The 65,397-nt window shown below is 36.7% G+C and overlaps 2 protein-coding genes across 5 annotated transcripts in view; one reads left to right on the top strand and one right to left on the bottom strand.

The window, feature by feature from the left end:
- Positions 1 to 8,777, bottom strand: part of LOC110457411 — a 22,420-nt gene extending 13,643 nt beyond the window's left edge. Inside the window, exons 1-4 of one of the 3 annotated variants that reach the window (XM_021508673.1) lie at positions 8,704 to 8,777; positions 7,723 to 7,819; positions 2,597 to 2,719; positions 153 to 396 (exon numbers count right to left, since the gene is read on the bottom strand). In XM_021508673.1, coding sequence (XP_021364348.1) covers positions 153 to 396; positions 2,597 to 2,719; positions 7,723 to 7,730 — 375 coding nt within the window. In that variant the 5' untranslated portion in view covers positions 7,731 to 7,819; positions 8,704 to 8,777. Of the gene's footprint in view, positions 1 to 152; positions 397 to 2,596; positions 2,720 to 6,976; positions 7,521 to 7,722; positions 7,820 to 8,703 lie in introns of those variants that run through there. The other 2 variants (XM_021508675.1, XM_021508674.1) reach the window with 2 other exon arrangements.
- Positions 8,778 to 15,058: 6,281 nt separating this feature from the next.
- LOC110457422 lies at positions 15,059 to 58,034 on the top strand. Of its 2 annotated transcripts, XM_021508700.1 has the most exons (8): positions 15,059 to 15,148; positions 41,534 to 41,665; positions 46,169 to 46,412; positions 52,280 to 52,396; positions 52,608 to 53,244; positions 55,514 to 55,679; positions 56,141 to 56,604; positions 56,955 to 58,034. In XM_021508700.1, the coding sequence occupies exons 2-8, from the start codon at positions 41,544 to 41,546 to the stop codon at positions 57,536 to 57,538; spliced, it is 2,334 nt and encodes a 777-aa protein (XP_021364375.1). In that variant the 5' UTR covers positions 15,059 to 15,148; positions 41,534 to 41,543; the 3' UTR covers positions 57,539 to 58,034. The 2 variants fall into 2 exon arrangements, with proteins under 2 accessions (XP_021364375.1, XP_021364374.1); XM_021508699.1 differs by lacking the exon at positions 15,059 to 15,148 and having other exon boundaries at positions 41,097 to 41,665.
- Positions 58,035 to 65,397: the final 7,363 nt, after the last annotated feature.

A 65,397-nucleotide genomic window follows, 5' to 3' on the forward strand; every position in this document is an offset into this window, starting at 1 on the left:
TAAAGGTTCTCCCTTGACTGTTTTTTCTCTGTTTACATTTGATTTCGAATTTCTTGAAACCATTAAACTACTGTCTGATCTTATTCTTAACATTATTGTGTGACAGTGCTTGTCGCAACTATATGTTGTTGATTATCAAACATTAAACTTGCCTTTGTTGCTAACGTCGCACTCTGGAGAATGTCCGCAGGCCAGAACATTTGAGACGCTACTGTGACGGCCGTCAAACTCGTACTGATGTTACCTCCGGCATCAAACGCCGTGTCCAGGTTGTGTGCATCATGGAAGACGTACTTCCTTATTGCGTTATGGATCAGGGCAAGAATGACGGAGAACCCGCCAAACCCTAAGAGTATTAGCAAGGCTGACTCGTGTTTCTGGAGAATTGTATTCGGCCTAAAACGTTAATGAAAAATAACTTATATCAAAACATATATCAGTACATAATGTACCAATGATGAATCTTGTGAGGAGACCAACATATGTAGGAAAACTAAATCTAGTGAACACAAAGTCTCAAACAATACCAAAAGGATAAGTGTATATAATGCCTCTTCTGGGCCCCGTTATACTCCTAAATTTGTTCAAAGATGTCCGATTGTAATACATGCTCAAAAGCTAAGGTAAAAGTTTAAAAATAGGTGTTTGGAGTACAAAAAGAGTAAGGTAAAGCACAAATATAATTTGCTGTTTTCAAAATGAGCTGAAAAATCCCAAAATAATTTCATTTCTATTTTTGAAAACATGACAACTAAATAGGCGTATATAAAAGAATGAAAAAATGACAAAAATTCAATCGTCATTTAAAGACTGTTTATATCAAATTGAGGATAAAGTCAGGGGGTTCTTTTAGGTAATTTTTCTAATGAACCATAACTCAGCATAAAGCAAAAGGAAAGTGTGCAGTGAACAAATGAGTAAAGTTGTAAATTTAAACTAAAAATATAAATTAGAAAGGAAATTATTGAAAAAACAAAACACTTTTCATTTGAAAATATCCTTATTTATCCCTACTGTACGCACAAGTTTCTAGGTAATATATTTTGACACGTTACCATTCGAAAAATCAATACAACATACCTATCTCTATATGACGTCGACACAGATACATGCAGCACAAAACTTGTGTATAGAATATTGTCTCAACAAGAAAATGAAGGTATACGTCTGCGATATATGAGAGTGTTGTTTATCGTGTCAGGTAAAGAAATATGTTTAAACAGTTTTTTATAACATACCTGCCGTTATTCTTTATATTCATGTTATATTTTCTGTAAGTAATTGATCATCAATATTCCGTATTAACATTCAATTTGTCTACCGAAAACTTTCACTGAACAAATGGTTTGTCCACAACGATTCAGAGAACGGTATAGCAAAGCAGACAATTCTTGTTTCAATCGGGATATTTAAATATTAGATAATAACCGACGATTTTAAGCCAAAGATCACTTCCTTTCAGGTTAATACACCAATTTGTAAATGAACATAGATAGATATTAATAACACCAATAACAAGTACTAATTGTAATGGGGGACCATTACAGATGTCCTTCAAATTGCCCCCATAGTCGCAAAGATGCATCAGAAAAGGTTCGCAATGCCATAATACACTTACAATATAATACTTAATTTTAGTGAAATCGAACAATTTCTGAATTCCAACCAATCAGAAGCCTCCATGTTGTTGCTTTGGCAACAAAACCTACGCGGTTGAATTCGCAGTCCGCTAATACCTCTATGTACCAATATTCATAACAATCAAATAATATATAAATTCCGACCAATCAGGAGCCTTGCGTGGTTGCTGTGTGGTGCAACGAAACCTATGCGGTTGAATTCGAAGTCCCCTAATACACCTATATACCAATTTTCATAAAAATTAAACAATATGTAAATTCCGACCAATCAGAAGCCTCCGCGTGGATGCTGTTTGGTTGCTATGGTAACGAAAGATATGCGGTTGAAATCGCAGTCCCCTTATACCCCTATATACCATTTTTATCAAAATCGAACAATATCTAAAATCGACCAATCAGACCAATAATTGATAAAACGACCTACCTAGCTAGAATAAGCCACTACAACCTGCTTTACAGTACATAGATAGACATTTTATACAATCAGTACAATTAGCATATACATTATTCAATATAATATTGAGGTATTCGCTGGAGCTGCCTTATCATGCGCTCACTACCAGTCCTTCCACCTGGGTTGTTGGAATTGTGTGGGCAGGAGAAAAACACTTTCTCGGAATATTCTATGCGTATGACAATTTCGAGGATCGAAACCCGGCCGCCTGCGTGGAAGGCCGGAGTTTTAAGCACTCGATCAATCCTCCTAAACACTAAGTATGTTATTAGTTTCACTGTATCAGAAAAGAAAGATTCGACAGGTTTGTAAGGAAAATTGATGTATCATTATCAGGTATGCAATACAAACAACATACATGTTATACAATACCATACCAAAATCATAAATGCATGCGCATGTTGTCAAGGAAAATGGGGAAAATATCAAATTAATAATGAAAAATGATAGAATAATGGAAAACCGAAGACTGACTAGATCAAGAGAATATAAATAATAATACCCTATGGTCTCTTTGGGATACTCCAGAATAATCGGACAGTCCGAAGTGTTGAACGTGGCTCCCACGACTTTCAGCATAAATGTCACTCCACATAGATACGGCAGGATCATCTCAGTCATACTGCTTCAATCAGCAATATTGTACAACGTCATTAGTCCTTCTGTAGAACTTTTAACTAATAGCGTATAAACATCAGTTAGTCTACTGTAGCTATCATTACCTATCATAGTAACACATCGGTTAGTCTACTGTAGCTATCATTACCTATCATAGTGAAACATCAGTTAGTCTACTGTATCTATCATTACCTTTCATAGTAAAACATCAGCTAGTCTACTGTATCTATCATTACCAATCATAGTAAAACATCAGTTAGTCTTCTGTATCTATCATTACCTATTATGGTACAACATCAGTAAGTCTACTGTATCTATCATTACCTATCATAGTAAAACAACAGTTGGTATACTGTATATATCATTACCAATCATAGTAAAACATCAGTTAGTCTTCTGTATCTATCATTACCTATTATAGTAAAACATCAGTTAGCCTACTGTATCTATCATTACCTATTATAATAAAACATCAGTTAGTCTACTGTATCTATTATTACCTATTATGGTACAACATCAGTAAGTCTACTGTATCTATCATTACCTATCATAGTAAAACAGCAGTTAGTCTTCTGTATCTATCATTACCAATCATAGTAAAACATCAGTTAGTCTACTGTATCTATCATTACCTATTTTGGTAATGATAGATACAGTAGACTAACTGATGTTTTACCTATTATAGTAAAACATCAGTTAGTCTACTGTATCTATCATTACCTATTATAATAAAACATCAGTTAGTCTACTGTATCTATCATTACCTATTATGGTACAACATCAGTTAGTCTTCTGTATCTATCATTACCAATCATAGTAAAACATCAGTTAGTCTTCAGTATTTATCATTACCAATCATAGTAAAACATCAGTTAGTTTTCTGTATCTATCATTACCAATCATATTAAAAAAACATCACTTAGTATACTGTATCTATCATTACCTATTATGATACAACATTAGTTAGTCTTCTGTATCTATCATTACCTATTATGATACAACATTAGTACGTCTACTGTATCTATCATTTTTCAGTGTTTGTCGTTCGAACAATTTTCGCATCGCGAGCACGTGGTCTCGAGATTTTATCTACATGCGAGCGATGAGAAAATTGTTCGAACGACAAACACTGAAAATACTGTATGATAAACTATTGATCATCTATATACTATCACCTGATATATTTATCAATTTAAAAAAAAAAAAATTAACACCATGTTTTCCAAATGACTTCTAAGGTCAACGATCTCCTGTGACAAACGTAAACACATAGAAATACTAAGTCCGTCCGTAGCGCGTCGACTGTCCATGTATATATTTCATACTCCGAGTAATGTAACTACCGCGCGTTGTATTCTGTGCTGTGGTGTTATGTCTACAAGTGTATTGTGGTGTTCTGCTCGTTATGTATGTTGAAACGTTGGTATACCATACAGTGCACCGTCCCGGTATCCTATAAAATATTCATCCCCATAAGATACCTATCACGATGAGTATTTTATGCATAAAATACTCATCCGGGTGAATATTTTATGCATAAAACACTCATCCCCCCCATAAAATATTCATCCCCCCCTAAATTTTATCAAAACGTTTTACATAAATACAAAATTTACAACATTATTACATCATGTTACCTGTAATACATGATTACTATATGTCTGTCCAGGTAATACACACTATAGGGTGTCACCTTTGTGGGGACTGGGGCCCGGGGGGCTAATCAATACAGGTGAGAGGGAGGTGACAGGTGAGCAGGTGTGGCCTTTACCCAGAAAAAAACAGCCTTATAATAACTTTTGAAGTCATATGTAGGATGATTAAAACAAATAAATACTTATACTGTACTGAAGTTTAAAACCATTTAAATTTATCGTTTTGGTTATCAACAAAGTCAAAAGGTGAGAATAATGCAATTGGCACTGTTACTTCTATACTGTATTCTGAAAAGAGATGTTTTGTTTTATTTTTCTTGATATTACAGTTTATTTAAATTTAATAATAATCACTCCTTCCCCAAACAACAAAAATGATAATAAACAAAGTCTGTATTACGGTACAAATTAAGTGTAAAAGTGATAAAAATAAACTTGGCTTATTTAGGTACTTGTATACTGTATTTAAAATGTTTTGGAAAGAAAGTATTATTTGTATTTTTTTGATATTGTGGTACAGTTGATTTCAAACATTTGTCCTATAGTACATGTATATGACTATAGTAGAGGGTAGATGGTTTTATAATGACAGTGGATAGGTATTTAATGGCTAAAGTATAGGGTAGATGGTTATTTTATGGGGGTGGATAGGTATTTTATGACAATAGTATAGGGTTGATGGTTATTTTATGGTGGTGGATAGGTATTTTATGACAATAGTATACGGTTGATGGTTATTTTATGGGGGCGGATAGGTATTTAATGGCTATAGTATAGGATAGATGTTTATTTTATGGGGGTGGATAGGTATTTGATGACTATAGCATAGGGTAGATGGTTATTTTAAAGGGGTGGATAGGTATTTTATGGCTAAAGTATAGGGTTGATGGTTATTTTGTGGGGGTGGATAGGTATTTTATGACATTAGTTTAGGGTTGATGGTTATTTTAGGGGGGTGGATAGGTATTTAATGGCTATAGTATAGGATAGATGTTTATTTTATGGGGGTGGATAGGGATTTTATGACAATAGTTTAGGGTTGATGGCTATTTTATGGGGGTGGGTAGGTATTTAATGGCTATAGTATAGGATAGATGTTTATTTTATGGGGGTGGATAGGTATTTAATGGCTAAAGGATAGGGTAGATGGTTATTTTAAAGGGGTGGATAGGTATTTTATGACATTAGTTTAGGGTTGATGGTTATTTTATGGGGGTGGGTAGGTATTTAATGGCTATAGTATAGGATAGATGGTTATTTTATGGGGGTGGATAGGTATTTTATGACAATAGTATAGGGTTGATGGTTATTTTATGGGGGTGGATAGGTATTTTATGACAATAGTATAGGGTTGATGGTTATTTTGTGGGGGTGGATAGGTATTTTATGACAATAGTATAGGGTTGAGGGTTATTTTATGGGGGTGGATAGATATTTTATGACTATAGTATATAGGGTAGATGGTTATTTTGCTGGGATGGATAGGTATTTTATGACTTCAGTATAGGGTAGATGGTTATTTTATGGGGGTGGATAGGTATTTTATGGCTAAAGTATAGGGTTGATGGTTATTTTATGGGGTTGGATAGGTATTGTATGAATATAGTATAGGGTAAATGGTTATTTTATGGGAGCGGATAGGTATTTTGTGACTATAGTATAGGGTAGATGGTTATTTAATAGGACTGGGTCGGATATACAATATAGAATCACCAGTCAAAACATACTTAATTCAGGTAAGCTTGTTACGATTATATAAACCATAAAAAGTCAAGGGCAGGGGGGTGTCAAGTGTTCTGGTAACCCCCCCCNNNNCCCCCCCCAATTCAATTCTAGCTGTAACCATGACATACAAACTACTGCTTTACATTATATGTTTTAGATTGCAATATTAAAATTAATTCATAAAATGGAATAAATTGAAAAAGAAATTAGTTTCATGATATGTAAATGACAGGTTTTGTAGCTGTCAATGAGTTATCAGTATAGCACTTGACCACACCTGTGTGCTGTCACCAGGCAACAGAATAGCCCCCAGAGCCCCAGTCCCCACAAATGTAACACCCTATAGTGTGTATTACCTGGACAGACATATAGTAATCATGTATTACAGGTATTGAGATGTAATAATGTTGTACATTTTGTATATATGTAAAAACTTTTGATAAAATTTAGGGGGGGGGGGGAATATTTTATGGGGGGATGAGTATTTTATGCAAAAAATATTCACCCGGATGAGTATTTTATGGGTGATGAAAATTGTATATGACACCGGTAGCAAAGACCATCCCTTCGACTCTGCACCAGATCTCATATGTCACCTCTGACACCTTTCAAATAATTTTATAAGGCCCTGTCCATCCCAACCCTAATTTATTGTTGAACTCCGGGGGGACACCTCCAAACAAAGTCCCCCTCCTTGTTCATGTGTTCACTGACCACAGACTACAGTCTCACAAACCCTAATCCGACCACACTTAGTCTGCATGTCTGAAGTAATATCCACCTCATGACAACCTCATAACTTTAGAGTATCTTTACTATAATTTATTTCCAACGTTTAACTCCCCGTTTCTGTTTCCAACGGGACCTATCAAAGGTTGAGTTACCTCCTCATTGGTTATCATCTAAATATGGCATGGTTCCAATAGATAAGAAGCCCCTATCCCCCGTTGGCCCTCCTGTCCATGTTCCCCTGATTCCGTAGGATGTTGCTGGACCTGGAGGAGTACTCCTAAATGGCATTGATTCTAGAATTTCTGCTGTGATTCTTAGGCACTTTAACAGATCTCGATGTATCTTCTGGCCTGGTATGGTTAATGTTGCCTCCAGTCTTAGGTTTAGCCCCTCTATTACCACCATCTATTGTGTAAGTATTGATGAATTATGTTTCGTTAATCATAACTCTCTGTGCACTGATAGCAGGTTTGGGAAAACTACCAGTATTCCCTCTGAAGTATATCCCGCCATCAGCTGGTAAATCTCAATGACAACCCAAAATTGGCTCTTACGGAACAAATGATGTACCGGGTAAAGTTTGTTCCAGGCAAATAATGACCATAAGTATTCATGGGTTCCACAGATTTCAGCCCCTCTACTGGTCCAACTTGTACCGATGTATTACTACCGACATAGTTCCCTACACCTTCAACTGGTACCAATGTTTCACTACATACAGAGTCTACTGTACCTTCCTGTTCAACATAATTCTGTGTCAACATAATCAGGTGGTGAAGTGTGAAAACTAAGCAACCTGCAATTGTTTTACAATGCCCTTGCTCCCACATTTGGACAACATGTGAACGGTGATACATATAAATTTCAGTTAAAAAGAGAAATCACAGAGAATACTCACTTTTGCATGTGTCCTGTGAACTGTTTGCAAAAAAGTTTCCAAATAAGATATATTTATAATGTCACGGTAAAAAAGTATCTGCCAATGTATGGAGGCTCTGAAGAGAAAACACAATATTAGAGTTATTCCCCTTGCATATTTTTTCTCAAAATAATCCCCGTTACATTTAAAAACAAAAGTTGTACAACAATTATGTGTACTGCACAATTGCAGCACAATTATCATGCAATACAATTCAGTTATATCTTAACATTTTGTATAATTGAATAAAATGTCACAAACAGTATTTACTTTATCATCAATACAATAAAATGTTTAAATTGCAACTATTTAATTTCTTATGCATGCACAGTCACACAATCATTATATGAATCAAGTGTATGTTTTTAACACAAACATTGCATACTATTTGGATCAGAATTAAGTAATTTTATTATACTTAAATTACTTTTCTGTTATAAATTATATAGTTTTCATAATAATGAAAATTATCTTTAAGTTAAAACATTAAATTATTATATTGATTTTTATAAATTGTTACAATAAAGACAATGTAGGAACAATTCAATCCATACAAAATTTTAAAAATATCTGGACAAACACGAAACAAAAATATCAAACATGGAAGTGCATGCATAGGAGAATAAAATTATAGAAATATAATGCAAAGATATGTGCACAAGGCAAAAGACAATATCAAAGAACATCGTCAATAAAAAATAAGGAGATGAACATGACAGGACAACATAAATCTCAACAAAAACAAGGTTGAAATCCGGTGAGTGACCCATGTTCCGGAATACAAAATATTTTATTTCACTCAGTGAAAGTACATCATATTATCAAAATTAAGGGCTCATAACTCTGCAATTTTTTTTTTATATTAGAGGTCTGACCAAGATCAGTTTATATTATATGCATGATTGCATGTAAAATATAAATTGAATCCACTTATTCAATGTCATTTTGATAATAACATACCTTATAAATCAATAAATTTCAGAGAAGAACCATCCAGCTCTTCCTGTAAGTTGTCACGAGTCAGAATATATTTATCGGCATCTCCTTCATACGACACTCCATACTCAGCCCCTGCTTCACCATCACTACCCTATAATTAATAGACAGAGAAAAGAATGCAATGCAGAAGTAATGAATTTTACATTATACACTTAATTTTAAATTTTATGTGAACTTTTATCTTGGGCAAAAACCAACTTTATTTAAAAAAAAAAAAAAAAAAAAAAAAAAAAAAAAAAATTATTTACACAAACCATACCAAAATTATTACCTTCACACAATCAAGGATATGTCCAGTTAACCATTCCTGTGTGCCTGACTGTTCCTCAATGTACCATTCTTGCCTAATTTTGCGACCAGCAACACTATTGTACAAGAATGAACATAGTTTGTTTGTTTGTTAGTTTTATTGGGGTTTTATGTCCCTTTAACTCATGTCTAACTCATATCGAGTATATTTACGCGCACCATGATAAGTTTTTCTGTGACACATGTGGCAGTTATACCAGTTGGTCTGCCACATCTATGCAATTTATTGCTTATATTTATATTTCCGTAATGAGAATTCGCAAAATACAATTTATGTCTTTTCCAACTTTCAAATTTCCCGCTTATTACCGTCAGGTCAGGTCAATATCTAGAACGGCACAAAGATAACAGCTGGCGTTACGCGCTATTTCCAATACAAAATTGAAAATGCTCCGTTTGTTTTTAATTTTTATATATATCATATTCTCAATTCATAAAACACTAACAAATAACATTTTGTAAGTAACAAATCAAGTGTCGTAAAACATTTTCCGATTTTATTGCGAACTATATCCGGCGCACGCACTCAACGGAAGCCCGCATTAATCAGGTCAGAGTTATATTTGCAATCCGGCATGTTGTTGATGTTGATCGTGCCACCGGAGAAGGTTGAATTGGTGAAAAATCCAGGCGTAAAATTATTTGTTAATCACACAGACAATGGGAGACAGGCAGCTGGTGTTCGAGATCAAAGCAGAAGATACCGATAGGTTCGGTAGTGACACTGTTAAGTCGTTCGGAGGTGAAAAAGACCAACTTCAGTTATAGTCTCATAAGATGAAGCTGCTATTGGCAGTACTTCAGTAGTAATATAGAAGGACTTTGCCACACCAAATGTAAATATAACACTATATGGCGTTCGACGGGCGTATATTGCTTCGCCCTGCGGTACTCTTGTTTACATCTGGTACAAATCTAAAACAATAGACCTACTTTCATATTTTATGGTATGTAATATTGACACCCCTTACCCAATGTTTGTCTGATTCTCGAATTCCAGCAGACAGTCCATGGCAAGGGAGAGCTAGTTCTGGTAGGAGGGCTTTCTTGTAGAATGCCGTCAGTTTGGGCAGCATTTTATCTTTCCACAAAGCTGAATCTCTAAAAATACTCTTAACAAATAGTTGGTTTGGATTACTTCTCCTAACTCTAAAATCAAGCCATGGCATCTGGAGTATGTTGAGTTGACCTTCGTACTGGTAATAAAATGAATGGGACTTTTTCAATCTAAGCAAGTCATTACTGTCAAGATGTAGACAAAATGATGACTGGTTTTCAACTGCCTCCTGAAAGGTCATTTGATTCCTCTGAAGTACGTTTATTTTTGTCTCTATTAGACCTACTGCATTTCCCTCTTGATCGTGAACCATACCTCAGAACTGGCAGCAAGGTACTTGCATGCCTCATCTATAACTATGCCCATGGAACGTACCGTGATCTTTTCTTTTTGGTTTGCCACGTATTGGATATACTCTTTTATGATACTGGTTTCCTGACCACGTCCATGAGCTGTGTATGAATTCCCTCTAAACGTCGAGTAAAGCATACGTTGTACAAGTGGTGTCACTGACCTATTTACTTCACTGGCACTCTGTGTCTTTGTCAGTCTCTCAATCTATGCACATTGAGGAGATGATAAGTTAGTATAGGTTGTCAGGAACTCCCTACACTTAAATATTGTACTTTCAATATCTGATGGAGAGACATCTGGTACGTGTTGTATTACCTCATCTCCATATTCTTTCCTTGCCTTCTTGCTTGCTGCCACAGGTAACGATTTCATCTTCCTTTTTCGAGCTCCGCCTTTGACATTTGGTTTCTGTTTATTACGAAGACTTCTTACATGGTGAAACGACCTTACCTGTACAAAGTAGTAAATGCCTCACCTGGTCTGACTGATGAAAATCTTGAGAAAACTACTGGTGACCATATGGGCCGAAACTTCTTCCGCAGATCTCCTCCATAGCAACGTGCATGCCATGACCCTCTTTGCATCTATTATATCTCTTTCCTCCATCAAACTTAGTTAGTATTGACATCCAGCTCTCTGCCAAACTGGTGGTTAAATTTCCAATCAGTCGGGATGATTTACATGCTAGTCTGTCCAGTAATATACTTACATCTCGAAGTATATCTCTATCCAAGGTAGCCTCGTATGATATACCCTGCCTGGACTCCTCCATGTCTTTCTCAGATGTCCCGTCTACCAAGTACAATTGTTACTCTTCCAATAAATCTTCATGGTCTTCTCCTTGTCCGTCTCTACGTCCTATTTGTGTTGAAGGATTGGCTACCAACTCCTCTGATCTGGACTTACAGAAGTCGCTGCAGCGTTGGTGCTCCCAAAATACATGATGTACAGCGTTACGGATGCCATGCTCCAAATGTTTGCTTGCCTTTGATCGGTTACTCTCCTTTGACCTCCTCCTAATGGCACATCTTACTGCTGTTGTTATGCGCATACGGAGAAGCTTCGTTAACTTTCCTCTTACTTTAAAGTGGGATTTATCCGACACAAGTTTTTTCAGACTGATCCTCAGGCACTTACAGGCATGGTTTGGCGCACTCCATCTTCTTCACTTCTCTCCCCCATACAGACACAGACTCCTGGATTCCAGTAAGCACCGAGCTATCATCATCTGCAATTACCCTCATGTAGCGCACTCCATGTTTCGACTCTGCCTGCGAAAAGCCCTCTGCACTGATGTCTGCCTCAATCGCCTGACTGCTTTTACTCCAGTTCCTAAAACACTCGTATGGTAATGGCTGTGTATTTTTGGTTTCCACAAGAGTACATATACTACAGTGCCGGTTCCTTATACCAGTATTTAGAAGTTTTCCTGTGGCAGCACCAAAGATTACAGCAATTCCCCCTAAAACAGCATAAGTATGTTTATGGCTACGTTTGGACCAGTTTCCATCACACACAACCGTTATTGCTGGCAAACTTTGGAAAAAATCTTCTCTCTCTATTGCAAGTCTTCTCTCCTCTGCGCCTGTGGCCAGTAAATCCTCCTCCAGTGATGTTCCATGTTGCTGAACATTCTTGTCGACATACTTGGTATAACCATTGTCCCCAGACACTCATTCAATTGTGAAATGCCACTTCCTGTGTCCATGGTACCCCACACAGCACGCAAATTAACCTCCTGTATGGACGGCTCCACAGGTACTTCCTTGCTGGTATTGAAGAGGAACGTCTTGCCACATACGCAGACCATTACTATGGTATTCGCCAATCCATTCTTCTTTAACTCGCCCATTATACTAGCTGCCTTATTACCTTCTGCTAATGTTGCAGTAGCCTTCGAACAGGAAACAGTGCTCCAATATAATGGCCAAGTTCTCGTCCCATAAACCCCTGTCCATGATTCTGTACCCTTCTATAACCCACTGGTTATTAATGACCGACAGCTGTAGTGACTCATGCTTTAACATACATCTTACCTGTGACAGGGGATGTAGTCGTTTAATGTTGGGACTAGATTGTTGCCTGTATGCCTGATGTTCGTACTTTCCCGCAGACGGCGTACAATATGTGACCTGAACCGGTAATGATTTCTCTTAGCAGTAATGCTGTGCCTTCCAGGTGCTCTGTTAAATCTAGTCTTACGTTTTATATGTTGTCCCATTGTTGAAACATCTTCTAAAGATATTCAAAAGTGAGACCAAAATACTATCTGCAAAGTATTTATGATGAAAATAAGTAAATAAAATAAATGTGGTTCAAAAATGATAATCGTGTGTGTCGTGCAGTGCTGAAAGCAAAGATGAGAACTGCCACGTCCTACCTTTTATACTGCCCCGCCTGCCATCCGTACACGAGAAATACACTTTCACATAAAGCTAAACAATTTGACACGACTTAAGTCAAAATGAAACTTCAAACCCTTCAAACGCATATATTACAATACAGGACGCCATCCGATTTAAATTCACCAGCAGCTTTACATGAAAATGTTACAAAGTGCACCGGTCAATTGTTTATCGGAGTTTGTAGAAAGTGTTTGGGTGTACTTATTGCTTGTTCTTGTCAAAATACATGGTCGTGGAACTTGAAAACTGCATATTGGTTATGCGGTTGTGCGGCTACGCCATAAAAACACGTACCAGCAGTATATCTCTTAATAACACTCCGTTGTCACAATAAAGCAAATTTTAAACTAATTAGGTGGAATACTTAATCTTTAAAACTGTCAATTATGATATTTTTACGATTTTTTACCTTACGGTGTATTTGCGCGTATGAATATTACTAAAAAGAAACCGGAAAGATGGCCGTACTGGTGTAAACAGAAGAAATATCCAAATTGGTGAAGCCTCGGATTACTGTCAGGGCCCATTGATCGCTCTATATTTCTGGTAGTTTTAATATATGGGTATAAGGGTTTTCAAAATTAACAGTTTCGATTTTATAATACGTACATATTTTAAGAGTTCAATCGGTTTGTGGTAAAGAACAGTCGTGCCTCGCTATTTACAATTTTGTACGAGATATGATGATATGCCTAACAACATTTTTTATTTGCTTGTTATACAGATAAGTGAGTTTGAAAATAGCGCTCAGCTCAAATTCTGCAAGTGTAAGACTTTATGGAGAAACTGCTTCAGAACTGAACACAAAATTTGTGTTAGCTTTTCTCTAAACAGTTATCTTAACAGTTATCTAAACGATATGCAGATTTTCCTAATTTGCTTCCCCAATATTGAAATTTTGAAATTATACTACAACATTTCGACATATTTTAGTCTAATTTGACACAATAATGCACATTTAGCCAGAAATTTCCTTTATATTTACTTATTTAAGTTACCCATCACCACTAATGGCCATACTGCCCAGCCAATACCCCTTAACATCATTCAAGTCAAAATGTGCTTTTGGTCCTGCTAACATTCAGTTGAACGTGTGGCGGGGGACCTACTTACTGTTCATAAAACACCGCAATTTACGTCATTCAGGTCATAGGTTGACTGGCATCCTACTGTCTGTTCCTTAAACACTCAAGCTTTCTCATATGATACACAGTTGGATAACAAAAGCCCACTGATAAAATGAGTTGTAGGAGTTGGTAGATTAAACAACATTACATGCAGTTTACTTACATGTATGATTAAACTCAACGTATATAATTAATTTAGACTGATGTCAACTGATGTCTGTGGAACATGTAAGCTAACTGATGTCTGTGGAACATGTAAGCTAAAGAACTTTAAAGGATTTTTGTTTTACCTTGTTCTTTATCATGCCAAATTAATAGTCAAGTTTAATTCTGACATTTACTTGTCATATCTCGAAAACCATTCAACGGAAATAAGAGGAAAATATTGTGGGTATGAATGCCAACAATTCTCTTTGACGTTGTAAACCTTTGTCCGACAGTGTTTCAAATGCCTTCATAAAGATCGCATGAAAACATTATAAAATGCTTAAAATAAAGCTAGTTTACCAATTTTTACTTCTTGATTAGTACGATATAAATATTTGATAAACCTATATAATACGGTTTACTATGCACATTATGTGTGTGACATGTGTCAGAGTTTGGTATGTATGCAACTTCACACGTACTTGTGATTTGTATGAATCTACATTATATATTCTGCCAAACACAGTAAAACCTGTGATTTGCATCAAACTACAGGATATATGCTACCCGAAACAGTGTACGTGTGCCGGTAATTTTGTGTCAGAGTTAACGATACATGTTAACTGACACAATGTCATTACACATGTGCTTTCTGGCAGGCGTAATCAGTGTTAAGTATGCAAATATGATATCCTACACATTTACATGAGAATTATTACAGAGTTCTCCCCTTCTTTTGAGAAATGACGTCACAATATTACGTGTCGTTAAAGACGTGACCTTATTCAAATCACGGTTGTTGACAAGATCTTAAATAACTGCTATATTTGCAATCGGGTTCAAAACATTCCTAGTCACACTTTATTTTGCAAAAATATAGAAATTGCTTTTATAGTACATTGTTCATCAGTAGCACACCTTGGTAGGATCAGGTAATATTTATGTGACTTATTTGTCAGCTCTTCAGACTGTTCGACCGTCTCGCACACACCCTCTGGAGCTCAACTGTGAGTACTGCTTATTAAAAAACACCAAGTCAAAGACTTGCATGAAGTTCAGCACCAAACCTTTTAAAAATATTGTTCAATTTATTCCAGGTCACTTATGCATAAACTACATCTTCTTTCCAACATATTTAAATATAAAGACGTACTCTGTAAACAATATCGATGTTATTTTTGTATGGTAAACCATGCGTCATTTGTAGAAAGAAAATAGGTACTATTAAAAAGATAATGTAAAACGAAAAAACTACAGAATACCTTACTATTTTACTGAAGTAATGTGTTCATGGTCTTTTACGTAAGATTGAACTGCAAAAACAATCAAAACGTAAATAAAATGAATGTAATTTATCAATAGCTTCGCCAGGTCTTAACCTTCATTTTTATATAGTCTAATTATTGTAATGAGACGCCGTTGTATATGTCTGAGTGCCAACATTTTTTTTCCTGGTCGGCATTTTGTTTCGATACATATTACAGGCTTTTGTCCTAAACCATATCTGAGTTCATACAGGTGAATTCAACTACATTATTAACATGTTGGTACTCAAGCACATGTACATGTATACTGTTATACTTTTCTAGAAACATATCTCAAAACAGGAAGGGAAACTTAAAGTTTCGATTATATCGGCTCTTGGAATACAACAGTAACAATATGATTTAATGTCTTGTTTTAAGTCATTACTCTTCTTTAAAATTCTTTTTCATCACAGAATTCGTAGCATTTACTATGGTGCCTATTTTACATTTTTTATTGAATGTCTTTGCAATCTTCAGTGCTTAACTATCCAAGAGTCCCCTTTCATTCGAAAACATAAGTGAACTTTGTGGGGGTATCTTCATCGGCAAGGAAATACAGTGTCTCTGTCGTGTTTGATGCAAACTTCACTCCAAGTCTGACACTACCTTGTCGTTTAAGGGTTATATATTGCCCACACATGTCACCCGAGACTGAATTAAATGCATATCTGACATTTCCTTGAGCTGATATGTTTCTCGTTATCGTAACACCTTGATTTCGTTCTACACCTTGGCGACATCAATGAGGTTGACGATAGTAGTCACGTAATTCACTTCGATATCAATTTTCATCGGTTAACTAGGAACGCTTATTGGTTGACGTAAGGAGAAATATCCTCTGCCATATCGAGAAAGTGAAAATATTTACCATTGTTTCCGTTTACATCTGGGTTGTTTCACGAATGCAATAACTACCTTTGTGGGTAGGTTATAAAACGTGACAGATTTTATAATGTATCGTGTATGAAAAGTTTATTTGATACAGTTTCTGTTCAACCAATATGTGATTATTTACACTCAATATATCTTTATAATAAGATCTGATATGATTTACGATCAATTCGTTCCCCGATTTTTAACATCTTTTAAATCTTTTTATTTCTAGTTTGATATATTCATTTTTTTGATTGCCTATTTTAACGTGTTGTTTGGCGCTAAATGACTCGCATTGTCGATGGGCCGTGAAACAATACAATTCATTAAACCAATCATAGGAGTATACTGGATCCCATTGAACCTGTACGATTTCCGGTCACGTGGTACATTGATGGTGACCAACACGGTGATTCACCTACCGCCTAATAGGACTCGATATCTGCATTTTTAAAACTCTCGAACGGATGACCAATTCTAGGCTGATATTGTTCTTGGAAATAAAATAACACAATATCACAAGTTCAGAGTGGTTTAAGATCCAGAAGAGGTAAACGACAATTAGGTTATACTTGACACTTCTATGCGGGGCGCTTTTCAAATGGAGGATCATTTAGTCGCTATCTTTTTTGATCTGGAAGAGGTAATTTATCAAAATTTATTTCAAACTTCTTATCAGACAGGTTATTTCAAGTATGGAACGGAACATTTGCTAACAGGAACAGGAATTTCGGCAACATATTTTTGGCTGAAAACAAATAATATTGTCAAAACATCATCCACATCTGTTGAGGGTTCCCTTTATTTTGATGACTTTCTTATATGCTACTGCTCAAAACATATGGAAACCAAAGGAAGACAATTGCAGCAATGTTCAAAGAAACTTCTACTTTTTCTGCTGAAAATGGTTTTAAAATTGCAAGATTCAAAACGGTTTGCTTGTAGACTCGTCAATTACGTAAATTTTGTGACGATCAAAATCGCACCATTGTCTGATATGCTGATAAAAAAGAATTGCTTAGACTCTATATAATACCTATAAGATCCAAACTGAAGCAAGGAAATTGTATCTTATATTAATAATAATATACAGCATTTGATATATAATGTAGCGCCCTATCTAGCTAACATAAGCCACTCTAAATTTTGAAGTACATAGATATACTATAAATAAAATCATCAATACAATATTTGAGAAATTCGCGGGAGCTGTCTTATGAGGCGCTAGCTACTAGTCATATGCCACCTGGCTAATATCTCCCTATGTGTGTATGCCTGCGTGTGTCTGGATATGCAATGTGTTCTGTTTGTAGTGGGACCGTGCTTACAACGGTATCATGTATAGTGTCACCTCACCTGAATGCTATAGCACAGATATTGCAACACCAACCCTAGACCCATTTATACTCCACCTGGGTTGTTGGAGTTGTGTGGGCAGGAGAAAAACACTTTCTCTGAATATCCATGCGTACGACGAATTCGGGGATCGAACCCTGGCCGCCTGCGTGGAAGGCTGGAATGTAAACCACTCGGACAAACCGCCCATAATCTTATCTGAAATTATTCCCTACCGTCCATCATGGTCTAAAACTTGCACTTGGAGCTTTCAAAACCACAACAGTTGCAAGTCGCTTCGTGGACGTGGAAATAAATGTACCATTGTGTTATAGTCGTCGAGAGGAACTCATTTTGTGGTGCGTTATTCAGCTGAAATTCAATTTGTAACTTTGTTTTTCAAAAAATAAAAAATATATCAACTTCTGGTATTCGCTTTTGATCCCTCCTTGAAAACGCTGAAATTGATTTTGACACTTTCATTTGAAACAATTGATGTTCCTCCATGGCTTTTGGTTAAGTCTCAGGTTGAACTTTCACTCAATGCAATAGTAAAATCTGACACTGACTTATACGACTTTTATTCATCCTTTTTGATAATGAGGTTGAAATAAAGAACTTTTAATTTCATACCGATGGTTCGATTAGTGCAATATTAACATCAAAGCGGCTTCATTGCTACCTCCTGTTGATTTTAATTTACATTTTACAGATTTTAAACAACTTAATACGCATTTTGTAAGGTCAAAGTAACAACATATTTAGAATAAATGCATAGACAACAAATAAGACTCTGTATCACCTAAACTCGGTCATTGATATCCCAGCTATAGAAAATAACACCGAGACAAGGTTGTCCTTGCCCGTCTCCGGATGGGCCATTCAAACGTTACACGTTCTTGTTAATTTTTGGCGAGGGTCAGCCTCAACGCATAGGAAAAAATCGAAGAATGCGGCAAGGATAAAAGACAACTTTTTAGACTCACCAAAAACCTAATGGGACAGAAAGGTGAAATTATCCTACCAAGCTGTAATTCTGAAAAAGACTTAGCAAGCAAGTTCGGTGATTACTTTCTGAATAAAATCAGCTCAATCAAGAAAAATATTACCGAAGTGAACACCTCTGCTGACATAGACATCTCTGTCATGACTGCTGACATTGCATTTGATGGTGAACCATTGACAAACCTCTCACCAACAACCCAGGACGAGTTGCGCAACATTATCATGACCTCGCAGTCCTGTGAGCTTGATCCACTGCCTACAGACCTATTAAAGCAATGTCTTGAAGCTCTGCTTACTTTGATTACCGCAAGCATGAACAAATCATTGGTTGAGTCAAAGGTTCCATTATGTTTCAAGAAGGCACATGTCAGACCATTGTTTAAAATGCCTGGAATGGACAAGGAGGAGTTGAAAAACTACCGCCCAGTTTCAAATCTGCCTTTTCTGTCTGAGATCTTGGAGAAGGTTGTGTCCCGGCGTTTAGAGGTTCATCTCCATGCAAACAGTCTCCATGACAACATGCAATCGGCCTACCGCATGGGACACTCTACTGAGACGGCCCTCCTACGTGTACATAGTGATATAGCTTCTGCATTGGATAACAAGTGCAGAGCGGTGCTTGTCATGCTGGACTTGTCAGCTGCATTTGACGTCATCGACCATGGCATACTTTATAAACGTCTGGAATACTCTTATGGAGTGACTGATACCGCACTATGCTGGATACAGTCATACCTGAGTGAACGACGACAGTGTGTTGCCATCGGATCTGCCACCTAACATGACAAAGTACTAGATATCGGGGTTCCTCAAGGGTTGGTGTTAGGACCACGGAAACATTGTATGTACTCCAAACCGATTGGAGAGATTTGTCGTCGCCATAGCCTTCGCTATCATTGCTATTCCGATAACACACAAATTTACATGGTCATAAAACCACAGAACACTTGGAATACAGTCTCAGAAAGTCTGGAAGCTTGTCTGATAGAAATCAGTATCTGGATGAACGCAAACATGCTTAAACTTAATTAGGAAAAGACGGAACTAATCGTCTTTTTCCCAAAGTGTCAGCAAACAATGGCTCTCCAGCTCAAGGGTGGTGCCAGAACTATTGAGACTGTTCCAGCTGTTAAAAACCTAGGGGTATACTTTGACAGTTCTCTGAACATGGAGAAACAAGTGAACGCTATTGCCAAATCCTGTTACTACCAGATCAGGAACATCGGCTGTATTCGGCAGTTTCTAACTGCAGATGCATGCAAGATTTTGGTGCATTCACTTGTTACCTCTCGGTTGGATTATGGTAACGCCCTGCTCTGTGGTATATCTGACAAACTAACTAGTCGTCTGCAGAGGGTCCAGAACACTGCAGCACGGCTAGTTACTCGTACTCGAAAGAGAGAGCACATCACACCTGCGCTTTATTCGTTGCACTGGTTACCTGTACGATACAGGTCGCAGTACAAAATTCTGGTATACACATACAAGGCACTGAATGGAACAGCTCCTCAGTACCTACAGGAACGTGTTACCCTGTATCAGTCGTCAAGATCACTGCGGTCGGAGTCAGAATCTTTGTTGTGTGTCCCAAAATCTCGTACTGTGACCAACGGAAACAGATGCTTTGGTAGGGTTTCGGCTACGTTGTGGAATAGCTTACCATCTGCTATTAGGAAGTCTAATACCGTGGCCAAGCTCAAGAGGGACATAAAAACTCACCTCTTCACGTCTGCATGTTAGAATCTTTGCAAAGACGTCATGTAAATACCACCCTTTTATTTGTTCAATTATGTGCACATTGCTTGTTAAATGTATGAAAGTGATTGCAATCCTTTGTTGTTTGTTTTCACAATTATAACCATTACTATTATCCATATGTTGTAAAGCGCCTTAGAGTAATTTCACAAATTATATAGGGCGCTATATAAATGTTGTATATTATTATTATTTATTATTATTATTATAGAATATCACGAACCATTTACAGTACAACACTTATTATAAGATTGCATTGACCTTCGCTCAACACGATATTTTTTTAGTATATTACAACCAATCTCAAAACTATTTTCCAACAGTAAATGTCGCAACAATTCTACCCTACCTTACAATTGGTGATTTTTTCAAAAAGATACAAATAACCATAGCCACTTTTGCTTTTCTAGTTGACCTTTGGCTCTAAATACCTCTTCTGTGTTGGTGGGCCTTTAAGAATTCAATAACTATGTTAATTCACCATACAGTTTGGAAGGATTCAGATGTTTCTGATTGGATCTTGTCGAGTGTTGCAGTGATGTCTCTCATATCTGTTATTTTTTAAAGCCTGGTGACGCACCAAACAAATAAATAGTTTACATCCCTAAAAATTTGCATACATGTGTTCATTTGTAGAAAGGAACCAAGTCCTTTGATAATTAGGCTGTTCGTAAAGTTCAATGTCAAAACTACTTACTCTGTACTTCTCATACCCCGACTCTTTGCTGTACGCATATTTTTAGTGCCGACAGATACGAATGTATACATGTAATGATTGCCGTCTAACTCTGGAGTCAATAACCGCCGAGCAGTGTAAATGCGCGTATATGACACTATCTTTATCGTGAAACTGTAGTTTTTACTTCATCTGTATAACTCGTCGTGTACCCCTTGCATGTTTTGATCAGTCATCATAGTCGTACCTGTGTATTTAAGCGTCTAGAATTTTGCTTCAATATTCTGTAACATGTGTCCCTGCAGGTAGGACGTAATAATTGTACCTGCTGCCCCTATTGCATGATCGTAAAATGCGACTAAATTTGGGATCTTATCTTTTCTCTTTTTCCTGCTGGATGTCTTCGGCGGTATTTTTCAGTGAGGTAGCACTATAAAGTCGGCATCAGTTCCGCGCTATCACAAGGAGACAAACACGAACATATGGCAGCCTTCCAAAACACACACACGCATATATATACACTACACGCATGCATCTGGCACACATGGGAGACCGTCCTTAAATGACCATACCTGTTGATAGGACGTTGAACAATACTAAACCAAACCAAACCAAACTGTGACATGTAACGAAAAACAAGGGATTTTTCACATTTTTAGTCATATAGGTACGAAATTGGTATGTACTGATGTTTCGATGAAGCCATGAGTTTGGGCGAAACAGGTAGACCAGCAATATTTGAAGAAACTTACACAATTCGTGTTGCGGTTGTATTAATTATATAGCTTACCCCCTAGTCCTCAACTGCCCTAACTACTTTAAGGTATGGAAGTGAGGGTACTGGAACCACTTACACAGCACATACGAAAGACGACGTTGACTTTCCTACCTTAGAAGAGAGCACGAGAGTACAAAAGTGTCAACAAAACCGTGAAAGTACACGGGAATAAGATCTGGTGTCCCCGGAAGGTAAGCGTCTTCTACTTCAAAGACGACATCCGCCATAAAAATGAAGGCCTAATCCAAGTTATGCTACGTCCTCTAAGCGAAAACTGGGGAAGTGACCAGAAAATAAAACGGCACATTAATGAGCATTATGATAAAAATACGTGGCAACAATATAAAGCATATCCTCAAGAAGATCAAGATGGCTACCATACAACTTTCCGAGTCTTCATCAACCTGCACAGCTGGAAACGCTGTATTGTAAGTTGTGTTTAACAGCTACTGCATGTTCTCAGGAACCGACATCTATCACGAAAAACATGATGTTTTGGAGCAAGCTCTTCGATACCGAATCGCAACATATAAACGGAGAAAGTTTCACTTTCTATTAAGGGCCCAATTGGAAAATCAAATTCGTTATACTTGTCGTGCAAATTTGTATTTTGCCGTCCCAGTTGCCTATATTGTAAGGAATGGTCGGAGGAAACGGGCTAAAGAAGAAGATTCACGAGAGTATAGATAACCGATGTGGTAAAGACATGTCATGTTATTCATTGATAGTACATTTGAAGGAATTGGCAAGATATATAGTTGTTAGAAGAAGAAGAAGAAGAAGGCAAAGTTCGTTCTGATAAGAATGCCTGCAGTCTGCTATTTAACTAAACGAAAGAAGAAATAGTTTTGAAGAGAGGAGGCGCAAAATTGAACAAAAGATCTTCTAAATTCTACACTAAAATCTATACCACTCCTGCAAGTGGGGGATCGGGAAACATGTATCGTAGGAGGCGTCTAATATGGGAGCCCCTGCAGAATTGGGGACTGGTTCATCCGTTGTCAGTATAATGTAACCAATCGGAATGCTGAGCTGGGGGTGCCTTCGACATAGTATTTAAGTGAGATAGAACTTTTCGGTCGGCATCGGATCCATGCTATCACAAGGAGGCAAGCACTCCAACATACCCTGTCTCCTGCATTACAAGTTTGAGTTTCGTGGTCAAAAAGCAAGTCTGGTTATTTTCGTTCGCAGGAAATTTAACAGTATTTAAAGAAAATGATAATGATAAAAGATGTTTATAGACACAAGTATGTACTTAACGTGTAGATCGTGATTCTGATATAGATAACGGAGTCAAGAAAAGGTAGTTCATCTTGGACTTAAAGGTTTTTTTTAATTATAGACCTTATTATTTTAACCACCTCTGAAAGCGAAATTTAACACAGCATACTTCTCTTTTTTACTATTGTCTACCGAAGTCTTTTACAGATCCTACCAGGTTCTAAGAAATTCATTTTCAATAAGACAGTAGGAGTCTTTAGATTCTTGGAAATCCATATTCCTTTAAACAGTAGGCTTCCTTCGATTCTAAGGAAATCACTTTCTAAGGATCCTCCATACAAACCCCTTAAGCCCTCGTGTAAAGGTTGTACCGTATTAAGTACAGTTACATGTAAGGGATAACCGTAGTGACAGAGAAAAATAAAACATGTGCAGTTGTGTATAAAATGTTCATTTTATGAATGCTGACAAACATTAGCCTTTTTATTCTATATATCAGTCGGTCTTCAGACAATCGTATTTCATTGATACAAAAGTTGACCTGGATTAAAGTACATCCAGATGATCGCTCCAGTCTTTTACAAAACGTGACATCCACTTAAAATTGTGACTTTGCAAACATTACACTCTATCAGGTAATGTAGAAGTGTGACGTGACAGTGAATATACAAAAGATAAAGTCAGACAGTATTTGTTTCCATATTTTATAGTAAAACACATGCAGAACCTATTGTAAAATTAATTATCTTACAGCATCAGGGTCAAAACATAAAAAATCAAAAGCCAGTGAAATTCAAAAGTCATGCGACTTCATTTCATTTCAACAAATTTTATTCATGATGTTGTATGAATTTGATTGAACAACATGCTATGCATATATCAGTTCTCTCCTGCATGTTTTTGTATAAATCAGCATATACAAATATTATAATTTATAGTGAAATAAAAAATTGAAAAAAGACAACTTATATACAAAGTGCTAGTCGTATGGTAAAGGGGAGATAACTCTTACTGCTTATGAAAGGTCACAAGTCAAGCTGTGCTACTTCTTGACCTCACCAGAGTAATGAGTGAGTTTTAGACATTTTCCTTTACTAGATTCTCCTTTTATACATTGAATATTATATTTTGAATAAGCTAAAATACAAGTCCATGTTGATTTAAGGGGCGAGCATATCATATTTATACTGTGTTTATAGTAACTGCTTACTGATATTTATAACCATAAATATGTTTGCTGTTCATGTTTACAATATTAAGATTATTAGTACATTATAATATAATTTAAGTTGCTAGCATTATTTCTAATCTAATTTCAAGAGAGCTTTTGTTATTTAGATCTGTGTTATATATCAACCTAACTTAACACCCCATGTGTGGTTTGATGATGCTATGGTACTTTGTAATGATGTGAAAGGTTGTCGAGTTGCGCAGTGGATAACGCACTCCCATTTCACCAAGGCGACCATGGTTCGATTTCCCGATTGGACGTGAAAGGGGAGGGGGAAACGTGAGTTTTCTCCGACTACTCCCGTTTCCAGGACTCTTCCCAAATTAATACTTCTCGCGCGCTAAGGTCCGGATCGAAATGAGTGATTATTAAAAGCTGAAATATCTTGTTTCATAATCGCTGGAAAACACATCAAGTTTACATTCATTGTAATGAGGTGTTCATGCATTCTTTGTATTCTCTCATCACATCTTGTCCAGAGATGTTCGACATTGAACAACCTTGGTACAGTTGTTGTATTTGATGGCTTTGTGAGAGATTACAACAGACAATGGAACAATATGCAAGGTTTTAGATATGAAACGCTCTTAAATAAATGCAGCGTCAATTTGATATCACAGCGATTTAGGACGTGCAACACGCCTACAGATCATAATTATTTGCACTTTATTTATTTATAAACATTGTAGGGGTGAAAAAAACCCACATATTTCATATTTCTATGTCCCTGATACAAACAAACCCTGTCTCCCTATGTCCCTGATACAAACGTACCCTGTCTCCTGCATACACACACGCAAGCACTACACACATGGAGGCACGTCGTTAGATTACCATAGCTGTTAATGGGGCGTTAAACAAAATTAAAACAAAAACAAACTGTTTCCCTGAACCAGCAATCACAGCTTCCGGTTTTAACTTTAAGATGTCTTCAAACCCTAAAACACATAAAAGTCTATATATATCTTACATTATCATTCGCACCCTTAAACTATTTTAGGTATTTCGAAATCCCAACTTCATGTTACCTCCTCGCACCTGAGCGTAATAAAAACAAATATCTAACAAAATAAGATATTGCAATCTTATGCATAGTTAAGAAGCAGGTCTTTACGACTACACTAATCTGCCTTCGACGGACTCTGACGGCTGTCGGATAACACCCAGATTAAGCCGTACGAATGTACAATGAATTTGTATATGATACATTTCGAACAGCCGTTATGATATTTATATGTACTTCTTAAATGTGTAAAAGTTAGCATTTACATATTGATGTAGACGTTATATAGCATAGCAGGTTCCTAAATTAGGTGACATAATTGTACCAGAGGCCGCAATTTGGGGCTATTTCAGAAGAGAACATAAACTTTGATGTAACTAAAAACTTGGGGTATTATGCAAAAGTGAAAATTTCAACTTAAATTTATTTTCCAGTTTCTATAATAAACATCATATTGGTAAATGGGGGCTATAAATTTTAATGCAGATGTTTTTCAATGCGCATGCGTAGATGCCCTACCATAGAAAATTAATGCGTTGCTATGCAGAAATAGCCAAAATATGGTATTTTTGAACAGTTAGCATGCAGAAATGAAAGCATCCGCATATCACAAACAAATATTGCTTTCCACGAATGACCAGAAGTACACAAAACAATATTTAAGCATGTCAAATAGTCATTTGTTTGGTGAATAGGGAGGCTTTCTGATAATGAAGAGGGTTTGATTAACTTGCTTCAAAATGGCCAATTTTCAACGTAAATAGCGCACAAAAGACGATATTCACGCAGATCTCTATGGAAATGAGTGTTTATACCTTTCTTTGAAATGCCATATCTCCTAAACCAATCTTTGGATTAATTCGAAATTGCATATTTGCGTACGTCAGTTATTCCAGATTAAAATAAATAAAATAACTAATTCTAAATCCCTGTCCAGGCCAGAAAGGACCCTAACGCATCTAGTCCTTTTATACTTAGTGTGCAGTCATTCGAATGTGAGGTCAAACTATCATGACTGAGGGACTTATCGATGCTTCCTTTTAATATAAGTCCTACTGAATATGATTCCTTACCCTATAAGAATTTATTGTGATGGGTTGATGGTATTTATCACGTACCATTATGGACCTTAATTTGGTTTAACATCTTCATAATCATACGTGCATTTGGACGGATTCATCCGTGAAATAGAATACTTTCTTCATTTACGTTATTATAGGTTTGTGAGATGAACCGATACACTTCAAATGGTCCAGATGTATGGAGACCTTCACTATGAGTGATCATTATCGATCCTCCTTAAATCTTCCTTTCATATATTAATGTATTTGAGAAAGGCACCGGCAGTTACCAATCATATTTAAAACTCAAATGTAGTAAGTATTACAAATAAATTCTGTAAATATGAAATATTAGGAGGATAAACGTCAGAAAAGGAAGAAAGCAAATGATAAATATGATCATATCATTAGTTGACTGAAATACATCATAATTTTCATCAACAGTCCGTGAACACATTACAGGGGTGAACACAGAGGGGGATAACATTATAGTATATGCAATAACAAAAATTAAAGTCCATCGAAAAGTACGTATATGCAAAAAGAGACTGTAAAGTTAAGATATAAACAGCTTTATACTACATAATTTAATAAATATAAACAATATATTATGATCACATCAACATACAAAATAAAACATATCAAAAGTGTTACAAAATAAAAATTAACACAAAAAATCAATAAAGTCAATAAAAAATATACACATAAATAAAAAACAGTATCAAAGTAAAACATAAAGGTAATACATAAGTAAAACAATTATATATTCAAATTGATAGGAAATAAACACACGTGATAGGAAATAAACACACGTGATAGGAAATATTGAAGTGTTCTGCTATAAGAGTGAAATCTGAATTATACAGTAATGCAAGGCCATTCGTTGAGCGTTCGTCCCTGTGATGAAGGCTTTGGATTCTGTCCCCTGGCCGAGACATACCAAAGTCTTTAAAAATGGTAGTTTCTACTCCTGCTTAACGCTCAGCGAATTAGGAGTGGGACGTTTGGTTCGCCCGTTGTCAGTATAATGTGACTGGGTGGGGCGTCCTGCTGGATGTCTTTGGCAGCATGTTTCAGTGAGGTAGCGCTATAAAGTCGGCATCAGTTCCGCGCTATCACAAGGAGACAAACACGAACATATGGCAGCCTCCCAAAATACACACGCATACACTACACGCATGCATCTTGCACACAGGGGAGGCCGTCCTTAAATGACATTAGCTGTTAATAGGACATTAAACAAAATCAAACCTAATCAAACCAAAGTTATGAAAACCTTAGGTATTCTATTTACAAGCGCTATTACGTTTTTATGACCTTAAAATAAAGAAAACTCACCTTGTAATAGATACTGAGAGTGCTGCAGAATGGCAAATTCTTATTATAATGTGAGATGGGATCTCATTTTATGAAACTGATCTTCTATAACGTCACAATTGAAGGAAATGCACCATAGGTACATTTAAAACCTTCTGATTACCCTCATTGGTTTTGTATTCCGTATTTCTGTTTGTTTATGTCCAAGAAAGTCTTATTTTTCTATACACACAATACTAGAACAAATCGAATTCGTCTGAATATGACTTTGGGATACAAATCTGACTGAATTTAATCTACACCACTCACTGCAGCATCTATCGTTTTCTTTCCTGTACTTCCTCATACCTTTAATATGAAATAGGCACTGCCTATAAGCGAGCGCACATAGTTCGGTAATCTTTGTGATGATAGTGTAGATCTCGGGCGCCTGCAGCGCCCCAGCTTAGGGCTTTAAGGTAACAAAACGAACAGAATCCCTCCTTAGGACAAAGGTGCGTCAAATATTCTGACATGAAAAAGAAATAAATGGTGGTTATAAAAAATAGAATCTTAATTAAGAAATGACAGAAATAGGATCTACTTTGCAAAGAAAATATTTGTTTAAAAGGCAAAGTATTGCAATGCAATCCATAGTCCCTCACCGGTAAGAATTGCTATCTTTAACAAACAGTAAACTTATGTCAGGAAGTATAGGTCACAGTGAGGTTAAAGGTCAAGTTATTGATCACAATGACCTAATTATGTACACTCTGACATCCCAAAATGTCCTTGTACACCAAATCTAGTTACTCCAGGTAAAAAAGTATATAAGATATGCCCCGGACAAACATTTTCAAAAGTAAAGGTCAAAGGTCAAGTCATATGTCACAGTAACCTAAACCTTCACACCAAATCTGGTTACTGCATGTGAAATAGTATAGATGATATGCCCCAGGACAAATATTTTCAAATGTAAAGGTCAAAGGTCAAAGCATAGGTCACAGTGAGGTCATACAACTGGAGTGACCTTCTAAATTCTTGCACTGTGCACGCTGCCATCCAAAGCTGTCGTTGTTCACCAAATCTGGTTATCCCAGGTGAAATAGTATAGAACATATGTCCCTGACAAACTTTCCTGACAGACGGACAGATGGGGTGCAAACCTAGCCCCCCTCCCCATTTTTTTCAGTTCATGGATGTTTGCCTAAATTGCCTAGCCCGATGCCCCGAACTAGTAAAAAATGTCTATGTTCACTATGAAGCATGAGTTGGGCTTGTATTTTTTTCTTCAAAATCAACCTGTAAACTATAGTTCACTTATTACTATGTTGTATATCTTAGCCCTGTCCTTTGCATGAGTGTATTCCTGGGTGGTGACAGACCTGGCTGGGGAAAACTTTGGTATTTGTCTATAATAATAATGATAATTTGAGGTTCCTATATACCGCTTTATTACAACCTAGTTCGTAGGTCATCTTGAAGTGTAGGACCTTTGCAACCAGCCAATATCGTTCTCAACTCCCTGGGGACCATACATCCGGTGCTGCCATTCCGGCACTCACAGTTAGCATTCTACAATTATAGCACTGCCCAACCACATACTCATTTATAGCTGAGTAGACTGGAACAAGCGGAGCAAAGTATCTTGCTCAAAGATACAACACAGTGCCGTGCCGTGACTCGAACCCGCAACCCCTCGGTCACGAGCCCAGTGTCCTACCACTAGACTACCGTGCCTCCGGATTGCCAGTAGGTGTTTTTCATTATAGGACACTTAATAATTCAACCATTCCAATGTTATAAGGTCACCATGCTGGGGTGACAGGACCCTGGGAGCAGTTAGTATGTGTATTAATCTTTTTATGACCTGCAAAGAGCATGGTCATTTCTAAGAACAGACAGACAAACAACAAACAACTGATGAATACAGCATCCTTCATTTACAAGCTTTACCTGGTCTGTAGGTGACATGCAAAGGCAATAAAATTAGCTCAAAGATGATTCTCAATCAGTATTAGGTAGCTATGGTACCCATTTTGTAACTCTAAACCAGCATTCAATTTCTCAATATTCCATTATTGGAGAAGCAATGGCTGCAATATCCATTCCTTTTGAATAACCAAATGATAAAAAAAAAATCATTTACATTTTAATATAAGAAAGCATTATATCGTGAACATATTTTGAACCTAAAGCATACCACTATACCAGTATCTTCAGAATCCAGATGCTGCAATAGATATAAACAGGACCATTGCAATTACAAAACAGAAGTGATAAATATACAACAGTGATCTCACCAAGTTATACAAGTGATACATGGACCTGAGTTGTAAAGCAATTATGTTATTTGTTGTAGTGATGTTAAAATCACGCAAAAACAAAATAAAGTTCATATAATCCAAAAAAGATTTTTTGAATTCCCTGAGAGAAATTCATATTAGGAGTGACCAACATATATTACTGATATCATTTATGGTGGGTACATAATTGTCTGACATACGGTATATATCGCTGACAATTTTCGAAAAAAAGGATATAGTGGAGGAATGAACGACACAGGAGTAATGAAATAACAATTTCAGATATAGCGACTTATTATTAATCAGGACCTTTCCATCCATGAAGAGTGTTTGATTCTAGCATATCTGGATCTGAAGAAGAAGAATGTTGAAATTTCAGCCAATTTTCCCTCTTTGGCCCCTCCCTATAGGCCCTAGGGAAGGGCCAGGTTCTTAATTTTCATACCATAAAAATTCAGTCACATGATAGTCATTCCAACCAACTTTGTTCCCACTGAGAGTAAACAAATATACCCAAAAATGTTATTTCCCAATATAAACAACAGTAAGGCCAAAAACAAGATTACATATGCTTTGGATAACCTGATCATGACCTACCTTAAATTTTCCTGTGGACCGTAGGGAACATTTTATCACCTACTTTGTATCCATGAAAATCATTTTAATTAATAGTCCGGCAAAGATCACATACACTTTAATTCTTCCTGTTATGGTCATGGGATCCTGACCACATTCTTGACAGAATAATAACCATTGAAATGCATAGAAATTCATTTAAATTCTTACATTTGTTATTACCCTGTAAGCATATATTGATCCATGAAATTAAAATGAGATTCTCTGGAATGTTGACAGAATTTTTTTTATTTGTTTTATCCTAAACATTAACCCCTTCTCAAGGAGGAATAAATGATCCAGAGGTAGGAAAATATTCATAAATTTGGAACAGGCCTACAGGACCGTAATTCCATCTATGAAGAGTATTTGATTCTAGCATTTCTGTGCCTGAATAAGAAGACCGTTGAAAATTTAGTCAATTTTACCTCTGTTGGGCTCAAACCCCTTGCAGATTAGATCCACATGTTATTCATAAATTTGGCTTGCATTTGACCATGTAAAATTAGTTCAGTGTTCTATAAAAAGTTACAACCACTTTGATCTTGATACCCTGAAATATGCACACATAAGGTACTACACTTTAAGTTGATAAGGTGATTTTAATATTCATGTTTTTTCGGTATGTAATTACCATCTCCATAACATATTTTTTGAATTAAGTTGCGAAGTGTTTAAATTGAATCAGTTGATGATTTTCTATATAAAACAACAGTGACCTTGGCCTTGACCTTGGAACCCTGCAACACAACAATGTCCGAAGTATACTCATACTTGACCTTTGCATAAAGTTTGACCAAAATCCATGAAGGAATGAAGTTGCTAAGTGTTTACATTGAATCGGGACGGGACGGACATGGGCAAAACTATATTTACTGGTGTGTATAGGTTTATTATTAACCGAAAGTACTAGTATCCTGAAACTGAGCCTCTTTGTGTTATCCATATGACTATGATACACCTATGTACCAAACTTCAGCTAGATATTTGAATATTGACAGAGTTATGATAAATTGAACTTTTACAATTGGTGGCGTGGTACACGTGTGTAAGGAAATCTACAGATCGTGAAGTATCTTCAAACTGTATCTCTAAAACTAATCTAAAATGTAATCGACATCAGAAGATATGTTATTCATATTCATGACTATAACAAACTTTATTGGATGCACAAAACCAAAACATCAAAAAGTTAAAAGCTTTTAAGAGTGCGTCAGTTATGAAATTATTTAGATTTGCTCAAGATAATATTAATGATTTCAGCTTTTGAAAACAAACCTGACGTGTTCAAAGCTGCAAGGCTTTTAAATTACCTCCAATAAAATACAGTAAAAACCTGCCACACTACATATTATATAATTTTGTAATTTATACACTTAACTTTTACACCTGTGTATATCTCGATGCGTAAGGCTATGAATACAAATAATATATTAAAGCAGTGCTCGTCATGAAGTTGTTTACAAACTAACAACTTAATTATGTAAACACCTCACAAACGTGATTTTTTTTTTAGAATATTTATCTTGACTGGACTTGATCTCTCGGGAAGTGTTGCATCAATAGTCTTAATATAGGTATTTGTGACCAGGTATCTCAATGATCTATGATAAGTGTTTGTAACCAGGTATCTCAGTGGTCTATAGTGAGAGTTTGTAACCAGGGATCTCAGTGGTCTATAGTAAGTTTTTGTGTAAAGGTATCTCAGTGAACTATATTTTTTGTGATCAGGTAACTCAGTTGTCCATAGGTAGTGAGTCTGTTACTGTTCGTGACTAGGTACATGTAACTCAGTGAACTATTACCAGTGATTGTGACCAGGTATCTCAGTGGTTTATAGTATAATTAGAGTGTGTGACCAGATATACCAATGACCTGTAAGTAGAGTTTGTGAGTGACTACGTATCTGAATGGATTATTACGTAGTTGAAAATTGACTAAAACGTTACATGTAATCAGTTAATCAATTTTTCATTTTCATATTTAAGAACTGATTATTTCACACGTTTCGAAAAGTGAAGCATATCAAAAATTAGTCAAAGTCATGGACCCAGGTCTAGTCCAATTCCTTGGTGGATTGACGAATCATATCTACATGTAGCTTTTTTTCCAGATCTCGTGAGATACGTCCCCTTAACACCTTTCGACTCATAGGTCAGACCACGGAATTAGATTGCTGTCTAAGTCCGTGTTAGAATTGACCATTTTCAGCCAGTAATTAAACTTGCTTAATTATTCTGTTACCTAATGATTTCATCATAAAGAACAACTAAAAAGACGATTGGCAATTTGACTCTATAAAGTTGTTTTTTTATATACACATCTTTTATAATTATTCATATTTTGTAATATTTTATTTTGAGCACACGGCTACTCTCCGATAAAAAAAAAAATCAAAAAGTTGGCAAGTATGCATTTATCATTTATAACCATATATCATTTGTTTACAAAAAAAATCAGTGCAATTAACGTCTTTATTAAATACAGATACAATTAAAGGTAGAACAAGTATTAGAAATAATAACGTTAATGGTAAAAGACATTGTACACGTAAAGGGGACTTACGTATTTCAACAAATTTTATTGGACAAAAAAAAATGAACAATTGGATGAGATTAGAGGCTTAGCCTATATAAGTCTTCTCTTAACCGGTATAGATGGACAGAAAGCATACATTTAATACATTGCTCAACAAGACACACTCATCTACACTANTGTGTTATCCATATGACTATGATACACCTATGTACCAAACTTCAGCTAGATATTTGAATATTGACAGAGTTATGATAAATTGAACTTTTACAATTGGTGGCGTGGTACACGTGTGTAAGGAAATCTACAGATCGTGAAGTATCTTCAAACTGTATCTCTAAAACTAATCTAAAATGTAATCGACATCAGAAGATATGTTATTCATATTCATGACTATAACAAACTTTATTGGATGCACAAAACCAAAACATCAAAAAGTTAAAAGCTTTTAAGAGTGCGTCAGTTATGAAATTATTTAGATTTGCTCAAGATAATATTAATGATTTCAGCTTTTGAAAACAAACCTGACGTGTTCAAAGCTGCAAGGCTTTTAAATTACCTCCAATAAAATACAGTAAAAACCTGCCACACTACATATTATATAATTTTGTAATTTATACACTTAACTTTTACACCTGTGTATATCTCGATGCGTAAGGCTATGAATACAAATAATATATTAAAGCAGTGCTCGTCATGAAGTTGTTTACAAACTAACAACTTAATTATGTAAACACCTCACAAACGTGATTTTTTTTTTAGAATATTTATCTTGACTGGACTTGATCTCTCGGGAAGTGTTGCATCAATAGTCTTAATATAGGTATTTGTGACCAGGTATCTCAATGATCTATGATAAGTGTTTGTAACCAGGTATCTCAGTGGTCTATAGTGAGAGTTTGTAACCAGGGATCTCAGTGGTCTATAGTAAGTTTTTGTGTAAAGGTATCTCAGTGAACTATATTTTTTGTGATCAGGTAACTCAGTTGTCCATAGGTAGTGAGTCTGTTACTGTTCGTGACTAGGTACATGTAACTCAGTGAACTATTACCAGTGATTGTGACCAGGTATCTCAGTGGTTTATAGTATAATTAGAGTGTGTGACCAGATATACCAATGACCTGTAAGTAGAGTTTGTGAGTGACTACGTATCTGAATGGATTATTACGTAGTTGAAAATTGACTAAAACGTTACATGTAATCAGTTAATCAATTTTTCATTTTCATATTTAAGAACTGATTATTTCACACGTTTCGAAAAGTGAAACATATCAAAAATTAGTCAAAGTCATGGACCCAGGTCTAGTCCAATTCCTTGGTGGATTGACGAATCATATCTACATGTAGCTTTTTTTCCAGATCTCGTGAGATACGTCCCCTTAACACCTTTCGACTCATAGGTCAGACCACGGAATTAGATTGCTGTCTAAGTCCGTGTTAGAATTGACCATTTTCAGCCAGTAATTAAACTTGCTTAATTATTCTGTTACCTAATGATTTCATCATAAAGAACAACTAAAAAGACGATTGGCAATTTGACTCTATAAAGTTGTTTTTTTATATACACATCTTTTATAATTATTCATATTTTGTAATATTTTATTTTGAGCACACGGCTACTCTCCGATAAAAAAAAAAATCAAAAAGTTGGCAAGTATGCATTTATCATTTATAACCATATATCATTTGTTTACAAAAAAAATCAGTGCAATTAACGTCTTTATTAAATACAGATACAATTAAAGGTAGAACAAGTATTAGAAATAATAACGTTAATGGTAAAAGACATTGTACACGTAAAGGGGACTTACGTATTTCAACAAATTTTATTGGACAAAAAAAAATGAACAATTGGATGAGATTAGAGGCTTAGCCTATATAAGTCTTCTCTTAACCGGTATAGATGGACAGAAAGCATACATTTAATACATTGCTCAACAAGACACACTCATCTACACTAACAAACATATAGGCTAGAACATTCAACCAAGTTATAATTATAAGAAAGAAAAAGAAACATTATTTGATGACATTTGAAAACTTATAAAACACTTTCTTAGCAAATCATATATATGTTTGTACACTCAGACCACATTCCATAACACACATACACACACACCCTCACATACACACATATATATATATAATATGCATTAAGGAGACTTAATGGAATGCTTGATGTTTGTCATTTTTTGTAAGTTTCGTTGTTTTTAATTAAATAGAAGAGACAAAACTGATTAAATAACTTGTAAAAAGAAACTTTTTTCAACACGTCTAAATACATTTTGTACATCAAAAAAGCATGGCAATGTATTGTCCTTAACACATTACAAACTACCAGCAATTGCCGCCTTGTTATATATAAATGAATCTCGAATCCCCCTCGACTTCCCATCTTGAACCTCTGAAATACACTTTATATGCTATGTTGATAAGGGTCTCAGCATTATTTGTTCTGTGACCCATATCAGTATAGCATGTGTGACTGACTTGAAGCAAATCAGACCAGGGTAGGGAGGGGGACGGGGGAGTCATGTTGTGACACAGACACGAACTGACAAAGTAGGCTACGCATACTTACTTTTAACCCACACATGCGCGGACATACATGTATCTCAGGCGGCTCATCAACATTGTCGTTGATAAACAGAGAATCTCTTCGCCTGACCGGTTCTCCTTTGCACTGAAGTGNAAGGGAGTTGAGAAGTTGATCCGTGAAATCAAAGTCAGTAAGGCTAGCGGTCCAGACAACCTTCCAAATCGTGTCCTTCAACAGTGCTCAAACGAACTTGCCCCTGCAATGACCCATATATCCAAACAATCAATCCTGACCGGTGAACTCCCTGATGACTGGAGGAATGCCAACATCACACCAATCTTTAAGAAGGGTAATCGCCATTAACCCAGCAACTACAGGCCAGTGTCGCTCACGTGTGTGTGTTGTAAACTGGTTGAGCATATTATCTGCCGCCACCTCAGGAACCATCTCGAGGAATACAACATACGGACACATCTACAACATGGCTTCAGGTCAGGACACTCCTGTGAATCTCAGCTACTAATTACCACCTATGACATCACCAGCATGTACGACAGGAAGCTACAAGTGGACACTGCCATCCTGGATTTCAGTAAGGCCTTCGACAAGGTTCCCCATTCAAAACTCCTGTACAAACTAGAGAATTTCGGTGTGAACCCCGACATACTAAAATGGATCAAGGCCTTCCTGACATCACGGACCCAACGAGTACTTGTAGACGGCAGCCATTCAACACGAGTTAAGGTAGATTCAGGGGTCCCCCAGGGGACGGTCCTGGGACCTATACTCTTCCTCTGTCACATCAATGACTTGCCCGACTGCGTAACATCTACTGTACGTCTATTTGCTGATGATTGTCTGCTATACCGTCCAATTCGATGCCTCCAAGACCACCTGGACTTCCAAAAAGACCTCAAGTCCTTGGAAGAATGGGCAACGAAATGGGGTATGTCTTTCAACGCGTCAAAATGTTATATCCTGAGAACATCAAGATCCAAATCGCCTAGTGCCTACAACTACCAACTGTCGGGCCAATTACTCAAAGAAGTAGAAGAAAATCCATACTTGGGGGTGACCATTCACAACTCCATGAAGTGGGACTCTCATATCCGTATCACAACCAACAAGGCAAATTCCACTCTAGGATTCCTAAGACGAAACCTACGAAAGTGTCCAGCGTCACTGAAACTGACAGCATACAAATCGTTGGTGAGATCCGTCCTGGAATACAGCTGTACGATATGGGACCCTTACCAACAAAACAACATCCACTCGCTGGAAAAGGTACAACGCCGCGCTGCCTGATTTATAACATCAAACTATAGAAGGGACAGCAGTGTAACAGAAATAATGGGCAAACTAAAACTAGCACCACTAAAGGATCGCAGGAGAGACCATCGGCTTGCCCTCTTTTATAAGATCGTGAAGGGGCTAGTGGCCATACCTGTAGATCACATATTGACTCCATCAAACACCCGTACCAGATCAAAAAATAGTGAAAATTACCGACATTTCCAGTGTAATACGGACATATTAAAAAAATCTTTTGTTTTCCTCGAACAACAACAGAGTGGAATAACCTACCAGAAGACCTCGTCAAAATGCAAGAACTTAAAAGCTTCAAGACAGCACTACAAACTGAAACAATATAAACTAAAAGCGCACTCCTCCAACCCTGGAATTTATACTCAAATTTGAGGTCTTCCAGTAATATAGGGATATAGAAGTGACTAGACTTGCACCGGCCTATCTTTCGTGAAGCTGATATAGTGACAAACACATTGAAATCAGTAGTCCTTTGAGTCAAACATAATACCTGTCTGTGAAAGGTCAAAACTGGTAAAATTCGCTCCATAGCTACTCTAGTCGATCATTTGAGTTGGCCTTTGCCCTCCCGTGTTCCTATTTCCAGGCGAAGTAGTCGAGACTACCGGCGAAGTTGATCTGTTCCGGTCTTTTCAACCAATCAGAATGTGGCAAATTTTGAAGCCCGCGACTTTCAGACCACAAATATTTTTATTGCTTAACCTGATTCGTCAAAAATGTCGAAAACTTAAATTTTTAAACCCGTTTTAATGAAGAAACATTTAAAACCATAACGAAGACGTTTGCAAAGTTCACGCAAATAAGTTACGATGTGAAACATATTTTCTATTCCAGCAGTTTAACACGGTGTTTTTTAGCTTCTGATCTATTAATAACCAATCAGAGCGTCGCAAATTTTAAAGTCCGTTCTGCACGATGTAAAGGAAAACGATCGCATAGTATTGTAGTTTCGTTTTGTGTTACTATATATAGATTTTTGCTTGAACTATATATATACCACGCATACGATACAAAAAGAGCTCGCTGCGCTCGCTTTTAATTCCTGGTGCCTTGGTTGGCAGTTCCCTAACTTTTAGACTTAGAGTTGACGTTCACGCAAGTGAGGAAGGCAAAGGGCTCTATCCACATGCCGTGCGGCATGGCATTTAAATTAGGTAGCACTGTCAAGTTGAGCGTTCGCCCCTGTGAGGGAGGCTTTGAGTTCTTCCCCCTTGCCGAGACATACGAGTCTGAATAAAATGGTAGTTTCTACTCCTGCTTAACGCTCAGCAATTTAGGAGTAGGACGATTAGTTCGCCCGTTGTCAGTATAATGTGACAGGAAAGGCCGTCCTTAAATTACCATAGCTGTTGATAGGACGTTAAACAATACTTAACCAAACCAAACTATTGCCAAGATTGCATCATATCCACGCTATAGTAAGGCCACAAATATACCGCCTCAAGCACAAATACACATAACCAATCGTAAAAAATAGTACACACGTGGCACATCCTTAAATGATTCTATATGTTAATTGGACTTTGAACCCTAAATCATCCACAATTAATTAACTAGTTAAAGTAGATCAGTGTTTTTTAAGCTGCCCATCGCACCAGCTGTATGCTCCCCAAGGAGTTGAGAAATATATTAGCTGTTTGCAAATTCCCTATAACCGCGGATAGTAATTTGTAAACCGCTTTGAGACGGCCTACGAACTAGGTTTTGATAAAGCGGTATATAAGAACATCGAATTATTGGTAATATTATTGAAACAAAATATGCGTTGTATCTGCGTCACTGTATAATATAGCTTTGTTACCACTACATCTCTATTCAACCTTTGCCAATTCCTTCGGCTTTTTATTGAGCAAAACACATATTTCTAGCTTCTTTACAGGGACTTGAATTAATACAAAATAAACTCATATTTTAGTCATCTTCTGTGAGGCTTCCGTTCAATGCATGAAATCTGATCAATAATGTTTCAATGTATCACACTCACAATAGAAATAAATATTTTGTCATTTTCTTTTTATACATACGTCAATTTTTTCTTTAAATTTTTCTATAAATTTCTTTTAAAGAATATGGTCAATTTCTTTATGTAAACATGGCCAATTTCTGTGTATAGTATATGTGGATTAATTTGTTGTGTACTGAGAGTACTTCATTTGATATGCATGTGAAGTCGCAACAAAAGCTCTGACTTCAGAGAGATCGTAACAACCATTCCAGCTGTGCCCCAGGTATCTACCGGCAACTTCATAACAGTAATTGAGTGATGATTATCTTAAAGTATTGAGGTAAAACCAAAAATTACATTGCATCCATATGTACTGTAATCGAAACATCTAACATACCTTGTTATTTAATTAAGTCGAGATTGTACGTTATTTAAATAAACACTTATATGGGAATACCAGGTTATGAAAAGGCAGATCGCGCATACAAAGCGGCTTTATTGCTACCACCTGTTGATATTAAACTTCATTCAACAGATTTTAAATCGTTAATAACAAATTTGGTAAGGTCAAAGTAGCAAAATATTTGGAATCAAAGCGGAGACAATACATTACACTGTGTCAAACCTAACATCGGTAAATGGTATCCAAGCTATAGAGAAAACCGCCGAGGCGATGTTGTCCTTGCCTGTCTCCGGAATGGTCATTCCTACATAACCCATTCTTATTAATTGAAAAACGAAGACCAGCCTCAATGCATAGCATGTCACGAACTTTTTACAGTAAAACACTTGTTATTATATTGCATTGACTTTCAGCCAACAAGAAGATTATTTTATGATAATATAACAGATCTATATCACTTTTCGAAAAAGTCAGTATCTCTACAATTCCTTACTATCTAAAAACTGTCGGTCTGTTCAGAAAGATATAACTAGATCATAGCCACGTTTGCAATGTATTCAAAGTTGACTTTTGTCTTTTACCTGTTCGTTCGTTTGATGTTTTTCATTTAACATGTTTTGTCTACTATATTGGCCATAATGACCTCTTTTGTGTTGATGGGCCGTTAAGAATATAATAATGATAATAATAATACTGATAACCATAGCTTGACAAAGGGACCAGTTGATCTTGAAACGTCGCGACACGTTTGATACGTGCATGAACATTGTTTGTGTATACAGTTAAACTTTGATATTACTGAAAATGAGTTTATGTGTTAAAATACTGTGTTGATTGTTTTCACATTTTCGGGATGCTGTGTTGATTGATGTATTTTTTTTTATCTTGGCAGATGTAACAAAATGGGCTGTCAATTAGGTACAATTGTAACTAATTATAAAGAATAGAACTTATAAACAATAGAAATGTATGAGGTCAAATTTTATGATTGGGATATCACCGTGCGTTGATTGTGATAGCACCGTGCGTTGATTGTGATATCACCGTGCGTTGATTGGGATAGCACCGTGCGTTGATTGGGATAGCACCGTGATTTGTAGCTAGTGCCATAGGGCTATCCATCTAGTGGCGACAAGGTAAGTCAAGGATGACGTAGGGATAGAACCGAGATTGAGAAGTCTCCAAAACAGACAAGGTTACTGTCATTGTCATATGGTACATCTAGCATTGTTGTTTTGAAAGAGGAAAGTCAAATTAGATGTTGTATTAGAAGTAAGATTACATTGCTACACGTGCTTCGTAACTTGTACATGTACAATAGGTGGGACCTACTCATGAATCGTTAATGTTAGATAGGTTGTTAAACGTACGCGGGGGAAGATTTAAAAAGTAGTCCATAGTTAGGAGTTGGGAGTCGAGGTTCGAGAATGTCAGCATCTGGAGAGAGAGAGAGCCGAGGCAGGGAAGGTCTCGGCCGGAGGGGAAGGGGATGGCCCGGGTACGATACTTTTTGTGCTTAAGAACTATGGGTTTGTTGTTGTTACTCTTTATAATCTGTGTGCAGGTAGATTGCTGTCGTGTTCCAGAAATATGTTAAAAAGGACATTCATTAGATTTAAGACTGTCGCGGCCACAATGCGAAGTAAATAAAACGTCGAAGTCCACATGTGTTGTTAGCCTGTTATGTTACACAGATACAGCAATACACTTTCGAGATCAGCTGTTGTACGATTGCTTTCTCCTTGTTTGCATATCTACGTTTAATAGTAGCAGAAGCTGAGTATACTTTATCTTATTTGGCATATTGATATTATGCATTATCCTGGGGTTGTATATATCTTATTTGTCTTATTTGGCATATCGATGTTAATACAACTTCGAGATGCTGTGTTTACTTTTCCCCTATATGTCTTACCTGGTTAGATAAAGGTAGTCATGTGATATCATTCTATATGTTAATGCCGTAACCGCAAACACGTTAAATGATTGACATATAGTTCTGGTAATTTAAAAGTATGAGACACATATTAAGAAAGAAGGCATTCATCCTTGTAAATACAACCGTGCTAGGTACAGTATCATCAAGAGTGTAAATTAAATGTCCACGTATTTTGATGAAACATACTCCTTTAACTTACATATACCCCTACCTTATGATATTAAGTGATGGTCATTTTAGAGTCAGCAACATGACAGGAAAGAGCAAGATATGTACGCTGGTGCTACTACTGTACGTGACAGAGGTCGCTGGAGCGATGGTCAATAATTCTGAATGTCCTGTCATTTTGGAGACGTCTAATGGGACCACAGGGTTAGTATTTCTATTTATAGATGCACATTGTTTTATATCGCCTCAGATTATATATATTACATTAGACTTGTAATAAACATTATTATTATTATTGATAAATAAGATGTAAACAAACACAAAAGTGCATAGTGTGACACGCTGTTTGTTATGCTTATTATATTTGTCTATATAAACATACGATGTACGTATATAAAAGTAATTGATTCAAACAAGCAAATTGATTTTTATGCATCATAATATATTAAGCGTCAATGCTTTGGGTGGTCGTGTGGCGCAGTAGATAGCATTCTTGCCTTTCACCAAGGCGGCCGGGGTTCTATTACCCGATCTGACGTAAACAGGTATGGGGTCACCTGCCCGACCACGTGGGTTTTCTCCGGGCACTCCGGTTTCCTCCTACATTAAGACCCGCCGCGTACTTACATCCTGCCAAAAATAATGATTAATGTAAATTATAAAAACTTGTTCCATAATTGTTTTAAAATAAAACATAAAATGTTATATTTATATTATAAGCGTCAATGCGGACATGGTTTCTTGACAGTGTCCCCAATAATTTCTTTTAACACAAAACATCTCTGCATGGATGCATCCGGTTCCTCGGTGTTCTCAGTGAACATAAAATTCAGCGATAGCTAAAAAAGCACATAAAATTCAGTGATAGTTTACATTGCAGACAAAAGTATCAGTCAAATGTTGAATAGCGATTTGCTTGGTTTTCACGGCGATGTTAATAATAAATCAAAACGATCTACAAAGTATTATAGAACAGAGACCACACTTTGTATTTGAGCTTGGTATCTAACTGATTTTGTTTTTCATTTTGCTTTCAGTCACACTACACATTTATAACTTACTTCTTGTAGCAAAGCATTTGTAGACGCACAATTTGTCTACGCTGTCTACACTTTGTGATGACAATGATGACAATGATGACAATTTTACTCTGTAACAGAGCACGACAGTGTCCTATATACGCATGTATAGTATATAATTCACATACATTTGAATGCACGTTTTGCATGATTGAGTGTATAATAATTGTGAGAAAATGTTTGCGGAATGTATGCTTTTCCATCATTTGAATCAGGATGTTGATTATGTATTTCTTTTTAATGAAATACCATTGAACGTGCTATTGTGTGTCTTCCACCATTCGAATAACACAAGATGACCGAGATCATCCAATTATTTAACTTGTGTCGTTATTTTGTCCTTGCAAACATTTGTCACATGATGCCTCTTTTTCATTTCACCAACAAACCGAAGTCACAGTGCATGTCGTAAGGTCCGGCAGTAGAGTTAGTGGTTTAACTGTACAGTCTAACGTGGATGTGAAGAAATGTTTTGATAGTTAAGAAGGCGTAAGGTATTTTGCAAAGCATTGCGCTTTTATGATTTGTTGGTTAATAAAACCAACAGGCACATGTATAGTTACTCACCGATCAAAACATTCGTTACATCAGAGACGTGGAACAATATTAAAAACCCTCCGCAAAAATCGGATTATTAGTTTAAGCTTATCCCACGTAATTACTACAAGGAAAGTATGATGAAAGAGGACTCGCTAATAGTGGGAAAATATACAGTTATTCTCACAATTTTTGAAAACAATTATTGATCTTCATATTTTTGGTCAATATCATTTTTAGGTATAGATGATAAGTTTCGTGTTTCAGTCTTTTATAGACTCATACACGTTCGCTGTTCCACCTTTGACGTAAACGCTACTGAAATGCTACACAAACGGTACGCAAGCGCTGCGGAAATGGTACAGAAGTGCTACGGATGACGCTTACAAACGTTGGATTCGTTTGTATTACAACAACGGGTTTATATAAAAAGAGGAAGCATATAAAACATCTAAAACGAAACGAATATACCCACAATGCATATGAAGAAACATCAGTTAACTGTAGGTTATATGGAGGCCCATTAGCATGATTTAAATTTTGCCATTTCGTTTAGTTAATGGTATGAGTCTGAAATAAACAGAAATGTCTCGTGAATTATAGAGATAAAGGTCGATCAAATATTGCTATTTGTTTTCATCACAAAGCCTGACCTGACATCCGCTAAAAAGATCAACTCGAGTAATAATAAGCTATGTTCAGAAAATATTTCCAATTTCTTACCGAATGAAAGTCTCGTTAATATTGACAGTGAACATAATGGTTACGGATACGATTAATTTCGGGAAACTTAACAATTAATAGGCCTAACAATAGAAACAAATTATAGAATGTCCGACTCCTATGTTATGAGTGCAGTACTTCTTAATAATACGGCTATGGGTTTTCTTTATCGATCATAAATATGTAGGTATCTATACTGACTTTTCTACAGGTAAATCTGACCTGTCTGAACCCTTGTACTGGAGAAACTATGGCTGACTGGCACACCCTGAGGGTTGTGTATACTGCAGAGGGTAGAGGGGTCCAATTTCAGATATTATAGGCATTGAAACCACAGTCAAACCTCAATAAGTGTTTTGCTGTTTGTCCTAAATAGGCGTTGATCAAGGAGGATGGGACTGAAGGCGATAGCCTCCTTATCAGGTTCCAGGGGGAAATAGTCATGGTAGAGCAGAGCAAAGTTAAGGGGGGAACTAATTTTGTTTTATTTAATATATACATGTATCACTAATTTTACTTTTTTAAAGGGGGGGGGGGTAATATATCACTGTCAAGTTGCTCATAGTATATAATTCAACATGAAAACGTAATAATCGTTAAAGGAAGTTGATTACATTTTCCTCAAACTTCAAGTTAACGAGTCTCGGTAATAAAGGAATATTCGTGAAACTGGTGATGGGACATGAGCTGTGTCCGTGTCAACCTTTTTCCATATCTTGATAAATGACATCCGTTAGAACTGGACTAAAACACAATTGCTTCTCAGTACGCAAATGAGAGTGGTACATGTATCTGGTAGTCCAGTCGTCATGTAAAAAGTATCATCCGAGCTAGTGAAAATATTACACCAGTGCAGAAACGTATATATTATACTTTAAAGTAAACGTCTCTGACCGCTGTCAGACTTTTTGTGATTTTTTTTACATTATTTCATATGTGCTCAATACATGTAAGTGTAAGCGCTACAACGTTTCATCTTTTATTTCACAATACATGTACGCAATATCATTGCCAGGTCAATCCCAATCTCTGATACTGTCCACTGTGTAACTTACTAAGGGCGCCAAGTGGTACTTTTTGGTGAGCTGAAATAGGTCAATTATCTTTTTCATTGAACCATGTAAGTTCAGTAGTTTCGTTTGGTTTAATTTTGTTTAATATCCTATTAACAGCTAAGGTCCTTTAAGGACGTGCCTCCGTGTGTTTAGTGTATACGTGTGTGTATGCAGGAGACAGGGTATGTTAGTGTGCTCGCCTCCTTGTGATAGTGCGGATCTGATGCCGACTTTATTGTGCTATCTCACTGAAATACCATGTCGAAGGCACAAAGCACAGCATTCCGCCCGGTCACATGATACTGACAACGGGTGAATTGCAGTGAGGTAGCCCTATAAAGTCGGCATCAGTTCCGCGCTATCACAAGGAGACAAACGTGAAATATCGCATCCTCCCAAAACACACACCCATACACAACTCGCATGACCATGTATATGTTAATTCACAATATCATATTTAAAAAACTGACATTTCTTGCTTCCTCTTAAGACGCTTATAAGAATTGGAATACTTTTCACATAATGCGGATTATAACGATTTCGATAATTCGTTTGGACAAATGTATTTTCCGTAAACTTTGCAAACGAACGTTTCACAAACGGTTGTTGAATGGAAAGATGTAGACGCAAATGGTACGGAACTGGTACGGAAACGCTACGCAAGTGCTACGCAAGCGCTATGAAAACGGTACAGAAATGCTTCGATAACGATACGCTGAAAGTGGAACAGCGAACGTCTATGGGTCTGAAACACCGGTTCTTATAAACAGTCTTATAAACGATAAATTTACGCTATCACATTACAGGTTATGCATATAAAAGTTTAGCTGGGGGTAATTCTCAGTTCTTACAGTAATATAATTTCAAGATTGTTTAGTAAATTGAAGTCATCATTTAAAGTAACCAGATAGTTATAAAATTACACATTGATTTAGATTTTGAATTTCTCAAACTGTATCATCTTATCTGTGATATGAACCCCACTCAATCTGGATTGGATACAGCAGGCAGATATGTCATACGAAACTATTAAACGGGGAAAAATCAAATAGTTGCAATAGGTCCAACAATTTGGAATAGTCTGCCAGCATCTTGAAAAACTATCATTTATTGTAATTTACTAATAACTAATTAGAACCCCTTGCAGAAGTAGGGATTTGAGTGTTCGCCCAAGTGAGGTAGGATATTGTTTGTTGGCCCTAGGCCGGAGCATACCAATACCCTTAAAACTGTTATTGTCATTCCCTGCTTACAGTTCAGCATATAGAAAAATCACAGTAAATAAATAAACAATATCATCTCTATCTATTTAGCCCCAAACCTGTCCTAGAGAAACACGAGTCAGCCTTGCTAATACTCCTTGGATTCGGTGGGTTCTCCGTCATTCTTGCTCTGATACACAACGCAATAAGGAAGCACGTCTTTCATGATAAAAACAACCTTGACACGACCTTTGACGCTGGAGGTGATGTGAGTACCAGTTTGACGGCCGTCACTGTAGCATCACAGTTGTTTTGGCCTGCTGACATCCTCCAGAGTGCAACTATAACAACGAAGGTAAGTGAAGTTTTAAACTATTTCACAGTAATGAAAGAGTTCTATTGCAAAACTTCAAGCTTTTGCGTAGATGTTCACGGAGAAACTTTTGTAAGTACAATGTACCAAAATGTTGCTGCAATGTATCAGTAAAGATACACCCACGCTATATGGTATGTTACATGCATGCATAAGCTTTACGATTAAAATACAGTTTATTGAATAATCTAGTACAAACTTGTACACCTTTTCGTTCCTCTAAGGGTTTGATTGTTTATATCATAGATCTGTATGCATTTACTGTAAGTGTGTATTAATTGGTTTGGTTTGGTTTAATTTTATTTAACGTCTTGTTCACAGATAAGGTTATTTAAGGACGTGCGTCCATGTGTGTAGTGTATGCGTTCTTGCGTGTGTGTATGCAGGAGACAGGGTATGTTGGTGTTTCAATGAGGATTAATCAAACACAATAACAAAGCATTAAATTTGTCATATTTTTTTTAGTATCTTGTTTCAAAATCTAAATGTGTAATTCAGAACGGCGTCGGAAACATTTCATATAAAAAAGCAGGAAGACAAAAGCAACACAAGATGTATTTGTATGTAAATTGTTTTCCAAAGGTACACAATAGCTGGCGAAACTGTTTGAACGGTACACATTAGCAAGCAAAAACATGTACACCGGTACAAATTTAGCAGACGAAAACGTGAGACTGATAGACCTTTAGCGGCGTCGTAGATTGGAAAAATTACAGAGATGGAATAACATCATTTACATCCACCGAAATTGGTAACGCGAAAAACTTTTTCTGAAAGGGTAACAGTCAATTTGACCAAATGTGATAAAATAAGCATTCAGGTGTTCTCTTATAGGATGTGAATTTTGTTCGAATTAAATAACATAATGGGGTCAGGAATATAAATCAAAACAAGGTATCACAAGTGATACACATCCCCTCGCATTCACACATTGTGACATATTTAAGAGGAAATGAAGAAAGTTTTTTTTTCTAAAAATAGTAACAGTCACCTTGAAATTAACGTCTAAACCCGAAACGAGGAATTGTTAAAGGTACGCTGGAATCACGTTTCGTGAAATTTCGTTGAGGTAGAGTGATTTCATTTTTTTTCTAAAAATATTACAAGTGACCCTGATCTTTAACGCAATAACCCGAAATGCGCACTTATTAAGGGTATTGTCATATCAAACACTTAAAGGTTCAGGAAACGCTGTTGGGGAATGAAGTCGGTAGAGAGATGACAGAGTTTTTTTTCTATAAATAGTAACAGTGACCTTGACCTTGTACATAGAAACCCAAAACGCAAACTTGTACTAAACACTTGTATAACGTTTTATCAAATTCCTATTAGTAATGAAGTCGCTAGAGTGATGAAAACGTTTTTTTCTCTACAAATAATAGCAGTCACGTGCACCTTGACATTCAACGTAGAATCCCGCAACGCGTACTTGTTAAAGGCATTCCCATACCAAAACACTTGTATGGATTTCATGTGAGCGATGAGAAAGAGTGTAACATACGTACGGGCGGAATCCTGTATCCCCTCGAACTTTCGTTGCGAGGGGATAATAATGTAGAAATAAAAATATATATAGTCCAACAATATTTCTTTCTGCTTACTTATTTCAGTCACTGTAACTTAATCACTCAGCGAATAATGTCACTAAACGGTAGTTTAATATACAAAAACGGCATGAGACTGGAGTAAAACTGTTATCGTAGACTTCAGGACGTGTATAAAACTGTTCCAACAACCTATAATAATATCATCAAAAAATCCAAAACTGTCACCAGATTTGTTCAGCATTGATGACTATAGTCTTCTTTAAAATATACGTGATGTCAATGTACTCTTATCTAAATAACAGAACCTTCCAAAAATAACAATTTCTTGTATCTTTATAACTCTCTATGCATGTCCATTCAATCAACCCACAGCACATGCCAGTACGTTTTTTGTTGTTAAAACCTTTAATTGCTTTTAAAATAAATCGTTACGCTCTCTCCAACATAAATAACTCTTTCAGTGATAAAATCCATTGCTCTCAACCATATAGTGCAGGCGCATAATCAGTTTTACGTGCTAGAATGTGCACCACTCTTTATTAAACTCATTTTACCACTTTTTAATTTGCTACAAGCACATGTTTTAAATGTATTATTTAGCGTAATACCAACGTGAACAATATCTTCAACTTCCGGTATAATATTGTCATAAAAACTAGTTGTTCTGACCAAAATACATCAAACTAATTTTGGTGAAAGAAAACAAAAATCTGCATTTTTTACTATAATCCTCGAACATTCTTAGCATGTATTCCAAATCAGTATGTTTATTGCTTACGAGGCATATATCATCAGCTTTAGTGAACACGTTATTTCCAATGTCAATGATCATTGCTCCCTTGCTACTCTGTTCAATATTGTTGCAACCGATTCATAATTATTTTTACACATTTTTGCATTGAAATTGACACAACTTTCTAATCCTTTGCACCTGTGAATCCAGTGGCTTTATGAATAATTGTACAATTGGCATGATTATTTTTATTTTTTAGCATTTTGACAGCATTGGATTGAATAATACTGAGGTAGGGATAGGTGGTATTGAAGACTTCCCACGGACTATCTAACATTTGTCATTTATACATTAAAGGATTCACACGAGTTAGTTGTACATTTCATCCTCACTTACATGTCTATCAATCGGCACTCGGCATTCTACAGCAATTTTTACAACAGGTTAAATGGATCTTAAGAAGTCAATATAGTTGTGAAATGAGAAATTTAAATTGAATACAGGTCAATAAACTCTATATCTTGGTCATCAAAAGAATAACTGTATATTTAAACTGAAATATTTTCTAAAGAATACATTAAAGTGCGGATGGCCCTCGTATCGTGAGAACCTATCACAATACATGTGTGTATCATCATAACAAACAACCGCCCTATACAAAGGACAACTAAGTTATAATATATCATCCTATTAACATGTTATTACGAAGCTAAACGTACTATTTACTTATCTTTAATCTGGTGTCATGCCATTTCTATTTACATTTGGATTGGTAACTTGTCTTAAGTTGTTTTACTTGTCCTGTGATATGATGATAAGTAAAGCGTCAGATTTCTCCACCAATGTATAAATGCATTTGGAAATAAACATTTAAGTTGTCGAAACCCTAATAAACTGTCATTCTTTGCAGAGAAATTGGCTGAGAGAATATTAATACCTGTCACCTTTCGAAAGAGTTTATAATTTAGACTGCTGTCTATGCGATTGGATAAAAAACGATAAATATATAAATCAAAGAAAATGTTTACAAGTAGATATACCATTTTGTCAATGTCTTTTTATCATGTTGTGTGTGATTAGGTCCTGTATGGACAGCAGTAGGAGACAGCACGCCGAAGCGACTGTTTTGATCACGGCTATCACAGTATCGTGACTGTCGTGTCAGCAGACGGTCTTACTGTCTTTATCACAATCGGATACTCCTTTTCTGTGGTAGGGAGTGCTGCGCATTGAAAGTAACCGGTTAAGTAATACTGGAGAAGTACAACAAAGATAGTAGAGAGGAGAGACCAGACGCAGAGTAATCCAACCATTCATTTAATACCAGGGGGCTTCCTGAATAATTGACTCTTATTATATTGAGAGGAGATCGGAAGTATATGCAGATTTTATTGACAATCAAAAAGCGTTCAACACTGTATGGATCAAAGGGTTAATGTATAAAGTGTATAAAGGGGGATTCTATAGCAAATTTTGGAGAATTTTATATAACCCATTTATTAATGTTAAAGCATCAGTGCTTTTCGAAGGCAAGCGAAGTCAGACGTACCCTATAGGACGGAATAGGTCAAGGTCGAGTTATCTCTGCTTGGTGTTTCCTTGTTATGATTGACGACCTTACTTGTGAGTTACACAATTGAGGTCTTGGACTTACGATAAAAGACATACACGTACCATGCGTGTTATTAGCGGACGACACATTAGTATTGTCAGACTCTATAGGGCTTATACATACTCTACTCGTTGGCGTCTCAACTATAACTCTACAGAGAGCTCTCTAGTAGTATTTCAATATTCACGTCGACGTGTGATGTCAGAGGAATGTGAGCCTATATAATGTAAAATTGGTTATGATATAATTCCAATGACATCACAGAAAAAGTATGCTGGGATAACGTTTACCCATAACCTACAATCAAGCAGTAGTATTTTGTATGCTTGTGTGAAAGGAAAGGACTAACCTGATTTCACTTTTAATTATTAGTATTCACCCCAATGGGCTGAACCCTGCAGTAAGTTTTAATATTATTAAAAGTGTTGTATATTCAAGCTGTCGAAGAGTAGGAACGTACACAGAGATATGCGTGTAGACGTTGTATTGGTCTTCCTAAAACTTCCTCCTCATCAGTGACTGCTCAGTGTTTAGGGTCATTTGCTATGTGGAGCGAAGTGGAGAGACGGAAACTATTGTTTTGGAACAAATTGTGTTTAGGTGGTGCTAGGTTTTTATGGAAAAAACTTTTTATTATTAGACTATGCCAATGTATGTATGGTAGTTCATCAACTACTCAAATAGGATTCCTGCCTGATATATATAATATAATGGTTAATTTTAATAATTTATCAATGACTTTGTTCTAATTATATTCGTACCACCGATGGAAACGTTTCATTAATAGATTTGTATATTATTTTTATTACTTTAGGTGGAAAGATACACTAAATACACGTGATGAACATAAGAGATATGCTGCTATCCATAGTCATCCGGGAATAAATCCAATATTGCATTTAAGCACTAAACAAATTTCTCAACAACATGTTGGGATCTCGTAGATTTATTGAAATACTCAATATCTTGTGAGAATGAAGTCGTTATATGTAAGATATGTGAGAAAACAAGTAAAGATATTGTGTTGCATTATGTATTAGAATGTCCAGATTTATACTTAAGCCGTATTAAAATATGGATGGTGTTGTAAATGCTATAGAAGTATTGTCATATGTACAGTTTTCAGAATTAAGCATTGAAGACCAATGTAGCTTTTTACTTGGCGATCATTCACATGTATACTTGACTGATATAGAGTGGGAAACACTAATGACAAACATGGCTGGAAATATCAAAGGAATGGTATGTGAGATGGAGAGTTCTCTATAATTAACGTATTGATGTATATATAAGTGTATACGTATATATGTAAAAGTTGTATGAGGAATAGATATTGTAGTGAACATTTTGTATTATGAATTGTATAATGCAGTTTTATGAATGTCAAATACGTCATTATTCTGTACATTTACCTCTCAAAACTATGTTTATATGTGAATTAAGATACATTTTGTAAAACCGTTTTGACATATGAAATCTCCTGAAGGAGTAAATAAAGAATGTCTGTCTGTTCGTCTTTCTGTGCCGTTGCTGCACGTGTCAAATGTAGATGACACACGGGCAACATTAATGTGTATAACGCACCCAGCTACGACAGTTGTGACCTATATTTTCCCTTCCCTACCTTTACTTGTATATCTAATATTGATGTTTATAATACCTAACGCTTCCCTTGCCTTCACGTCACACTTGGTGATTTTGTAAAAAAAATGGCCCATATGATTAAGGTAATGGGTACTGCGTGTAGCACACATACTTACAAATGTACATAACATACATAGAGGCACGTCTTTAAATGACCTAAGCTGTATATATGACGCTAAACTCTACAAACAACCTAACCAAACCACATTCTCGTATATACAAAGAGAAAAGATGTGCTTTACAGAAATAAAATTGGTTATGGTTTCAAATTTAGGAATCAGAATTATGCTTATTAATTGTTCTAACATTACAGATTGGAATCGCTGGACCGTTTTGGTATTCTGTGAGTGTCATTCTTAACATTTTCATCTTTCCCATCTTCTCCGTTTATTTCAAAACAAGAGCGCCTGGAGCAAAAACCTACCTACAGGTAAACAGCTTTTCACAAAACCGTCTACTTCATATAGCTTCCATACAATAATTCTGAATATACACTAGTGTAACAACAGCTATGCCATGTAGAATAGCGGACATTCAATAGAGTGGTTCATTTTCAGTCCATTTTGTATCAACGATTTAGCGTTGTTGGAGTTATAATGATTGCTGTCAACACATCGCCTTATCTTTTACTTCTGTTTCAGATCATTAATGCTAGATTTGGTAAGAAGGCCCACATAGTATTTTGCTGCTTTGCACTCGTCACTAATATGGTTATCATGACAGCTTTACTGTTGGCGGGAAAATCAACCATCCAATCACTGACCAAAGACATTTCAGATGAATACATCCTTCTCATCATGGCCACATTGTTTGGATCCTATTCCCTGATTGGTGGAATTGGAACAACGTTTTATGTGTCTTATTTCAACGCCTGTCTCATTTTCATTTCATTGGCTGTTTTCATTGTGAATGTTCTACATAATAATGATAGTGATAACAAGAACATAGGCAACGCGGCCAGAATGTACAATGTAGTTTCGTGTGTACAAGGACCTGCTGAAAACACCGGAAGTAGTTTTCTGACCTTCCGGTCTGGGGTTGGAATAATCTATGGCGTGGTAGGTTTCTTTGCAGCATCTGCTGTCACCTACTGCGATCAAGCTTCTTGGCAGAGTAGGATTGCAGCCAAACCGATGCAGGGCGTTTGGGGATTCATCCTGGCCGGCTTTATGTGGTTAGCTATTCCGTCTACAATGGCGACTACCACAGGCATAGCTTACATAGCTATAAGTGCCGAAAACAGTACACACTTGTTGACACCTGACCAAATTGATCACGGTAAATCCTTATATTTAATCTTACTTAACTTGTTAACCTTTTTAAGTTGACGTTGATATTTTACAGCCGACTTCCACTATGCCTGTCATTTTACTCAGCTAGCAAAATCACACTAGAAAGCCAGAAATACATCCAATACACACATTAAACGTGTTACAAATTACAGGTTCAGTTATAGAGCTAACCCTGATTAAGTGATAAAAAAAACGGTAAACACTTTACGCCAACTCTAACAGCCGAGTAAAAGGTTGAAATAAATGATAATATATCATACTTGTTGGTCAGTATATAGTTTGATAGTAAGATTACTTTTATTGTCACAATTTTGATGTCTTATAGGTTGGTAGTATTAGTGTACTTTTCTATCATACGCTATGAACACGACATGAACTTTGTTATTATTGGTGATAACTATTCCTAATAATTAAGCATTTTTGTGATTCATGCAAACTAGGGTGTAAGAAAGATATAGTGTATTGATTGAAAATGTATATCGATTAGGCCTTTGAGTGACCTAGATATCGTCCTTTGTTATACCTTCACAATGACAATAGATTCAAAGAAGAAAAACTTAAACAAAAACAAACATTAGTTTGATCTCACACGCCTTTATTTTTTACGGTGATATAGTCTTAATTACGAAAAGTAAGATGTATTCATTTTACCAAAGTTTCTTGTGCTATTTTTCCATAGAGCAGGAACATCATGGAATATTTACATTCTGTGTTGCATTTGCGTATATGTCGTTAGTAAACCAAATTGCAGTATATGAGACTGTATACTACAATTTACAGTGATACGGCCAGTGAAGGAATACAGCTGGTACAAGGTAAACACACATGGTCGCCCAATACTTTCGGTATCAATAGGCCTATAATCGGAAAACATTCTGGGTTCGTTAGCATTGAGCAATATAGGTCATCGCAAAAAAATTAAGCAACTTGACAAATTATGACAATATAAATTTATTATAAGATGTGTAGGTACCACAAAATTATTGTAAGCGCCATTCTAGATACGAAACTACCAAGTTTGTCAACGTCATCACACAGGGGATCGGTTTCGAGATTTTGAGTTATGCATAACATCAGAAAATAACCACAACAATAAAATTCAGCATTTCTAAAACCTTGTAAAAGTCGAGGGTGTCGACAAGGTTTTAGAATGTGTATAAATATCTTTTTAAGTGTTGTGTTTTTTCTGTGATGTCATCCATTACTCAAAATCACGAAACCGAGCCCCTGTGAACGTCGTCTGCTAGCGATGCTAATCTGACCGATTAGACATGGAATCTATTTCAAACGAAATGTCCTTGGAATCGTTAGCACCTACTGAAAGGACCACTTTAATTAAACATTTCCGAGTATATATGCTTCTGAAAATAACGTAATATTCCAATCGAAGGAAACATTAGCGTTTCCGAGGAAACAATCAAGTCCGTTCAGCGCCGCATCACTTCAAAATACATGTAATCTATTAATGCGCGAAAAACAGCTTTAATTTTATAACAAGCAGAAGTTATGCAATTATTAACAATTTTTCCACATATACACACTCATATGAAATAAATAATGAAGTTAAGTTTGTGTTCAAACCATTGTATGTGCGTGTGGTTTTCAATGACACGAGGGACTATATTGTTTCTTCTGGAAATGTCGGCTGTTCTGGGATTTGAACTTACTGACGTCACTGATATGATAAGCGGGAAATTCAAACGTATATTTGCTTCAGTTACTATACAAAACAATTTTATTTCTATAGCTATTTGAATTTATACATATCCTACATTGTTATGTTGACTAACTTGATTACCCTGAACAAATTTGATTGTAATTGAATTTCGTTCCTAGTCTTGGTTTCGTTTTGGCTATTGTAATTACTAAACGTTACCCCACATCAGTTTTACGTAAGCAGTTTACAAAATAGTTTTTCAGCGAAAATTGATTTTGTTCAAACCTGGCTACAAGGTCACGTTTACGCAACCAAATAGGAATGGAAACTATGTTGATGAAGTCAGCTTCATGGTTACACCCAACTCTCCAATCGATTCAAAAAAGTGACCGTTGATTGCCCTGATGTGTTTAAATTGAACTTGGTCGATCTTTTTACAGTTTAGACATAAGCTTAATATCACAGTCGGTCATCTATAAGACTTCATGCTAACCAGACTAGGGAGCGATGGGTGAAAGCCTCAAGTACGACTTGACTTAATACGAATTGCTGCTGAAACGAAGTGATATTGATTTCAATCTTCAATTTTTCTAATAAGGACTGGTTACACCGTTTATTGCTGAGAAACTTCTTGGACCGACGGGGGGAATCATGATACTTACAATCCTGTCCATGGCCCTAATGTCCACAGGGTCCGGGGAAGTGATGGCCATCTCGTCTATCATCGTTTACGACATCTACCAGATCTACGTCCGGCCCTTCCGGTGAGTCTTTTGTCTTTGTTCACTTTTGTTCTCAAAGGTGAGATCCCCGACCTGCAAGGTTGGAGTAAAAGATAACATAATAACAAGGCACACCTATTAGCATAATGATAAAATATACATTCAAAGCAAAAAGAAATGCAATATTTTCCATGATGACGACCAAAATACTAGCCTGATTCTTTCACACTCTTCATTTCGCCAACATTTTCGCTGTTTATAGTCTACAAATAATCTTGAACAAGTATCTCAATTTTGGATGATCAATTGGTGTATAAGAAATAAAAAGAAATTATGGAATCTTTATCTTGATGTAAGCAATGTTTTGGGAAAGAGTTCAAACAAATTAAACGTCACCAGAAATAAATTTGATATGTAGGATCTTGTGTTTAATCTATAGATTACGTTTTATATGAGTACCGAAGTTTATAAAATATGATGCCAAGTTGTGCTCTTTTTGGCAGTAAGGGTCTGCCAGGAACACATTGCATCTTGTGTGGTAAGCATGTGAGACTCCCGAAGTCGGACATCCTGGTCCCACTGACAACCAACACCAATTCCAAAGAGGACTCCGACACTCCGGCGTCAGATAACACACATTGTGACTGTCAACCTGTCGCAAACTGCCACCAATGTGACGAAGACATGCGCAGATGTGCAGTGAAAAGAACATATGACGCCATTCCACTGCACAGATGTACTGTACACGGTCAATACCGGACGTACCAGAATGTCCTGATGGACTTCAAGAACTGGTGTATCGTGTGGGTGACTGTCGGTATCATACCGTTCGGAATGATTGTATTTGCGATAGGTATAGATCTCAATTGGATATTCTACGTGGGCGCTATTGTCACCATACCCTGCTATCCGGCTGTCATTTTATCTATTGTATGGGTTAAAGCGACCTCTCAGGGACTTATAGCAGGTAAACGTTCTTAATGATCTGGTTACGTTTTCACCTACATTGTGTATAGCGACACTTTATCTTTACTGATTGTATTGGTATAGTTGTAAAAATGACGTTGTACAAAGGTCAGCAGCTTTTTCTAGCAGTTATCTGGAAGGTTGTTTTCCCTAATCATTAATTCAATTCCGTTTAGCCTAAACCGGATTAATTGAAAGAAAATGGTTTATCGTGCCATCGACTTGCCATCGACTAACGCAACAAAAAAGATATCTTGAAAGAATGACAAATATATATAAGTGATACTGTAAAGTACATCTTCCTTATGTATTCTTTCTGCAGGATAATGTATGTATACACTATTGTTCCAGGGGGAATACTCGGTCTTTTGATCGGTTTAGCTGCCATGCTTGGTACTGCATCAACGTACGAGGGAGGCTTGAACAACTTCCTTCTTAACACATCACAAGACTACTCCATTTTGGCGGGATCTTGTTGCAGCTTTGGCTTCAGTTTGGTTGGTTGTATGATAGTGTCCTTTTATACTCATACGATTAAAACAGATGCTGACGCTGATGCTGAATGGAAGAAAATATTCGACATTGATAACCCACTTCACCCATGGGAACTGAATCTTCGACAGGATCTTAAACAACATGTATACGACAAGAAGCCATCATACAATCAAGTTGAAGCTACTTTTCGAAAGGCCAAAATAACCGCCTACGTATGTGGAGGTTTGAGTATTTGCCTGGTTACCTTTGTCATTCCTGGTATCATGGCTTCTTTCCCCGTCCTCAATGAGACTCAATTTGAGATTTGGGTTGGTTTGACTCAAGCATGGGCTGTCGTCATGGGAGCTATTGCAATTGTAGCGCCTCCTGTAGAGGAAATATTAAACATCCGGAAACAATACCGTAAAAACAGAGAGCATGGGATTCCATATCCAATCTAGGAATTATTTACTTATTGAAGTCTGCAATAATTGAAAAACCATAAAACGTTAATATTATCATACAAAAACAAAACCTATTTATTATACCAGAAAAGACGAAATCCTTTTGAAGATAATATCTACAGATTATAATTATATATATAAACAAAATATACACGAGAAAGGAACAAGTTTGTGTGAGGGAAAAAACGTATGGTTGTGTGAGGGAAACGTTAAAAGGTATGGTGGTGTGAGAGAAACTTAATGAATAGGTAAGATTGCGTGTGGGAAACAATGTGAAAAGGTATGGTATTTTGAGGAAACATGATAAATAATATGGTTGTGTGAGGAAAACATAATAAAAATGTATAGTTTTGTGAAGGAAACATAATTAATTGGTAGTGTTTTGTGAGGGAAACATTATATAAATGCTACATACATTAGAGTCTGACAGTGACCAGGGTCACCCCGAGGGTTAGTCCGAATTATTCTGACGTTTTATCGACTTTTTTATCGGTCTGTCGTCGATTAACGTCAGAACTCCGGCCCTCTATAATATGCGGGAATTAAGCGACCCGCCCCGGGTCGCACTTCAAACTGATATTTTATCAACAAATAGTCACTTTCACACACATGTCGCACATGGATCGCGGGTCGCTTATTCCCCGCATATTATAGAGGGCCGGAATTCTGACGTTAATCGACGACAGACCGATATAAAAAAAAAAAGTCGATAAAACGTCAGAATAATTCGGACTACCCGAGGGTGAGTGATATCCGAGGGGTGACCCTAGGCACTGTTACACTCTTATGAATGTAGTTTTTATCTTATTATACGAAATTCAATAAATAACAAAGTTTTCATATTTTAACAAATATTGAATTTTCATCTTCAAATATAACAATGAAATATTCAAGATTTAATAATAAATGTTTTAACAGCCAAGACATTTCGCAGTTTTAAAACTCTAACTTATTTGTTGATATTAACGATCGGGATACCGAAGATCTTCATATCGTCATCAGTGAGGGTGTCCTGGTGTTTCACTCCCCCGAAACCCGTTTTTTAATATCAATCACAACTGATTTGTACATGTTCGTTTGATTGTACGCTGCGCGCTTTGAGAATCCCTATCCGTCAATAGTTTGACTTTATCCAAATTACCCAACTTGACATCTGCAAATCTCACCATGTTTTACTTCACTGAGCAGACAACCGATATAAGCGCTCATCACAGCGTTGCATCGTCGTACTAATTGCCGGCCAGTAATCCACGGTAACGACATAGAGTGCCTTTGAATCGCATTGCAAAATACATGGCGGCTGAAACGAACCGTACGCGCATCTCCTTTGCGCGGTCACTATTTTGCACTATCACACCACACTGTCGCCCTTTGCTAGGCCGTTTGGAAGCATGCACCCTTCCATTGACTCAATTTTAAAGCGAGTGTGACAGTGTGAAATCAACAAATTGTCTCCTTCAATCAGATAACAGGGTTTTTTCACTAGAGGTATAATAAGATAAAATGCTATGGCTGTGCGAGGGAAACATGATAAAATGGAATGGCCGGGTTAGAGAAATATGATATCGTGTGAGGCCAGGGATGGCAGTTGTATTAAATCTCAACTTCATAATAACGTGTTTGATTGGAATTATATATATCGAGTACATAAAGAGGAATTAAACCAAAAAGTTTATCAAATCAAAAAACCTGTGTAGGAGTGCATCACTAAGCTTTCGGTGTTGTTTTTTTACATATTTGGAAAGATCAACGTCCTGGCGGGATCAGTATTCTTTAAAAAATGTCACAGAATATGATGACGTGAATGGCAAATGACTACGAGTACAATTTGCATCTCTCACTTGCAGTACAATCATAGATTATGTTAAAGATAACAGTACATACTGGTGATCGAAATAACAAAAGGAAATTAGGAGACATGAACATGATAACAGGCACTTACCAGATGTCAAATTGATAACACAAGCTTTGGAGACACAACAGAAACCTCCGAGATATCAGGTAAAACAATAGGAACTTAGGAGATATCAGGAAAAACAACACAACCTTAGGATACATCTAAATGACAAGAGTTTTAAATTCATTAACATATGTAACATGAACTTTAAGGAGATATTTAAAGTAAGAGTAGCATAAACTCTACAACGAAATCAAGGCGTGGCCACGTGCTCCGATGAGCAAATCTCCCTGCTCAAAATTTCCAACAATGAGGCAATAATAATAAATTTGTAAAATTACTCAAAAACGCTTTACAACATATGGATAATAGTAATAGTTATAATTGTGAAACAAAAACAAAAGCTTTTATACATTTAGGCAAGCAATGTGCACATAATTGAACAAATAAAGGGTGTTACATGACGTCTTTGCAGAGACCCTAAAATGCAGACGTGAAGAGGTGAGTTTAGATGTCCCTCTTGAATTTGGCCAGGGTATTTGACTTTCTAATAGCAGATGGTAAGCTATTCCACAACGTGGCCGAAACCCTCTCAAAGCACCGGTTTCCATAGGTCACAGTACGAGATTTAGGGACACACAACAATGATTCTGACTCCGACCGCAGTGACCGTGACGGCTGATAAAGGGTAACAAGCTCATGTAGGTACTGAGGAGCTGTTCAATTCAGTGCCTTGTATGTGTACACCAAACGTTTGTACTGTGACCTGTATCTTACAGGTAACCAGTGCAATGAATATAGCACAGGTATGATGTGCTCTCTCTTTCGAGTACGAGTAACCAGCCGTGTTGCAGTGTTCTGGACCCTCTGCAGACGACTAGTTAGTTAGTCAGATATACCACCATAATCCAACAGAGAGGTAACAATTGAATGCACCAACATCTTGCATGCATCTTCAGTTATAAACTGGTAGTAACAGGATTTGGCAATAGCGTTCACTTGTTTCTCCATGTTCAGTGAACTATCAAAGTATACCCCTAGGTTTTTAACAGCTGGGTGTAACACAGTCAGTGTTACGCTACGACGTTGTATAAATAGATTACGTATATCTATCAGGAACAGAATTGATTACATCGGGAATATCTATCGGGAATGGAATTGATTACATCGGGAATATCTCGGACAACGCTTCAAGTCATAATTGACTATCAGCATGTGGGGCGTATGGACCCCTGACAGTCAGTGGTACGACGTTAACGTTGTGTAACTGAAACTGACCATCTATATTTGTGTAACTGAAACTCACCATCTATAGTATGTAGGGCTTAATTATATCGGAAATAGCTCGGACAACCTTTATAAATAGATTAAGTATATCGGGAATATTAATCCAGATTACTATGCACGAAACAATTATAATCGAGTATAAATATAACCTAGAAAAGGGGATAATGTGAGAGAGGAGCAAGGAACGGCGAGAAAGGAGTAAGGGACGGTTAGAGAAGAGGTCAGAAGGGCTTGGGGCGGTTAGAGAAGAGGCCAGAAGGGCTAGGGACGGTTAGAGAAGAGGCCAGAAGGGCTAGGGACGGCTAGAGATGGGCTAGAGCTAGTACAGCTAGAGACAGCTCGGAGACGACTTAGAACGAGACCAAACGATAGAGACCGATCCTAATACTTGAGGTTACCAGAATAAACGTTTAACCAACCATCAACCCTTGTCACTCGTTTTGTGTTACATGGGACAGTCTCAATAGTTCTGGCTACGACCATGAGCTGGAGAGCCATTGTTTGCTGACACTTTGGGGAAAAGACGATTAGTTCCGTCTTTTCTTGATTAAGTTTTAGTATGTTGGCGTTCATCCAGGTACTGATATCTGTCAGACAAGTTTTTCTGAAACTGTATCCCAACTGTCTTGTATTTTGATGACCATATAAATAATAGTATACACAGATTTCTCAATGTTTGATTAGGTCATGATGACGACTGTTCAATCCACAAATATTTATATATACATCTTTGAGTCTTTCCAGTAGAACAATTTCACTAATTATTTAGTGTGTCCATATGTTTATCAGAAAAAGACCAGCTCACTGTGGCCGATTGTTACTGACATACCAAAGAGTCATATGAATAATATTACTTTTGACATCAATCGTCTTTTTGACTACCAGTTACCTACAGCTTCGTATCGATAAACATTGGTGTTTTTCTCTGTAAATCTGTCTTTCACTTTTTCAAAATTTCACACCTGTACTTTGATAAAGGGTTGTGTATTCTGTCCTTTTCGTATGGTAACAATGATCTTAACCTAATGAAATAGTACGCTTTACCTAAACGATATTTTACAGAAGCTATTAAGATCTGTTTAATTTTCCTGATTGAATATTTACTTGAGCAATTGGATCAACTTGATATATTCATCGTGGTTTTAAACTTGCAACGGCGATCAATGTCGGACCCCGGACAGGGACCTTGATAATAAATTACTGGGTGTGCGTTAGTGTGTTCGGATCTATCCTGATATGTTGAACAAATGTCTGTTCCCCTATTCAGTATTTAACCTGAATATATAACATGTTCGGTGGGCATACAAAGCATTCCTTTGCTACGTTAGAAAGACGAACATTTCTTTCTTTTTATATCAACGTAACATGCGTTCATATTTCGCAGATATGATCTCCATAACATGTAAATGATGAGTGTTTTTGGATAATTCAAGCCAGTGCAAGCACGTCAACCACTTCTCGCATATTCTTAGACCGACACCAGTCGATGGTCCGTATGAATACTATAAATAAGTAAAAGTGGAGCGAACGTAAAGGAACTGCACTTTTAACGTTTTTATTGTATAGTCCAACGTTAAGTCTTTGGATTTCTTTATTTACACTTTAAAGCGGTCATTTCGGTATATTTGTAATATTGCTCATATAAAACAGATCCATATTGGTTTTCAAGAAAATATGCCAAATTTGTGATAACCTAGTTATTACAAATTACAATTATTCCACTGGCGTTACCACATTTCTTTTGTTTGTGATTCCGACATCCTCGCGACAGCCTGTGCCTATGTAGGCGGCGTTCACAGATGAAAGGACCACTTCAGGGCTACTTTTAAGTTCTGTCCCACTGAAATGTCATAACCTAGACACAGAAACATGACACTCCACCTGGTCACTGATATGTCATAGCATGGACACTGTGGTATGACACTCCATTCGGTATTAGTATACTGACGACAGGCTAGCCTGTCCTCACGGGCACCCATTCAATGCTGAACTTAAAGCAGTGAGCATTACGTATCAGTTTTAGGAAACGTGTTCGTCTCGGACTGGTATCAGAACCAAAAGCCAAGACACCGGGTTAGGAAATGAAAAAGGATATAAAAGTAATCCTGCACCGAAAGAATGCACAAGTGACGAAGAGGTGACACACAAGTAGAAAAATCTAAATGGGCCTGCATCCCCCTGTTGCAACTCAGTCCTGTTAGTACCTGTACATCGTGCATGTGTCACCTTCAATGTAAGTCAGGGTCATTCTTTTGAAAAAACCTGATATTCCTTTATCCAAGCAGGACACATACTACATAGACGTTATGTCTTTAGTTTGAATACAAATGACCCAAGTGACCTTAGCTGTGAGGCGAGCAATACATTTTAACAAACTTAATAGCGAGTTCTCCACACTGGCACGCTAAAGGCCACAAAACATGACTTCTTGATTTCAAACAAGTCGTTTAAAAAGAAACAGACGAACGGACTACAGAGGCACGAAGTTGTATGTGCCAGGTAAGCTAACTATCCAACACCAAACACACAACTATCTACAACGTTAGCATGCAAGGACAAGCTTACCATAAGTTCAACGTACACATCTATATGTATCGAACAGCCAACACGCAAGGTAAACTATACCATCAGCTTCCGGTTCCGGTATGGCGATGAGCGGTCGATTCAAACCTTGCTACTGATTTAAATATATTATCAGAATGTGGGAAGGAAATCCAAACATCTAATGACAGAGTGTGTGTATCTGAGCTGATGTACCTTCTACTCAAGATTTTGTAACATATAATGTATGATATGTGCAGTATCTGGCCTACATGTTCTGACTGACTGAGATGTGTTTGCATGGATGTCGGCCATATAGAGTGATCCTGACAATCAGCTGTGCAAGCATCAACAGAACTGTAGCGCTGTCTACCTTATCATAGTTAGTGTGTTGATACCAATATCATAAACATTGGAGTTATATAACTCTTCTCAGAAAAAACAACAGGTGTAGAGTCTTTAGTTATGATTTGACAAACAAAGAGCAGCTTTGTTCAAGAAAACAAGGGATCTTGTCAAAGACAAAACAAATACTCAGCTGCTGGACCTATGATGGCAGAATAACGGTCAAACCATTGCAGGAGAACATTGTTCAGATGGCTCGCGACAATGAACTTGAGAAATTCTTGAAGCTCAAAGTACATGTAACTGGTACTATGCTGTCATCAGTATCCACTGGAACTCGATCTGGTGAACGGGTCCATAGACTCAATGCTAGTGGTGCTAGCTTTACACCTTTGAGTTACTCTTTGACTTCAACACCAGTACAGACCAAGTGACAATCTTGTTGATCATGTGTATATATAATTGTGTATTTCAATTCTATAAATGATTTTCATTCATGATTCACTTTATCACTGCTCGTGTAGCAGTTCAACTGTGAATCTATATCATGTTGACTCATGTATGTGTATATACCATGTTTAGTTTGAACTGTTTGATCTGTTAATTTGATCATCTGATATAATTTTCCAACATATAGTTACCTGTACATGTACTTTCACATATTTATCCCCCTTTTGATCTTGAATTATAAGAATAATTATGCTATACTTTCATAGGAACATGTTGTAACAATATGACTATATTGTATATTGTATAATGGTAGTGTTCAACCTATACTATGATTAACTAGAGTGATCTCCCTTGGTTGGCTCTGGTACCCCGTGTATAGTTGTGTGGCACCCCTATCTGAATAAAAGATGGAGCACATAACACATGTTGTCGTTCCTCTCTCAGGGCAGTCAGGCTTTACCATAACGTAGAGGTAACATTACATGGTGTCAGAACCTTAAGAGCTTTACAGTATGGCATTATCCGGAATCCAATCACCAGAGTTGGACTGGACTTCGTCGAATTTGCCAGAAACTTGGCGTAAGTTTCGCCAACACGCCCAGCTAATCTTCAACGGTCCTTTGAAGAAGAAAGATGAAGACGACTTGTGCACGTACCTTCTTATTTGGGTCGGACAGAAGGGTAGAGATATTTACACCACATGGAATTGTCCGACGAGGATGGAAAGAAATTAAAGTCGTAGTACGATTGCTTCGACAAGTATGTACAGCCCAACGCAAACCCAGTTTTTGTCAGATATAAATTCAATAACATTGTACAGAACAAATCATCGTTTGATGAATTCGTAACACGTCTCAAACTAGCAGTGAGAGATTGTTCGTATAATGAGCCCAATGCAGATGAAATGATTCGGGATCGAGTCGTTTTCGGTGTTAGCTCACAAAAAGTGGGAGTAAAACTGATAAATGAAGGCAAAGAACTAACCATTGACACAGCCATACAAATAGACCAGAGTTATGAATACTCTCAGCAACATTAAGATTTTTGTTTGTTTGTTTGTTTGATTCTGTTTAACGTCCTATTAACAGCTAAGGTAATTTAAGGACGGCCTCCCCTGTGTGCAAGATGCATGCGTGTAGTGTATGTGTGTGTATTTTGGGAGGCTGCGATATGTTCGTGTTTGTCTCCTTGTGATAGCGCGGAACTGATGCCGACTTTATATTGCTACCTCACTGAGACATACTGCCGAAGACACCCAGCAGGACGCCCCACCCAGTCACATTATACTGACAACGGGCGAACCAGTCGTCCCACTCCTAATTTGCTGAGCGTTAAG

Source organism: Mizuhopecten yessoensis, unplaced genomic scaffold (assembly GCF_002113885.1).
Source record: "Mizuhopecten yessoensis strain PY_sf001 unplaced genomic scaffold, ASM211388v2 scaffold9133, whole genome shotgun sequence".
Lineage (NCBI taxonomy): Eukaryota > Metazoa > Mollusca > Bivalvia > Pectinida > Pectinidae > Mizuhopecten > Mizuhopecten yessoensis.

Bases quoted from the DNA above. Each gene is read 5' to 3' on its own strand.
- LOC110457422 (XM_021508699.1), top strand. From the start codon at position 41,469: ATGAAACATACTCCTTTAACTTACATATACCCCTACCTTATGATATTA. The intron at 46,413-52,279 runs GTAAGTGAAGTT...CTAACATTACAG, and splicing joins GTGCAACTATAACAACGAAG to ATTGGAATCGCTGGACCGTT. The intron at 52,397-52,607 runs GTAAACAGCTTT...CTTCTGTTTCAG, and splicing joins GAGCAAAAACCTACCTACAG to ATCATTAATGCTAGATTTGG.